Source organism: Adiantum capillus-veneris, chromosome 14, assembly GCF_014529385.1.
Source record: "Adiantum capillus-veneris isolate H3 chromosome 14, ASM1452938v2, whole genome shotgun sequence".
In the NCBI taxonomy this organism is placed as follows: Eukaryota; Viridiplantae; Streptophyta; class Polypodiopsida; order Polypodiales; family Pteridaceae; genus Adiantum; species Adiantum capillus-veneris.
Window position 1 is genome coordinate 98,997,515 of NC_140944.1, and position 72,089 is coordinate 99,069,603.

At 42.0% G+C, this 72,089-nt stretch overlaps 1 protein-coding gene across 1 annotated transcript; it reads right to left on the minus strand.

Annotated features, from left to right (window-relative positions):
• Positions 1-7,342: 7,342 nt before the first annotated feature.
• Positions 7,343-32,373, minus strand: LOC147442830 (protein root UVB sensitive 6-like). The gene is made up of 13 exons (XM_086528848.1): positions 31,220-32,373; positions 30,436-30,534; positions 30,208-30,321; positions 30,062-30,133; positions 29,207-29,317; positions 29,004-29,123; positions 28,812-28,913; positions 28,665-28,737; positions 8,959-9,042; positions 8,780-8,844; positions 8,595-8,696; positions 8,318-8,509; positions 7,343-8,192 (listed from the first exon to the last, which is right to left on the minus strand). Exons 1-13 carry the CDS (start codon positions 31,868-31,870, stop codon positions 8,136-8,138), a joined length of 1,842 nt encoding a protein of 613 aa, XP_086384974.1. The 5' UTR covers positions 31,871-32,373; the 3' UTR covers positions 7,343-8,135.
• Between the last annotated feature and the right edge of the window lie 39,716 nt (positions 32,374-72,089).

Consider the following 72,089-nt stretch of genomic DNA (forward strand, 5'->3'; position numbering starts at 1 on the left):
GGCGCATAATTTGAAGAGAAATTTGGTAGGACTCTAAAACGGTCTAGGACCTCTCATTTTACATGTTTGCTCCAAATTCTGGAAATCATCATCCTTTGAGTTACATGTTTGGAGGTCCCTTAGCACGTTTTTGCCTACCAATCTCATTCTTTTGCTCTTTTCCACCATGCTTGGAAAGGCTTGCCTTATTTTCCTAAATCTTTATACGAAACCTACCATATTTGCTATACATCTCCTTCAAATACCTTGATTAAGTGAAAGGTGACAATAACTCAAACATTGGTGATTTGATCTCGTCAGTGCGTCTTAGGGTCCAAAAACCCTAGAAGGCCATCCGCCTACACTCAATTCATGCAAAAAATCAACCTCCCTTTCGGGCCTTTTCTCTCTTTGGGTGTACAAAAGAGGCTAGTCATGGTCATTCCTAGGTTTTTGGGCCTTATGGATGCATTGATGGGATCAAAATCACCTAATTTTGAGCCATGTTATTAATTTTTATTTATTATTTTAATTTTAGTGCCTTTCCTAGGGAATTTAGGATGTTAAATATCTTACTCTAATGTAAGCAATAAAAGAGAAGCAGCCAAGCATAAGGAGAGGTATTTGACATGCAATATAGGAATCCATTGAACAATATTGCAACACACCATTAAAGGATCCTATGAACTTAGGGAGCAAAGTGAGAAAGGTCCTATTTATTTTACTATAAACTTCTCATCAAATCTAGTAAAATCACAAAGGAAACAAGCAGACACACATTAAAATTCTATTCACCATTGTAAAAAACAACAAGAGAACAAAGGATTTGTATTGATAAAGTCTAGCTTGAAATAATCACCTTAAAAAGTACAACTTTAAAGTCTATCACATCATGAAAGGTTGGGATTGAAGTATGTAATAGAATTGGATAGGGGATTCAGCTCTTTGGACCTAATGACAAATCAAAGCCTAGAAAAGTTTTCCTTGTCATCTCTCCTTGCTTGACTCCCAATGCTTTGGTAGCCAAAACAAGTTGCAAAAGAGGGTGGCAATTAGAACAAGAGATTTCTTAGAACCTTCACTTTTATCCTCAATTGTAGGATTACTTGGACTTATTCATTTCTTGTTTCCATCTTTGAACCTTCCACCACCGAGCATATTTCCATTGAGAATGGTTGCACTGTTCCACATTGTTTTCATGCTTCCACATCTATATGGTTAAAATAGAAACTTATCAAGAGCCTACACAATAAGGTCAAGACTAAGTATCACTATCCCAAGGATACAATACATGGTTAAGTAACCAAGGATGATCATGGCCTTATTCATTGCATATTGGTATCCGTGAACATTCCACCACCTAACATGTTTTCATCATTCCCACACCTATATGGTTAAAATAGCAACTTATCAAGAGCCTACACAATAAGGTCACGACTAAGTATCACTATCAAAGTAGACAGTACATGGTTAAGTAGCCAAGAATTAGCACATCCAACACCAAAGTGTTGTAGTAGTGTAACAATGTCCAACTAGTAGGATACTGAATATAAAGAGTGTGAACCATTCACAGCTTTGTTGCATCTTCCACTTCAACAATCAACAAAATACACAAGTAAAACAAGTACAATCGGTAGTATCAAACTATTGAAACAAAAATTATAAACACCAAATTTGAGAAAAGGTTTATCTAAAGAAAATGCACCTCCATTACAACCTCCCTCTGTATGCTTAAGATTCTCCTTCTTTTCTCTCAATTTATGGCTTGTTATGCTTTCATTTTAACTACATTATTTACGGTTGTAGAGATCTTTCATCGATGTTGATGAGTTAGAAGAAGATGATAAGCTTGAGTATGGTGAAGAAGATGATGAGTTTGAATATGGTAACGAACGAGATTCTAAAACAAATCCATTTTAGAGGGAGAGAAAACTTTTGAATTTGCAAACAGAATGAAAGGGACACTACTAAAGCAAGAGTTCCAAAAAAGTCTTCCAACATATGTGTGACTCGTGCTTTCAATTTGGGAGAGAACAACTCATGCAAATAGGGACCCCTATGGCTCCAAACTAGAATACAAGCCACCTTCTTGATAGCCATGAGCCATAACAAGGAGATTCCTTATATCAATCACTTCATCATCAAAGTAAACTCTCACACCTTGTTGATAACCATTAGCCATAACAAGGAGATTCCTTACATCAATCACTTCATCATCAAAGTAAACTATAACACCTTTAGAATTTTCTTTAGATATGGAGAATACGTTAGCAAAAACATTAGGTAGATGTAGCACATCATGCATGATAGAATTTCCAATAGAGATGTTTTCAACTCTAGCCACTGGTAATGCAGAATCACCACCAATATGAATCGATGAAGAGATTGTGTGATAGATCTCCATGCTACGAGAAGTGTGAGATAGTTCGATGGATCTCCATGCCCCACTGCCACCAATCCACTCACTTGGCCACATTATCAAGCTCTTGTGGAGCGCATGAAATCACCTCTAGAGAGGACTCATTGGGTGGAGAGAGAGAGAGAGAGAGAGAGAGAGAGAGAGAGAGAGAGAGAGAGAGAGAGAGAGAGAGAGAGAGAGAGAGAGAGATTCTAGTGGCTCTACAAGCCCCATTGTTAGCAATTCACTCACTTTTGGCCACATTCACAATGCAACCACCACCATAGAGGACTCATTGGGGGGAAGAGAGAGAGAGAGAGAGAGAGGTAGAAGAGGAAGAGGTACAATCAAGGGGAGAACCCTTTAGAGTTCCTTTTTTTTTCTTCACCTTTTTTGTTGCTAGATTCTTTGGATTTGATTTTATTTTTGAAAATTAACTCCTTGGAGGTATCTCACTTAGTAAATTTTTCCTCTAAAAGATGACTAGTCTTTCCACAAAATGTGCAATGACAAGGGTTTTTGGAATTTTTGGTGGAAGTGGAAGCTTTGTTGGTTTTAGATTCGTTCAATAATATTTCTTTTTCAATATTAATCCCTATTTTTAGCAGCAAGAGAATTATATTGCTTGTTCTTTCTCTTATTCAAGCATTTTCCATTTAAGAGAGATATAAATTGTTCCCAAGAGAGAAAGGGAGTCCAAAGAGTGATAGTGTCATAAAAGTTTTTGAATGATGAAGGAAGCATACTCAAGAGCTTATGAACTGAATTGCTCAATATAGAATCACACTCCTTCAATTGTTGTTTGATCTTAGAAAACTCTCCAATCTTCTCAAGGATGTTTTCATTTTCTAAATTAGTTGGCCCTTCCAATCACTTATTGTGTAAGCTTAGAGGGAGAGATGGATCCCTAAAAAATATATCTATACAACAAAAGTTACTAAGTAGTAGTAGAAAGAGAGAGAAACTAAGAGGAGATAGATGGAGACATACCATGAACCATAAATGTGTGAGCTCGAGTCTTCATTGTTGGAGTGCGGGCTTTGTTGCACTCTTATGCGTGTGAATATCCTCTCCACCTAGCTATGTGATGTGTCAAGCCATGTGTAAAGATTCTAGTCAGCCTACAATGTGGAAAACCAATCATGTGACACCTTGTGTATTGTGCATGTTGTGACACCTATTTGTGCTTACTCTAGGTCTATAAAAGAGAATGTTTTGTACACACATATTTATGCAATAATCAACCTCTTTTTTGCATCTATACTTTGGTGTATTGAATCTACTTCAACTTGATCACTTGCTAACCATGATTTAGCCATTGATGGTTCATAAGCGTATCCACCTTAAAACCCTTCACCCATGTACTCTCCGTAAACTATTAGAATCATGTGTGGCTACTAGATGATAGTCCACACTCCTACACTGTTAAGAGCCATCACATAAAAATAGACCAGCTTTAATTATTATCTTATGTTCTCTTGTGAGCATCAAATAGACTTGCAAGATTACCATCCAGAGTAGTATATGAGTAAGAGTAACTTAATGCGTTTGTTGGATTGATTGTAGAGTCATCAAAATATTGTGATAAGAGCAATGACATTGTAGATTTGGCCAAAGGTATAGTACTTACCAAAGTGTGTATGGTCTATGCAAGGAGGCATAGAGAAGTCACCACTCATGAGTGCCTTCACCCAATACATTGATACTCCCGTTGGACTGGAGGAAGTACTAACCAAATTCACAAGCATTGGAGTTTTAACTCTATTTTTTTGCTCCTTGGTTGGCATGTAAATGTACCATTGGGTGAGAAAGACAATCCGCAAGCAATACCAACCCAGTGTTTTGTATCCCTTTTTTGTATATTATTCTCATTAAATGTATCCCCTTCCCCTCAATGGTTCCTGAGATGTGATACTTGTTTCTCTAGTCAAGGTGACCTCACATGACAAAAGTAACAAAAATGAGGCGTTATCTTGGCTAGGTTTCTACCTTAAATACAAACAAGAAAGCACTTGAATGACCTCAAAATTGAATATTTCTCCATGAATCTAGATGTACAACTTGCATATCATAGACGTAATCCATGTTTTGCAAGAGGCCTCGTTAGGACCATTGTGTGATCAATAGTTGCTCCTTGGCTAGCGATGATGGCTCAAACTTGCAAACTATGAGGAAGCTGCAACACCGTAGTCTTGCTCTACAAATAGCGATGGCCCTCTCAAATTTACTCCTTCCAAAGGAGTCCACAAAAGGTATACTTCAAAGTGTTAGTTGAGGCTGTTAGAGTTGTAATATTGGAATTGAAATAGCTTGTGAGGGCACTTTATGTTGGTAGCCCAAGACACTATTTACAGGTCCATTAAGAGAGTCTCTCTACAATGTCTAAGCTCTAGTAAAAAGAACCCAACAACATCTTTGATCCTCAAAAACTATGATCCAATGCAACGGTGTGCAAACCTTCATACAAAGGCAATTTTATATCTCTAGCTTATCATAGTAAAGTGTCCATATGCTCATGTGACTCCAGCCCCTCATGGTACATCTAGAAGATGCAATAATCTCATGACGTATCCTCATGACAACCAATTTCTACTCCTTAGATGTTCTAAGGAGGCACAAATCTCTTCAATAAAACTCTTAATTACCATGTAGGAAATGTGTGCCAACAATGTGGGAGTATAATAAACCCCGTCTAGAGAAGTGTTTAGGAAATTTCTTTGGTAGTGCTTCATTTTTGTGCCCATCCATGATGTCTGCCCTAATATCAATTCAAACGACACATTAAAATGTGTGTGAAATTTTTTGATGGAAGTCAAGTTCAAGCCTCATACTCAAGTCATGTAAAGTTATCCAGATGCACATCTATCCATACCAACACTAGGTGTCCCCCTCTTTAGCAAGTCGCTTAGAGGAGATGAGGGAATAGCTCCCATGCAACGCCGTTAAAAAATCACTTTTGAGAACAATGCATCGGTAAGCACTAAACAAGTGCCTACCTTTGCCTTGAACAATCTCACAATCCCATGTAACCATGATAATTTACATTGAATTATACTTGCAACTAGGATAATTTGCCTTGAATCATACTTGAAATTAAGAACACAAACAATCTATCCAATGCTACCCTCCATCATAACAATCTCTAATCACACACTACTAATGGCTCTTTCCTCGTATGGCATAGATTAGGCCCCCAAATTTCCACACTATAGAGAAAATTTGGTGTACTTATACTTGTGTATCAAACACTCATCACTTTTTGGGTGGCTCCTAAAATTGTATGCCTTTGCACAATATCTCTCAATAGTCTTCTCGAGGATGTGAAACCTTGTACAAGTTTATTAGCCTTTGTTGCCTCCTCCATAGAAGTCTTTTAAAAGTAATCCCCAAGTACACATAGGATCTAACATACTTAATTCTCCTCATCGAGATCTCTTGGGATAGTTTTGTAGGTCTCTTGGGATAGTTTCCTACGACGTTAAAATCTTCTCGAGTGTGTGTGTGTGTGTGTGTGTGTGTGTGCACGCTAATAAAAAGAGGAAAATGGTATAACCTTTCTATCGCCCAAGTGTGGCAGATTGGTTATGCCATTTCCCTCTTGAATAATGGATCTTCATCGGATAGATCTTTAAGGTCTCTTGGGATAGTTTCCTACGACATTAAAATTCTCTTTTTCTCCTCCTCCTCTAAAATATGATTAGTAGTTTTGATCTAGTGCGTGTGCGGGGTTAAATCTCATTACTCCGATTTACCAAAGCTCAATGTGAAATATATATCAGCAAGAACAGTTGTAATGCATTCACATGTCATAATCTCTACAGGGAGAGTTTAAAATAAGCACATCATTTGCCCACAAAAGTGAAGAATGTGATGTAGGTGAAAACCCCTCTTCATCACCCCATGGTGCTGCTTCACCCCATGGTACTTCTGACCACCACAACTGAAAGGCCCCCTAGGGTGCATACTCTGTGTCACAGACTCGTATATTGTTAACATCCCACATTGCATCTCCTCTAACACACCACTACGATGCAACCCTTCATGTCTCATATGTGACGACATGGTGGCAGATTCATTGAAGAAACTTACAAAACAACAATATGTTGTCCATCCTCATGTACTCCTCTCTTCAATCAAAGGTTTCATGTGAGTATATGACGATTGATCCAAGGTTATGCTGCCCGTGATGAAACTATCTTCTCCAAGTCCTCCATATTTATACCCATCAGCCTAATGACCAGTGGCCCAAATAGTGAGGAGATTGAACTTCCAATGCCTTGAGCAAAAGAACAAGAGCAAGTACCTTGCCAAGCTTGAGACAAGGCATAAACGAGTTTAAATATTGGCTTGGACAATGTTCCAAGAGAGAGAACCACCTACGGCAATCTGTGTATGCCCATCACCTCCAATGGACTATACCATTTTCTACATAGAAAGGCTAAACACAATTCATAGATTAGGCATGTCTAACAAAGCGAAACTTGACTCCTGTAACATCACTCTAGTGGGCTATCAAAAGCTGGCATGATCAAACTACCTAAGACAGCTTATAAATATATACATGAGAACTTTATTTAGGATATCAAGGGCCAAGCAAGGATGACCGTCTCCTTTACAACAATGATGCTCATGTATTAGCTGGTTTAATCAAAAGTTGATGTTTTTTACAAGCAAAACATAGCAAAGTATCCACACAAAGAGCATGTTTAGCAAAATATCACAAGCCAAAAGCCATTGTTCATTAGAAATCTGACAATGACCCAGGCATTCCTCTCAAATCCTCATAGTTTGCAGCTCATCATTGCAAATATCATACTCAGTAAATTACAGTATATTGACTTAGCATACAAAAGTGGCAACAGCATATCAGCTCAGTAGTCAAGGTGTTGTGTGCGTGCATAGACAGGGGCATCAATATACCCAAGCCCAAAACAAAACAAAACCAAAAAAAAAAATACGCCGCCAGAAAAAAAGACTATCATTTGTTTAAATATGTGATATAATTCAAAATTTCTTACAATGACATATCTATATATGGTTTCAGGGCATACACCGTTTCCCATCATTAATGGGAGCTATATACCTATTTATCACACAGCGATCTCCATATACCACAGATGAGGCAACATCAATTTCATTGCCCGTGCCTATTACACACTCTCTATAAGATGGCAAAATGGTTCTTGAATTGGCTTCGAGGAGGCAGTAATACCTCCACATTCAACAGGCACTTCAGATTTTGAATAGGGGAAAGTGATCGATCCCCCTGAAACTTTCACAAAAGCACGTGAAAGCCATTTGCTGAATCCTGGCAGAATTATTACTTTTGACATATATTTTCTGGACTTTCCTAATCTGCACCTCTATTGCTGATACTAAAAGGTGAAAAGCAATGGTCAGGGCTTCAACCATTTGAAAGAATCATAGACCCATGACTCCACGTTGAGGTGTTCGGTGAAGAAAAAGGATTGATCTCAAACTTCTAATTAACACTTTTTCTATCCACTGTGTACACCGCCTGCCCTTCGGAGCATTGAGCTGCATAGCGTTCCCCATCCCTTCAATAAAGTGATTGACCTGTTTAGGTCAAATAAATTACTTCTGTTCCTGACTCAGCCGGATCCATCTGCTTTCGTCTTGCTTCGTTTTAAGTCACAATCAAGCTCACATACCCGAGGTACTTCCGGCTGGAAAATGCGCTCTCATTTGCTGACCGTGCCATCAAAAGTGAATTTTCAAGACGCTCGAGGCGTAGCGCTTATGTACAGAGCCTGGCACTGCCTGGGCTCAAAAGCGATTCACCCATCACCCATCCCTGTTGAGATGACAAGGAATATATTAGAAATAGTTGCAAAAACAATTCCACCAGCACATGCATTCCCAAAAAATGGGACCTAAAAACCTAAAATACTGTAAAAAATCATGTCTTCCAAGAGATACCTGAGATATAGAGCTCTCCCTAAAGGTTTCAAAAAGCCTTGGCATGGCCTTACAACTTTCCCTTATAATTCCGTCGACACTCATATCAGGTCTGAAACAGCTCTTGAAGTCTCCATTAACATCAAAATTAAGGTTCTTCATGTTTTGCCATGAAGATTCAGATTTTTTAAGAATGTACTCAAGCACCATCACCTGCATCAAAATAAATATATATATACTATGAATATAAATTTAACCCATTTGCATCTAACACCTGTAACAGAAAATAACACCTTACATGAAAGGTTGCCTTCAGAACATCATCAGAGCTGGCTTTTTCTTTCAGTAATGCAAATGCTTGCCCTTTGATGGGGTTATATGTTACCATGTAATTCTCTTCCTGAAAATGTGAAGAAAAACACATTTTAACAACCTCCAACCACCTAAGCATGATTATCTCCAGACAGCATAATTGATAAATACCTGGAATAAGGGTAAAAGGTTCAAAAATTTGTAGGGGCTCTGAAACGCTTCATTGACTCTCGCCCCTATAAAAACGAGAATAATGCAAAAATGAACTTATAGAATACAATAGACATTGAGCCCCCGATGCATCATCTTGGTTGCGATGGAGACAAAATAAAAATAAATCAGAGCCTCACCAAGAGCAAAAGGTTTCATTTTTGTCCAAGGGAGTGTAAAGATTCTCTCATGTTGATTGCCTTCCCTTAGAGATGGAGCTCTACCTGTTACACATTTGCAAAAGATTGATCACTCTCTCGGCCCACGGGTCAGCCTCTCTCTCCTCTCTCTTTCTCAAAAAGGAGTTTACGTCTATTACTTGGCAGGGAGCAGGGCAAGTACAAAACTGTTTACAAAGCAAGTGTAACAGGACGAGCACCACGTGCCAACTGAAAAGAACACACTGAGTCGGACGTTTAGCACTTCAACAACTGAATAGAAGAAAGAGAGAGAATCCACACGAGACACGGAGTGGCGGAGTTCCACTCCGAGGCTGCAATGGCCCCAAACGATGGCACCCTTTTCGGTATTTCTTAATATCGCTTCAACAAGGTACAGCTTTTGTAACTCTACTCTGCATCTCCCACGGAAAGAATGCCAAAGAGAGACCCTTAGTTACATATTTGAAGGCCATTGGCCCAAACTCAAAAGAAGTTGATGAAAAGTTGCTCTTTTAAAATCTCAGGAGTCCAAAAACTAGCACCCTCAGAGGGTGTCCGAAATGTAGTGCCATGTGGCTGCAATTCCGCGAATTGTGGGCTGTCCATACAGTTGCCACGCCATCAGCTGGTATACGCAACTTTTGACTCTCTGTGTGTGTCACGTGACACATCCAACCCTATGTGTCCGTGGACAAGCTACAACATGACCAGGATTCAGTTCCGTCAAGTCAGTCTAGAATAGGAAGTGATATGGCACTTTTGTGAGTCTGTTCGCAGATCGTGCATGTCCAGACACTTAGATTAGATGCATATCCTCCGGTTGCACAAAGCATGATCATCAGCATTCCCATCTGAATCCATCCGGGGAATTTTCCAGTGCATTAAACCTATTTTCCCTATTTTTGATATTTTTCACTTATTTATTAAGTGACTTTTGTTGGAAACTGAGCAGGTCAAATTCCATAAGTTTGCATAAATAGAAACCTAGCACTAGCACTTTCTGGCAGAAGAGGCAGCAGGAGCACCTTGCTCAACAGGCAACTTCTCAGCACCAGATGACCTAGAGTTTTTGCATCCCCAACAACGACCTAGCGTTTTCGACAAGATCAGCCTAGCGTTTTGCTTCTGCATCAGCTTGGCGACCAGACCACAGCAGATCAGCCTAGCGTTTTGCATTGCAAGGCCACCGGCAGCAGCAAAAGACAGTTTTCAGCCCTAGCGTTTTTGCATCAGCATAGCGTTTTGCAGTTTCACCGCGACGGAACACCAAGAAGCATCAGCGTTTTCAGTTTTCAGCCTTTAGACACACCAGAACAATCCCCGAACCTCGCAGATCTCACCTTCCCGCACTAGATCCTCGCCGCACGGTCAGATTCCGCAAGGTTTACAGTTTCAGCCCGGAAAACGCAGATTTCAGCATCTGCGTTTTCAGCGCGTCGTCGTCGCATCGTCGCCATTGACATCGTCACCGACATAGAGTCAGAATTTAGCAGATAAAGATTTGCAGATTTCAGCCATTAGCATTTTCAGATTTCAGCCCGTCTCGTCGTCGTCCTCATCGTCGTCCTCATCGTCGGCAAGTCCAAGCATTGTAGAGATTTGTGCAATCATAAGTAGACCGCTCTCGCCATAGAGAGTGGGGCCCTTGGAGGAGGGTTGGACAACATCCTGGTGTTGTATTCTCTTCTCTCTCTATCTCTGTAACAGACTTGGACACTCCAAGTCAAGAATCAACCGCGACAGCACCAAATAACCACTTCAAAACAATTCACAGATCACAATAGATTTGCACTGGCCCGGCGGAGTTCCGTGCCTAGAGATATTGGCCCCAAAGACTGGCGCCCCTTTCGGTATTTCTTTTTGTATTAATCAATCATCAAAGTACAAGAGAGCGGTTAGGGTTTCACTCTCAGACTCTGCGTCCAGATGCCCTGAGAAGTGAGGCCCTCACCACTAATTTAAAGGTTACAAGGGATGCCCAAAAGCAGAGCCCCAAAAGCTTTTAAAATCAAAAGCATCAGTTCTCTCTCTTAGAGAGTCTTTTTCTCTTTTTTTTTTTTTTTAAAGCAAAATTCGCGTCGCTCATCATTTTCCACACACACACACACAAAAAAAAAAACCTCCACAATTTCCGGAAATTAGGGTTTTTGGCAAAAATTAGGGTTTGCAGGAATTTTAGGGTTTTTGCTGTCCGCCACGTCATCACTTTGTGACATACCCCCCTCTTGAAAGCATTGTAATCGACCGCGATTACGCGTGCAAAACCGACAAAAGCCATAAACCGTCTTAGCAAACACTGACTGTTAGTACCTACGTACTAGGAACACACATCTAGCACATGTACAAAATCGACAGTCACATCACAGGACATCACCAGACATCACATGACATTCAACATTCATTCAGATCTTAGACCATGATTTATCGGCAATGTAGCTAGCAATCACATCTAGGTCCAATCGAGACCTCATCGATGTCCGATTGACTAACCCCTATTGCAACCATGTCTATTCGAGATCAATCAGACCAAAATGCTGCAGTCATTTCGGCTATCAGTTCCTACACTCACAAGAAGTCAAGAACAAATCGGTATCATAATCAAGAATTCCATTCATAAAGTCATCCAACAAAATACTGTCAGCTCTCAGTATCCCTGAAGCTAAAAGAGACATCAGTGACTTTAGTATCAAAATCGAGGCATCTGTTGACAAAGGAGCGTACTAACTCCCCTCTTGTGCATCCCACTGCACCAGATCTTCGGCCAAGCTGAGTTTCTGGGTTCCGTTTGGAGTAGACTATGCTAAACCAAAACATCGAGGTAAAGTTTCACAATCCGAGGAGTATCTGCTAGGTCCTCCTCCTCCATCCACTTCGCATCAAATGCAGGAAAGTTCTTGAACTAAACCAAGAACCGCCTTCGGACTTTACCTTTCTTCGTATCATTATGTGCCAAAATCTGTTCAGGAACAAGGATCTCCTCGTTTTCTTCCACTTCGGGTTGCTCATCAGGCTCCCCATCATCAGGCACATCACCCTTAACAGGTTTCAAGAGACACACATGCAATGCATTGTGAACCCTCCAAGTATCTGGCAGTTTCAATCGGAAGGAGACATCATTTATCTTGTCAGTGATCTGGAAAGGTCTGTAGTATCGCATACTAAGCTTTGGAAAAAGCCTCTCCTTTCCCTTTTTCTTTCGTAGGCGTGCCTTCTCAAAAGTAAGAGCACCCAATCCTCCTCCTTCAATTTCAAGTCGCGACGATGGCGATCCGCTGCCTTTTTCTGTCGTTCTTGAGACTCTTGCAAAGTCTCGCGAACCTTGGCAAAAGCCGTATCCAAATCTCGCGAATATTCATCCGCTTCAAATATCTAATCTTCATGCTCAGGAAGGATGGAACCTTCGCAGCACTTTCAACAATCTCACATGGCGTCTTCCCCGTCGAAGAGTGTATCGTGTTATTGTAGGCAAATTCCACCAAAGGTAAGTTCTTTTTCCCATTGAGTCTTCTGATCCGAGATACAAGACTTTAATAAATCTAAAATCACTAAATTGGCAATCTCAAATTGCCCGTCAGTCTGCAAGTGGAACGATGACGAGAACTGCAACCGCGTGCCAATGTTCTCCCAAATTGCCTTCCAAAACAAACTCGTAAATCTGGGGTCTCTGTCGGAGACAATCGTCTCAGACGTGCCATGTAATCGGAAAATCATCGTGACCATTCTGTGTTCTTGGGAGATCAAAAATGAAATCCATTGCAATACTTTCCCAGGGGTGGGTGGGTATGGGTAAAGGCTGTAACAATCCATGTGCTTTATGACTGTCAAACTTGACCTTCTGGCATACCAAGCAACTGCGCACAAACTCTTCCACATCCTTTTTGAGTCTCGGCCCAAAGAAGTATCTCTCCACCCCCTTCATGGTAGTAGCAATGCCGCGGTGACCCGTAAAAGGTGGATAGTGGCATTCACTCATAACCTTTTCTCTCAACGGCTGTGTAACGCACAACATAGTCTTTTTCATCAAGTAGCCTTCCCGAAGGGAGTATCCAGCTATTGTCTCCCCATCCCGTATCCGTGTGAAAAATATCTGCAAAATCTGTATCTGTGGCATACCGATCGACCATATCCTTGAAGCTCCTATGATGTATCGCGGAAATAGCCAGAACCAACGGTTTCCGAGACAAAGCATCTGCCACCACGTTCTTCTATCCCTACACATGGACAATCTGGAAGTTGAACTGTGACAAGATGTTCGCCCATCGCATCAGCTTTTCCAAAAGCTGCTTCTGTGACAAGAAGTAGCGCAAACTCTGATGGTCTGTAAAGACAGTAAAATCCGCTCCGAGTAGGTAATGCCGCCATTGAGTAAGAGCATGGATAACCGCCAAAAGCTCTTTCTCATAGATCTGTGCTGTCATCTCCGGCCTAGAGAACAAACGGCTCTCGTAAGCTATGACATGGCCTTCTTGCATCAAGACCGCACCCAGACTACGACCACAAGCATCACAATATACTTCAAATGACTTTTGCAAGTCCGGCAAAGTCAAAATAGGTCAATTTCTCTTTCAATGTCCGAAAGGCAGTCACCTCTGTGGGTCCCCACGAAAAAGGTACTCCTTTATGTGTCAAGGTATGCAAAGGGGAAGCAACCTCTGCAAACTTTCGTATGAACCGCCTGTAGTACGAACACAGTCCCAAGAAGCTTCTAACTTCATGGACATTCCTCAAATCGGGCCAATCACGGGTAGTCTCTATCTTGGCCGGGTCCATTTGCACTCCTGCTGTGTTGACACAATGTGTCCCAAAAAGTGTATCTCTGGTAGGAAAAAAATCACTTTTCTTTGCATTAATCACTAACGTGTGATATTGTAATGCCTGAAAGACTTGAATCAGATGATCTCTGTGTTCTGCCTCATTCTTGGAGAAAACAATGATGTCGTCAAAGAAAGTGCCAACAAATAGCCCGTACTCTCGAAAAATCCTGTCCATCATCCGGTTAAATGTCGCAGGAGCATTGGTTAAGCAAAAAGGCATCACCAAAAACTCAAATAACCCAAAAGTCGTCCAAAAAGCTGTCTTGTAGACATCTCCTGGCGCTATCCTGATCTGATGATATCCACTCTTCAAGTCAATCCTGCTAAAGCACGAGGATCCCTGTAACCTGTCGAGTATATCATCGATCCTAGGAATCGGAAATCTGTTCTTGATGGTGATTTGTTGAGAGCTCTATGATCGATGCACATTCTCCAAGATCCGTCTTTCTTCAAAACCAACAACACTGGAGAGCAATATGGTGAAGTACTAGGTTGGACAAGACCCTTTTCCAAGAGGTCTTTCACTGGGTTCATAATCTTTTCATTCTGTACTCGGCTCACACGGAAGGTGGCCGATTCGGTGACGTGCTTCCAGGTGTCAGATCAATGGTATGATCTTCAGGCTCTCTGAAAAGCAATCGGCATGAGTGTGGAGAAAAATCTTGGCGTTCTTTTGATCAGATCAAAACATATTCAACCTTTATCCAGCGTTCAGTTCCCAAAAGAATGAGTAAGAAACTGAAGTTCATCAAGTACAATCTCTAAGCCCTTCATTTATCAAAGTTGATTTCTCGGCCCGGTAGTCAACCACGGCGTAGTTCTTGTGGTACCAAGGGATCCTGAGTAGAACGTCACTCGCGTGCCCTGAACACCCCTGTCATTGCAAACGAAGTTTTCCAATGCTCGGTGTAATGGCAACATCCCATCCGGGTGCCAGTCAAACTACCTCCACCTGTGGCGTCAGTCTGTCGGGCGTAATTCCAAATCGAACCGCCAATTCCAAGTGAAAAGAAGTTGGCCTTGGCTCCTTCAAAAGAGCTTCCTGATCCTTCACTTTGCCCCAAAAAGCGGCAAAGTTTGTACTTTCATTCATTTGATTTGGTGCAAGTCCCACGCCATGTGGTACCAGTTCTGCTTTTCTATTTGTCTTTTCTGCCACATTCCTGAGCTGCTCTCTAACTCTCAGACCTGTCGTCGTCTTTATCATTCTGTTCTTTCTGTGCCTTTTTAGGACACTTCGCAGAGATATGTCCATGTTCCCCCTATCCAAAGCACTTCCCCTCTCTGATGAAGCGAGCTCTCTCCTCAGGAGTAAGCTTGGGTCGTGCATCCTTTTTCTCTGGGTTGCTCTTTTTCTTTCTACTTTCATTCCCAGAAGTCTGTTTGGCTCGTTGTGTCATGGCCTCATCTGTGGGGTAGGTGAGACTGCCAGAGTGAATGGCAAAGCCCCGCTTCGCATGACTCATCAACTCCTGAATAGAAGCTGACTTCTGTTCCAAGCAGTGATCTCGGATCTCTGTAGGTAGACCCAAGGTAAACCGCTCAATCTGTTCTCTGAACGAGATCTTCTTGAATGAAGAGGCGAGTAGAAAAGAGCTCCAGAATCTTTCACAATAAGAATTCACTGTATCGCTCTTGGTCATCCGAAGATGGTTCCAAGTAGCTCGTGTATCTCGCTCAAACTCTTGAGTCAACCGAGAAGAAATAAAAGCCCTCTTGAATTTCAGCCATGTAACTGGCACAGTCTTACTTAATAGAAGCGTGGACCACCAAGTACGAGCATTCCCCTTAAAGTAAGAGGCAGCTCTCCGAATCTTGGAGTGCTCTGAATAGCGTCCTCCCGCGAAAGCGATGTCAAACTGCTGTATAAAAGACAAAGCCTTCGAAGCATCTGAGTATCCTGAAAAGTATCAAACTTGATCGAGTGGCCACCTTCCTTAAACTCTCGGACTTTCTTGCTTTTATCTTCGAGAAAGTCATACTGGTTGGCTTTGTAAAAATTCTTCTTGTTCGCATAAAACTTTCCGTCATCGGAATCTGAGCTGTCTATAGACGAGTCCTCAGTAGAACTGTCAGTCTCTGGGCGAGATGTAGCCTTCTTTGCCTTTTTCTTGCCCTTTCCGAAGCTTTGTTTCTTGCTTCGCTTTTTACCTTTTCTGTCTTCTTCGCTCGAATCTGAGGAGCTAGAAGAACTATCAGAAGAAGAAGAAGAAGAAGAAGAAGAAGAACTGGGTAAGCCTTTTATTAAAGTCCTAATTCTAGAAAATAGAAATTAGAAACAAAATAGTCAAATTAGTTTCATCCCTCTCACTTATAAACAGTTGTCCTCCACTGTAGAGGTCCAACTGAACTGCCGGGGAGAAACCGGAAAGATTCCAAATCTTACTCAATGGTGAGTTGAGCTAGTCCTTTCTCAAAAGAGAGCTTAAAAATTAATTTAAATAAAATTCAAGAATTCAATACTTACCTTACGGGTTCATGTCCTTCCTCTAGTACCTCGAGGATATCCTTCACCATTCATCAAACTTACGAGCCATGTAAGAACTCGTCATTCGCGTCTTTCCAACAGATTGGAAGTTTCCTTATCCGAGAATCTATTAACTCAATTCCACCTTCTCAATCCCGAGAAGAATAATCCTCCTAGAAATCAATCTAGGCATCTGTCCTTGCGCATAATCCTGCGCTGTTAGTCCAGAGGGTATTAAACCTCTTGTGTCCTCCCACATAGGGAATGCCCAAATCATAAGAGTATTAATTTCGATATCTTCCTTCACAAACAAGGTCTTCGATCACCTTAAAGAAGGTTCTTGTTTCAGGCCGTCGCTCAACGTAGGCGAGCGGTTCCAATCCGAAGATTCCTTGTGCATGGTGGCACTTCCTTCCAATCTTTTCCTCCTATAAGTTATTACCACTAGCAGTGTTCTCGTGACGCCTACTAGCGTCTCTTCCTTGCAGAGGCCATCCTTGCAAGCATCTAGAATTCATCGCAAAATCTTAGGCATATAAAATTCTAGCCATACCATTCTGTGAACATAAGTTCAAACTTGGCCCACTTAAGGCTGAACCCGCTTTGGATCTCAAGGATGTTCTCCCATATGTGGTTAAGGTAATTCTTACCATTTTAAAATGGTTGGCAAATTTTACTCTTATGAACATAATAGTTCGAATTTATTCCAGCAGCGTGTAAATGCTACTTGACCTGCTCATGGAGAAACATATACCGCAACCAAAAGTTGCTACTGTAATAATAAAAGCACATAGCGTACTCAATAATCAACGACCCTCAGAAAACCTCTTCTCTGTAGAGAATCCTTCTACCTAACACATCTAATTCTCGTGTCGGAATATCCTTGCGCATAAAAAGGCGCTCAAGAGAGTATAACAAACTCTCGTCCAGTTCCTTGGCATAGGTCTGCATCTTCGTGTGTTATCTATGTACCCAAAGGTGTACATAATTCTTAAGCTGTGTTAGAGTTTTGGTGAACCTAGGAAATTACCTTCCCTTCGTAAGATCCTTAGAGCGAAGACGCTCAACTTGACGATCCCTTGGCTCGATCTTAGAGCAAAACCCGCTCATTAAATAACTAGGATTTCAATCCTTGGATTCCTCGAGCACAAGCCGTAGTCGTCGCTTGTTCCTTCTCTCATAAAGAGGGTGTTCATTCATTTGTACGAAAAGCACTACCATGTCCTCCCTGACCGGGTAGGGGGTGTGGGCTTAAAGAGTATTCAAGCTTAATGAAAGCTTTTCTTTGCTTGGAATCTCGGAATGGTTCCTTCCTTTCTGCCGTCCTACTCAGGGCATGGCATCCCTGCAACGCTTTTCCGACTCTGTTTCCAGAGTCCTGTTCCTGCAGAGTAACTCCGCTTTCTTGGACACGAAGTCCTTTCCTTAGGAATTTCAACTTCCGGATCACATCTTGAGAGTCTACCTCTCTTCAATCCGTGGATCTGCTTCCCGAACTTGGGTACGAAACCCTTGGGCTGATCTGGCTCTAGTTCCTCAGAGCACTTTTATCCTGCAGAGGCTCATGCCTTCCTCTGCTCCTATTCCCTCACGAAGAGGAAGTACACCTGCAATCAAATACTTAGAGATCATAACATAAAAATCGTACCTTCAAAGTCACGACGCTCGTAACGCAACTCGGTTCTCGAAAAAGCAATTCCCCGGAAGAGATCTCTGCATAGAAAATCCTCTCTTCCAATCCTACACACAAAAGAGGTGTGTTCTCGGGTTCCTTCTCGTAAATCAGCCCCGTCTACAACGTTTATGGGCTGAAAACAGAGAAAAACAGCAGCTTGTTGCGATGAAAACACGCTCCGTAGGCACTTCTTCACGAGGGAACTCGCGCACTTGGTCTTGACGACATCTGGTACACTGGGGGCAGCCATGGGCATCACCGGCAACGTCTTCTTTACGGCTGAAATCTGCAACAGCATCTCTTCCTTGCAAAGATTGGTCTTCCCTTACCGGGTAGGGAGTGTTGGTTTGTAAGGTACTTAAGCTTGATAAAAGTTGTTCTTTGCTTGAAAGCTCAGAATGGTTCCTTCATAATTTCCTACCCGCACTAGCAGGCAATTTGTTGGAGAACTACCGGATACCAGATCAATCATGGGCCTTCCGGATGGTTAAGCAAAGCAGTTCATCATATAAAACAATGTTCTGACTCAACACTCGAGAGTGATTGTCCTGGTTAGACACGTGCATATGTCGTGCATAAAAGCAATACGCATTTTATGAGTTCCTCAAAGATTTAACTTTGATCAAAGATCTGCCCTCTCACTTAAAGTTTGAGGGTCAAAAATTCAGGAGTTAGATTGAGTTCTGTTACTCCAAACTTTCTCCGGATAGCAATGTATCCTTCGAGGAGAGGTAACAAAAATTCGTTGTTTCTGTGTTCAATGGTTCTCGTCCCACTACGGGGATTGTATTTTATGTACATCAAGGTGTACACTTTCAGCTTTTATTGCTGACTCCACCATCTGCTGCAAAGTATCCTGCAGATGGGTTTACAAAATTCGGGCAAAAGTCCTTGGTTAAATTTGTTCATCTTTCCTTCCTCAGAGAGGATCAAGAATGGACCTACCTTGGCAAGAGTGAACCACTACTTGCTTTGACTCGCTCGTGTTCCTATTGGGCAAACCAATCCCAATCTTCTTGAATGCCCTCCTCAAAGCGTAGAGGAAAAAAAATTTGTCGGAGAATTCAGCCTTGAATTGTTGTTGTAAGTTCCTTGCAGAGCTTTGGTATACCACCAAGTACTTGCAATCCCCTGGAGGTGTTTGGTCACATGCCTCACCTTCGACGCTTCTCAAAAATTGCCGTTTGCAAAGGCAGCTTCAAACTGTCGAATAAAAGCAGTAGCTTTCAGGACATCTTCCTTTCCGTCAAAAGTATCAAGCTTGACTGGAGTGTTCCTAGGTCTAGAGACCTTCTTCATATCCTTCCCAAAATGACGGGATTTCTTGGCTATGGTTCTCGATTGATGTTCATGGATATCTTCTGGGTTCTGAAGTATCTTGAGCATTCCGCTTCTCAGATTCTCTAGTTTCTTGAGCATCATGCTCTTGTCGCCTTCTCAGAGAATCCCAAGTCTTGTGTCGCCTTCTTGCAAAGAGAAAAAAAAAAATCCAACTCTGCGAGCTTTTCCTGCAGGACTTAGGTTTCCGCCTGCTTACTTCTCTCTTGGCTTGTTATGGCTTCTTCCCGTATCTTCCCAGAGTCGTCCTCCTTTACAGAGAAAGAGAGGAGACCATGCTCTGATACCACTGTCACAAAACAGGAGCGTACACGAGCACTTAGAAAATCTGAAAATTATAATACTTTGCAAACATGAGAGAAGGGAGAAGATCGACACAGTATTGGGGACCAGAAGATGGGCTGGTCCCCCCCCGTTAAGAGTATTCTTTTATTCAGGGAGAATTCGTATACAAGCACGAGAACCCAAGGAAACCCCTCCGTTTTGTAATCTTAGACCCGAAGGTCGTGCTTTCCCGTAAAGGGCTTGGGCACAAGGCCGTTCCTTCCCGTAAGGGACTTAGGCACAAAGCCGTACTTTCCCGTAAGGGACTTAGGCGTGAAGCCGTACTTCCCGTGAAGGGCCTTCCCGTAAGACGGGAGATTCCTGCAAAACAAACCACACAAACACGCGACAACAATTCGTATGGCGAATCCACAATAGATACCTGTCGCTCTTGCGCGGGAAAAGCGACTTCCGTGCTTCGTAGTCTCGCGATCTCTTGCGGCAGAGTCTTCTCTTGCTGATGTTGGTACCTCCCGTGAGTGAGGGCATGTGGTGCTTTTATAGCTCCTTGGCCACGGCACAAATAACTGCTCGCGTAGAGATTGCGGCCGTTTTTTTCTTTTTTTAACCCGAAATAGGGAGAGAGAATTCGCTGGCTGGTTTTGTTGCTTTATCTTCTAAGTGGCTGCCCACTTATTAAGTGGGCGGCTGGCATATTTTAAAATTGGTCTGAACCTGCCCAAAAACTCAATAAAACCTTATAAGTTAAAACCAATGCATTTAACAACACTTCCCAGGCGTCCCTGGATGCAACCACATGCACGAATGCAATGCAAACATAGATTCCTCGCGGGAAAGCGTCTGCCTTCCCGCGATTGTTCCTGCTTTTCGTAAAAAGCTTCATTGAACCCATCTTTATTCTTGTGCTTGCGTTCTTACGCGTATTGTCTTACTCAGTTCGGATTTCCTCCTTAGACCCTTAGTGTGTCCCCTTACCGATGAACCTGTCACCCATCTTGTGACTCATCAAGGACCACCATTACCTGGTCTTCTCCCACCGAACTAACAGGCCAACTCCTTCACGGTGCTTCTTATCACCCATCATATGACACACCAGAGTTGTCTGTTTCCTGATGGTTTTTCTTACAGATCTGTGATTCCTTAACTTATTAGTTAACTTGTGCACATTTCTTATTAAAGTCCTAATTCTAGAAAATAGAAATTAGAAACAAAATAGTCAAATTAGTTTCAGGCCCTCACCACTAATTTAAAGGTTACAAGGGATGCCCAAAAGCAGAGCCCCAAAAGCTTTTAAAATCAAAAGCATCAGTTCTCTCTCTCTCTCTTAGAGAGTCTTTTTCTCTTTTTTTTATTTTAAAAAAAGCAAAATTCGCGTCGCTCATCATTTTCCCAAAAAAAAAAACCTCTGCGATTTCCGAAAATTAGGGTTTTTGGCAAAAATTAGGGTTTGCAGGAATTTTAGGGTTTCTGGCATTAGGGTTTCTGATGTCCGCCACGTCATCACTTTGTGACAATCTCTCAATCTCATGCACCTTCATTCACAGTGTTCACCACTTTGTTTGTATCCATTGCACTCTCTCATTAAGAGCGGAAGGCTCTCCCTTCCACAAGTAAAAGGAACCTTGAGCACAGTTCGGAACACTCATCTTAAGCAAAGTTCAACATTCATTCCGCTGCACCTTACATTGGTATCAGAGCTTTGGCAGTGTTCTGTGTCACTCAAGGAAAGAATCACAAGAACCACAAGAACTTTTTTTGCTTGTTGCAGTCCCACGAACCCAAGACTTCTTAAGCGTGTCGATTCCTAATCGTGTTTTTGAAGAGTGACAGGAAACCCAAGAAAGAAGGGCTTGTCCAGCATCCCCTTGTGCCTCTTTTCACTCATTGAGAGCGGACCGTGCACTTAGCGGCCGGCCAATCGACCTGAGGTGGGAAAAAGAAACCTTGGTGTGAGCGCAAGGCCGCCAAGGGGTGCACCCGTGGAAAAGAACAGAACTCGGGTGAAGAGAAGATCCTTCTCTAACACAGATTGCAAGCTAAAGAAGAACCGCAAGAACCTCCCGAACTCAAGACCCTCAAGAACCCCAAGAACCCAAGTTCCTTGTGAACTTAAGAACCTAAGACCACAAGAATCCAAGACTTCAGTGGATGGTCATCACTCGAAGCGGAATGGATACTTCGCTTCGAAATGATGAGCATGAGAGAGGCGAAGAAGCATTTTCCCCACCAGGAGGTTTTTCCGACCCTCCCCCTTCCCCATCTGCGCCACGAGTTGCACTAGATCCTATGGAGGCTTGGTGCAAGACGATGATGGACATGATGACAACGTGGCATGAAGCAAGAATGGCAGCCATGGAGCGTGAGCGTGAGCAATTACGCTTGGAGGCCAAAGAATTTGATCGCAAGTACGCAGAAAGAAAAACAGAATTGGATTGCAAGAACGTTGTTCATTCTTCCTCTCTCATCTCTAATGTGCAGGCGAAGATTGAAAGGATTCAGAAGAAGGAGACTCTCTCAGTCTCTTCTTCTCCAAAGCATGACACACAGGATTTGCATGATGATAAGCATGATGATTTGGATGATAAGGACATGCGTGATGATTTGCATGATAATCAAGATGTTTTCTCACAAGCATGATGATTTGCATGAAGATGATGTGATTCTTCACAAGGATGATGTGTTAGTTGATACTTTCTCTAGTGAAGCTAACCTCATTGCAGATTCAATCAATCACGAAGAACCGATCTTGGCTTTCGAGTCGAGGTCCATAGAACCCCCACAGGAAGATTCGCTAGATTCCGAAGATCCGATCTTGGCTCTCGAGCCTAGGTCCAAAGAACCCCCACAGGAAGTACTATGTGTTCGAATGATTTGTCAGCGCGCATTGTTCAAGTGTTTCATTCGTGATCATTTCCTGTATTTTAGTCAGCGTCTTTATGTAATCCCTTTTCCTAGGTATGACATATTGTACGTTGAGCACGTTTCACTCATGAATGAGCACAAATGTATGCGGATTGTTCATGAAAAGCTGAAAAGTATGCATTCAAGGAAGTCACATTCCATGACACTTCCTTGGCATGACACAGTATCAGAAAGAGCACAAGAAGGATTGAGCATCAAGCATCGGCATTTTCATTGTGTTTTGCCACAGTTGATTGATTAGATCAGAATCACAAGATTCGATCTCATTGTTTGCGTGTGTGTGGTGAACGGGTTGGCACTCCGTCTATTTATTCATCTACATTGCATGCACAGTCTTTAGAGAAGAGCAGATTTTTTCTGGTCACTTTACATGGAATGGGTATGTTCATGTTTTTGTGTTGAAAGTAGTTCAGGAATTTTCAGCCTTGGAGATTCTTGAAGAAGGTAAACGCATGACTATCGACGAATTGAAGCATTGAAGGAGCTACAGAAGACTTTGTGTCGCTTTCGGTGCGGCCCAAAGAAGCAAGCGTTGCAGACCTTTATGAAGTCCAAGTATCGCACGACCCACACATCAGAGTGGGATGACGAAGAGTCCTTTCCAGGATTCCGGATGCTATTGGCGATCTCCCTCGACGCCATACAGTTCGGTACCAGTACCTCACTTTGAAAAGGAGGGGATGTCACGTGACACATCCAACCCTATGTGTCCGTGGACAAGCTACAACATGACCAGGGTTCAGTTCCGTCAAGTCGGTCTAGAATAGGAAGTGATCTGGCACTTTTGTGAGTCTGTTCGCAGACCATGCATGTCCAGACACTTAGATTAGATGCATATCCTCCGGTAGCACACAGCATGATCATCAGCATTCCCATCAGAATCCATCAGGGGAATTTTCCAGTGCATTAAACCTATTTTCCCTATTTTTGACATTTTTCACTTATTTATTAAGTGACTTTTGTTGGAAACTTAGGGCAAATTCAATAAGTTTGCATAAATAGAAACCTAGCGCTAGCACTTTCTACCAGAAGAGGCAGCAGGAGCACCTTGCTCAACAGGCAACTTCTCAGCAGGACACCCCCAGATGGCCTAGCGTTTTTGCATCCCCAGCAATGACCTAGCGTTTTCGACAAGATCAGCCTAGAGTTTTGCTTCTGCATCAGCTTGGCGACCAGACCACAGCAGATCAGCCTAGCGTTTTGCATTGCAAGGCCACCGGCAGCAGCAGAAGACAGTTTTCAGCCCTAGCGTTTTTGCATCAGCATAGCGTTTTGCAGTTTCACCGCAACGGAACACCAAGAAGCATCAGCATTTTCCGTTTTCAGCCTTTAGACACAGCAGAATAACCCCCGAACCTCGCAGATCTCACCTTCCCGTAGCAGATCCTCTCCGCACGGTCAGGATTCCGCAAAGTTTACAGTTTCAGCTTGGAAAACGCACATTTCAGCATCTGCGTTTTCAGCGCGTCGTCGTCGCATCATCGCCATCGACATCGTCACCGACATAGAGTCGGAATTCAGCAGATAAAGATTTGCAGATTTCAGCCATTAGCATTTTCAGATTTCAGCCCGTCTCGTCGTCGTCGACATCGTCGGCAAGTCCAAGCATTGTAGAGATTTGTGCAATCGTAAGTAGACCGCTCTTACCATAGAGAGTGGGGCCCTTGGAGGAGGATTTGACAACATCCAGGTGTCGTATTCTCTTCTCTCTCTATCTCTCAGTCTCATGCACCTTCATTCACAGTGTTCACCACTTTGTTTGTATCCATTGCATCTCTCATTAAGAACGGAAGGCTCTCCCTTCCACAAGTAAAAGGAACCTTGAGCATAGTTCGGAGCACTCATCTTGAGCAAAGTTCAACATTCATTCTGTTGCACCTTACAGTGTGTGTGTGTGTCGTGCACGCTTTTCAATAAACTAGGCCCCTCCACAAGAGTTCTGGAAGTTCGTCTGAGGTTAAGATTTTTAATCCTAACCCATTTTAATAATGGGGTCACTCGGCACGAACCTGTAAGTTGGTGAGGACTTCTTCTACTCCTATTAGGGTTTAGCCCCCTTGATCGGGATCTGCAGGTTGGCTAGAGTTAGGCTCAAGGAGTCCTAACCCTCTAGGTCTTCAGTTGGCTTGACACGTCAACAGTTTGTGACATCCCCCTTCCACGATTATATCTGCGAAACAACTCAAGTTAGATCAAAAATATCCGAGGGTCAATCTCGAGGGTCATTCAGTTTTCTCATTCCATATCAGAGCTCTTGATATTCTCGCGTATCAAAATTAGCCATCACACCAGACTGCATTGATCCTTTAAGGGGTGTCTCGATGCACTAAAGTTACATACCTAGCAATCTCACCCAATTAGGAATATTCAATGTGTGACACATCACGATGCAACACAGATGCTTACTAATGCATGTTACAGGACACAAAAACAAACAGCGCCGCTGAACAAACTCTCCCCAGACCGCAGCCTGCGTCGCTTGGAGGCTCCAAATACAACTAAACGCTCCCTAGACCACCACTCTTTGTCATTCAGAGGTTTCCAACTTACAACTAAACGCTCCCAGACCTACCGGTCTTCATCGTTCAGAGGTTCCACATCAAACATGAACTCTCCTCTCAAGAAAGCCACAACAGAAGATATTCAGAAAGCAGCATCAAGCATTCTCAAATCAGCACCAAAACAAGTTCAAAATAGATAATTTCTATTTAAAACAATTTTTCAAATAGCATTGTTAAACAAAGTTCAAAGAGTATTTTCATACAAATCGAACTTAAAATCATTCGGGGTAAATCATCCCTATCTTCATTGGAAGGGCAATTATTGTAAAAGTGTCCCGTTTGGAAACATAGAAAGCAATGGCCTTCTTGTAATAGGGTGTCTCGTTAACGTTGAGTCAAACGAAGCCTTGCCGATTGAGTCGAGTTGTCACTTGAATCCCAAGAATTTGCTCGTTGTGGTCGAGGATTCTAAATGTTGCTCGGTTGCACTTTTTTTTTCCGAGAGAAAGATCCTTCCATTAGTTAATAAAAACTGTCCACAGGGCTACAAACCACCTCTACTAGAGAGGGCAATTGCAACGCTCTCTTAAGCATTGCCTTGGCACGACAAGAATGATGTGACACTCCAGATCCGGAACCGTACGATCACTTTGATCAAGAAGGAAGCCAGTCGTCCTTAAAGTTCGACTATTCCAACAAAAACCCGTATGAATTTTCTAATTGCTTTGTAATTATATACTTTTTGAACTTTGTTTGAAAAATATTGTTTGAAAATTTGTTGAAATGGATATTATCTGTTTTGAACATGTCTTGGTGCCGATTTGAGAATTGTTTAATTCTCGTTTTATAACTCGTTTTGATGTTTTTTAAAACACTTTTTGACACTCGAGGCTTGGGCTCTCTCGGGAGGAGTATTGAAGACAAGAATTGATAGGTTTGAATATACTCATGGCCCGGACCCTTGTGGTTATTTGCAGGGGGAGTGTTGAATGTTTAAAAAGTGTTGTTTTTACTCATGGCCTAGACCCTTGTGGATATTTGCGGGGGAGTATTGAGAAGGAAATAGTTCGAGCATTGTTTGCTCTCGGCACCTCCAAGCGATGCAGGCCATGGTATGGGGAGCATTTGGTTCTAAAAGGCCTCTATATCTCGTGGCCCAGACCTCTTTAGGTTATTTGCAGGAGGAATGATAAGGGAGTCATTGACAACTCCTCGCCCGGACCGGGATGGTTATTTGCGGGGGGAGTGTTCATCGACGACTATATGTTTCTCTGTAAGCATATGTGTTGCATAGAAGTGCTACTTGAGTGAGATTGCCCAGGTATGTAATTTTAGTGCATCGAGACACCCATTATTACAGATTAGCGCGATCTGGGTGTGATGGCTACTTTTGCTATGCCGGAATATCAAGAACTCCAATATGAAAAACTAAATGACCCTCGGATATTTTTGGACTAACTTGAGTCGTTTTGCAGATGTAATCACGGACGATTACTCTTCTGTCAAGAAGGGGAGATGTCACAAACTGATGACGTGTCAATCCATTGAGGACCCAGAGGGTTAGGGTTCCCCAAACCTTACCCTAGCAGAAGCAGCAGAAGTTCTCACCAACTTATACATCCTCGCCGAGTGGCCTATAGGGTTAGGATTAAAAACCTAACCCCCAACAACTTATGGTACCCCTATCCAATGGGGCTTAAAGTAAAGAGCGTGCGCGCACACGCAAAAAAAGGAATTGCAGAGATGATGATGACATGGCAATTGTACAAACGCCCACGAATTACGGAAGATGACGATGTGGCATTGTTGTACGGACATCCCCCGGGGTGCTAGCTTTTGGGGACTAGATGCTTTTAGAGATTGACGCTTTTCATGTATACAGGGCCAAGGGCCTTTAAATAGATGGGGCTCACTCTCTGGCATGCTTCCGCATGGAGATGCAGAGCAATGTTGTCGGCGTTGTACTGAGTTGAAGCAATATAAAGAAATACCGAAGTTTGGACGCGGTGCTCTCTTGGGGTGGAACTCCACCACTACGTGTCTTGTCTGCCGTATATGTCTTTCAGTTCAATTGTTTTAAAGCGTCTAAAGTTTGTTCAATCTGTTCTTTTCCATTGGCAAGTGGTGCCCTCCCGTTACATGTGTACTCCAAAAAACCAAGCGCAACATGAGGGCACCATCCACTGGGGATAAAAGAATAGGAAAGAGTCGATGAAGAAGTTGAGAGGGAAGAACTGCAAAGAGAGCTCAAAAGGAAGAACCAACAAGAACACTAAATAGGAGGGACTGCTGCAATGAAGCGGACAGTCTACTTGTTGAAGGTGGCTCCTGTAATCCATAGATGCTGAGACTCTCTCTCCAAGTACAGATTGAAGGGAATTTAGGGCCAACCAGAAGATAAGCAATCACACAAAACCTCGTTGAGAGGAGAAAACAAACCATGTAGAACATGCACACCGCCAGCAAACAACAAGCAAAACCAAAAGAGGAGAAACGAGAAGGAACATATACACAAAACCAAAAGGAAAACAAGGATAAAGAGGAAACGCCAGCACACAAGCACAAAACAAAACAAAAACACTGCCAAAACATGTTCCACTTGCCCACCCGATTCAACCACCCAGCCCATAAACTCACACCCCCAAAACCAAGTTTTGATAGAACCCACACACACAAACAGACAATTAAACAAACAAAACTAGAGACGACAAAAACATAAGAATTGAAAAAGGAAGGGGAAAAGTCGGAAAATAGCAGGGGGACTGATGAACCGATGACGAGAAGGCTAGCAAGGAGGCAGAACACAGAGCTGCCTTCGACTGCGGAAGCACAGGAAAAATAGATACTTCCCGAGACTGCTTCTTCAATTGGGGCACAAAATGAATCACAGAAACTGGAAAGAATGCCTTCAACCATGCAATCGCAGGAAGAATCCCGACTATCTCTGTCCTCAATCCATTGCTCTCTCCCTCCATACTGTGAGACGATGTGAAGGCAGCTAGTAGCAGCTCAACTTGAGGGCCACTTAATCTCTGAAGGGGAAATACGCTCTTCCATGTCGACTCAAGTGAAGTGTGAAGTCTCTTTTGCTTGAACTCTTGGTCAAGGCTCGTGTTTGAAAGAGAGCATACAATGCTCTCAAATTTGGGAACTCCAATGCTCCCAAAAACAGGCCCAAAAAGTGGGCTGGAGGCAGTCCCCAGAAAAGGCCTGCAGTCAATGGTCAAATTGGCCAAATGTGCAATGGATGTGACGACTGTACAGTACAGAACCTTCCATACTTCACACGAGGACAACCCAAATCTGCATACTGGCTTCTCCTATGTCCAATAAGCTAAAACAGGCCAACTGTCAACCTGTGTCTGTGTCTATCTACTTGTCTCTATCTTTGAGCTTTGCTTTGCCTCTCACCATAACTCCGATTTATCTGGCTGTGATCCGTGCCCTCTCTAGCATGCTGCTATGTGGCTTTGCGCTTGGAATAATGTGGCTGCAAGGATTTGGCTCTCCTCTGTTCAAACTGCCTCTAAGACTCCTTGAGACATTCTTTGAAAAGATGTCCCAACACACTGCATCTCAAGCACTAGTTTGGCCAGCCCAGTGATCCCAATCCTCTGACAATGAACCACTCTCCCCCACTATAATGAACTGATTACCGTCTTGCTTACACTATAGGCGCATACCTGTCTCAAGGAAAAACTGAACTGCAACCTCGAAACGAGCTCTGTTCAGAGTTGATAGGCACACTGATTTTATCTGAAGCAAAAATACAACCATTAAGACAACCAGAAAAATCTCATTGGCCATTCAGCAAAAAGGAACCGTCAAACCTCATTATAGGAGCAGCAAAGGTAACCACAGGAAAGAACAGCAAATGTGACCATTAACGACGGGTTCTTTTTGGAAATGAAAATCCCAAGACCTGTTCCAAGCTGACAAGATAGGCACATTTCAGAACAATCCAAGAAGTGACCCTAGGAGAGTATAACACTAAATATTATTATACTAGGTTATAGAATTACTAGGTCAGCTATATTGCTGATGCACTCTCCTTTTGCTGTTACGTCTCCTATGTTTTCCCCTCGAGCAAAAGCCTTGTATATAGGAGCTCTTGTGGATGTTGATGCTACTGCTGCTACATTCTGCCATTGCAATGAAAATGCCTCCCTCTGTCACACAGATTATAAAGACGACGACTCCCAATCATACGGACATGCACAGTTACCTTGGCAATATTTGCTGCACATGCTAAAGGAAGAAAAAAGTGAGGTGCAGCTACTGTTGCCAGCTCCACAGCAGCTCCGAGTTCCATGAGAAGATCACCCGTGAACCGTAGCTGAAAAAAAAGTAGTACTGAACTTTCTTCTCAGGACTAACAGCAGACTTATATATAAGATACATGCATCCATGTGCATGCATATAAGCACACATTATTTGCAGATGTTTTACGCCCCATGTGTATAACAGTTTTATGGAATGTGACATGACTACAAAGTTACAAACAACTCCAAACTTGTCAAAAGGTTCAACAGTTGTCAAAGAAAAGGCAAATATTGAGCTTGACAACGCTTCCACCTCATTGCCACCTTGTGTCAAAAAACAGCGTGTGAGAAAATGAGCATCTGCTCCAAGAGTATGATGTCCTATAGGCTGTAATGGAAAATCCAACGACCCACATGGGGGCCCCTTATAGTAGCCATGGAGTTCCAAAACAGGTTTTCTGAGGTTTTGAGAGGTTTTGGTCCATGTCTGAAACGCAATCCAAGAGGTTTCATGAAAAGTTCCAAGATAAATGTTATACATGGACACTAAGCGATCGTGGACATTGCACAACATGTCAAAATAAGGCATAAATTAGGTATATTATGTACTAAAAAACTCATGCCTTACTAGAAACTTAAACTTCAAATAGAATAGATCGGAACCGCACAAGCGATATTTTTTGTCTTCAAAGTTCCAAAAACGCAAATTGCCAAAATTTAATCTCCATGGTCATTTGTTGTGCAGTTTGTCTCCATGACAGTGATATATTTTAGCACTCAGGATTACAGAAAACTAGATAAGAGATGAGTGGTCAAACCTGTTTCATGTCATAGTCAAATTTCTTCCCATGACGTGCAAATAGAAGCTTTCCCACCCTTCCTGCACCATCCTATGAGAAGAGATTCCAACCATTATTTCTTTCAAAGTGGCATAGTCTGGAGGAGCAATGCGGCTAGTTCTTACCTTTATAACCCAATTGACAGCCATAGCTGTTGTGGCAGCTCCATGTCGCGAGACGCCTACAGCATGTAACAAGGATCTTGTTGTGAAGACACTCATTGCACCTCCAAAAAGATACTGCAGGTATAATAAATTTTCATAAGCTGCTCAATTCCTGTGCTGACCATGCCACCAGACATGAAGTCACCAAAATTTTGAGCATCTACACCAAGTCACCATGTGTCAAATTACCTTCAAGGCCCTCCATCGCATATAGGGAGTGTATGATGGAGAAACACTCTCTGGAAAACCTTCAGGAACGAGACAAGACCTCACAAAGGCCACAAGGTCCTGGTGCAATGAAACATCAATAAATTAAAAGAATGAACAATACGCTGTTCATGTCTCTGGCTGCAATGATAAGCACCGGTCTGTATATATGTGCGCGCACACACAATTCATAGTACTATGTATGTCTACTTGCAGCAAAATCTACAAAAGTCTCTACAAACTTGCAGATTGTGTTGGCTAGTGTAATCCCCACCTACAAATTTTGAAATTTACCTCTAAATTTTATATTTGAAGGTGAGAAAACCTACAAAATTTTGAAAAAATTAGTGTAATTGGGTGTAAAAACCTTCAAATTTTGTCATTTCACCTCTCTTGTTTCACATATGCAGGCTTGCCAAGTTTCTGGGAAAAAGTTTTTTTCGAGCACTGCTACAAATGCCACCAGGTGTGTATAGACATTGATTAGACCTTGAAACACATAGAAGAGATGTACATGGGACGAGTGCATGCAACTATTACATGCAGGATGCCAGTCAAAATGTGTGCCTAGAATGATAAATAATGTTGTTGCAACTTGCAGATGATTTTCACCCTTATTTTGTGTGGGGGGGGGGGGGAACCTTAATTGTCCAATAATAACTTGTTTGCTTGATCAATCTCTAAGCACTGCAGTGATCATATAAACATGTGTGTTTGTGTGGAAGAGTAGGTAGAACATACAAAAATACAGAGGAGAAGAACCCACATTGAGCGGATTGTGATCCACTTTCAAGTTGACAACATTAAAAGCACTCTCTCCCTTCATGCCTGATTGCTTCTTCAAAGTATACCTCCATTGAGCTCCTTGCCCTGCAATCTCCATGCAAACAAACTGGTCATGATTGTTGTTTACTGTCTGCAATGGCGTATACTCGTCTCCACATACGGACACTGCTGGCTGAAGTCCCTTATCATCAAGTGCATGCGTGAAAGCATGCCTCCTCTTCAAAGCTCCAACATCCAAATTGTCACCTCTATGTGTTGGCATGCATGCTGATTCTGTATCATCGACCTTACGAGTGGAAAAGCGACTTGGTTTGGGGCTCCCAGTATGCACATCATCAAGCTTGTGTTTTGGAATATGGGCGTCTGTGGGGGGCTGAAAACCCCTGGCTATGGCTTCCTGCATTGCTCTGCGGACCTCAGCACGAGAGTTTTTCTGTGCCATCGATACAGAATTGTGATCCACAAGTGGAGGAGAGACCGATGTAGACGGAGGTGAAGGTGGCAGTGACGACGATGATGCCGATTGTAAGGGAGGTGAGCTCAATGAGACACTTACCTTTTCATCGTCCAAGGAAGGAAACCTGCTTTGATGCACAGGTTGAAGACCCCTTAGAGGAAAGGGACCTGGCATACTTGCAAAGTGGAGAAATTCCTGTCCTGCAGCAGGAGAATCTTTCCACTCAAAGTGAACGAAGTGAGTGAGACCCAAGAGGAAGAAGAGCCATTAAGAAGCAAATGGAAAGCTTCCAAAAGCAAACTGGGGTAAGGAGGGTCAAGAATCCAATTGCATTAATGGAGGGTGGAATGGGGGAGAGAGAGAGAGAGAGAGAGAGAGAGAGAGCTAATCGACACACAAGCACAGAACGACAAGAAGAAGCATTATATACAAGGAGCGCAGTTACGATGGACTGAAGTCACAAACCAATCGCCAGCGCGCACTCTCTCTTTCTCTCTCCCCCCTAGGATCTGTCGATACTCATGAGCAAGAAAGCTGCGAACAGCATTGCAAACCCCGTTCTTTTTCCAAGCCACCAAGTTCCCATCAAAAAGATCACAAGCCCAAAGAGGCATACTCTCTCTCCCTCGGAAATGCCACCACAAGAGCATAGCAAAGCCCGACTTTTCTCTCTCTCTCTCTCTCTCTCTCTCTCTCTCACTCTCACTCACAGTGCTACAATCCCGTCAAGTAAGAGTCAACATGCTGTTGGCTAATTGACTAGCTTGCCCAATTACCATACACGTTTCCATCTTGGCTTGGAGATGGCATGTGCCAATTGTCCTCCTCGTTTTCTCACTCACGTCCACCTACTATACCTACACCTCCCCAAAGTGTCATTTTCATTGCATGCAAACCCTCTCTCTCTCTCCAACACACGCCACGCAATGGTAGGAGAATATTGATCACCAAACCAAAATGCCCAACAATGCCCATTGAACTTCCATGAAGCTCTCCTTATATCTTTGTGTGCCTTTGCAAAGCTTTGAAAAGGGGACCTTATATCCTTGCGGATGCTGTAAACGCCACTTTTTTAGGTGGTCTGACGATCAAAACAAAGTCAACGATAGGATCAGACACCTACTTCTCTTCTTATGATAACCAACGAGTGAATGGATGGCGTACCACGTCAATGAATGGGTTTAAAGAGAATTTGCATTTTCCATTACAAAAGGGTTTTTGGCTTGCAAAAGAGGCCTTAGTGAACAATGGACAAAGGTCATGCATGTCTGGACCTTAAGATTTTAAGTGTTTCAAATTAGCTTGCAGCTTCTTTGGAGTCGTTTGGCAAGGCATAGGCCTACAAGCAAGTCATGGGCTCCTCCTCCCTCTCCCTCACAACGTCACCCTTGCCCTTGCTTTCCTCTTCCTCATCATCACAAGTGTCAAGTTACACTCAAGAATGTTTGTTACTTCACACGGCAATGTGTGCTCTCTTCTCGTCATGAGGTACATCTTGCAACCTGCAGCTCACTGCTTCAATGGCATTGTGTGCCTTATCTTTTCCCACCATCATGAGGCTATCATAGACTACTTATTGCTTCACATGGGGCACTGTGTGCTCTTTGCCCTTGTGAACACTAGAGAAAGGTCGTGCATCTCAAGGATCTTGACATGTGTCCATTGTGTGGGACCTTAAGATTTTAAGTGTTTTTGAATTTTAGCATGCAGCTCCTTTGGAGCCGTTTAGCAAGGTGCATGCCTACAAGAATTTCGCGACCACCTCATCTCTCGCCCTCACAACTTCGCCCTTGCCCTTGCTTTCTTCTTCCTCGTCATCACGAGCGTCAAGTTACGCTCTGGCATGTTTGTTGCTTCACATGACAATGTGTGCCCTCTTCTAGCTTGGCATTGTCATGAGGTACATCTTGTAGCCTATAGCTCGCTACTTCAATGGCATTGTGTGCCTTATCTTTTCCTGCCATCACGAGGCCGTTGTGGTGTGCTTGCTGCTTCACACAATGCATCCAACTTGTTTGCTACTTCAATGGTACTATGTGCCTTCTTTTGTCTCTCCAACATGAGCTTTATACGATCACGTGTGCATCTTTCCCATGCTACATGGATTATGGCTATAACATCAGAACATTTGATGGGCGTTGATTGTTATGACAGGTCGTGGCTCTCATGTTCATACAAGGTAGGACCACAGGGGGCAGGGCACTTGCTCGCATGTTCAAAGAAGGTAGGACCATAGGGCAGGGCACTTGCTTGCACTCTTATCTAGCTCTCGCCATTGTGACACTATCGGAGCTCCTTGCAGCCTGAGTATCATGCAAGTACAAGCCACCCACCTCCACAAGCACGCAAAATCTTTGTACGAGGATGGGACAATGCATGTTGTTAAAGAGAGAGAGAGAGAGAGAGAGAGAGAGAGAGAGAGAGAGAGAGAGAGACCAATTAGTTCTCATTGAGTTGGAGGGTCCATATGGCATGTGTATTAGTGTACATAAGTAGGCACTATGCTTGTCCAATAACCTTAATCACACTATTACATATCTATTGCAAACATACTAACAACATGAAGATGATAGACAATCAACATCAATACGCAAGAAAGTGAGTGACATTCTCTGCATCCATTCGATTGAAATGGAGAATACAATCTCCTCTTCGCGGGTCACAAGGGATAACTATATAGTTGGCATTCTTGCAGTTGGTCTTTCAGCGGCTCTTGCAACCACAATCACTCTATTGACTCGGCACAACTAAGGATCATACTAGTCTTCCTCCATCGAGTATTGATGCTAACACAAGCACACCCAGTGGATGGATTGAAAATACAAAACCAATTCTAGAAATCCATTGATCAAGAAAGTTCTGAATGTTGATAGCCTCAAGCAATGCAAAGTGTATTGCGTGGAACTCTATCCAAGGTACACAAAACACATCACCTAAAATCATTAAACATTGGTACACTATACTTTTCCTCACAAAACCAAAATATTGCTCTTTTTTCAAAAAGTTTTTTCAAAAAATAAAGTAAAAGAAAAAAATAGTATTTGAAAACACTATGATGTTTTAAGCATCTTGAGCATCAGTTGTTGGTTCCCTCAGCAAGCTAATTCAACATTGGTGGCTTGAGGATAGTTGCTTCTTCCACAATCTGCCCATTTTCCTTCTTTTTGCATCACTAATTCTTATGTCACACTTGCCTTGGTTTTTGTTTCACTTTCTTCGTGCCATACCAAACTTGTGTAGGACTTGTCTCCATAATGCCATCTTTAATACCTGCAATGCCGAAAATTCCCTCCATGTGTCTTGAATCCCTCTTCATTGAACAACGACTTTTGTTTATTCATCACACACTCCAACTCTTCTTTTTTGTTCGTTAATTGTTGCACCAAATCTTCTTGCTTAGTCAAATGCTTTTCTTTGACATATTGTTGTCCTAGCGAGAATACGGTCTTCAATGTCAAATGTGTCTTCTTAATCAATTGCTCGATCTGCTCATTGATAGTTTTTCAAACCATTTTTTTGGTATTGACTAACTCATTTTTCAACAAAACTCGGGTCTCCCTCAGTCATCAAGATTGCATTCATATCATCAATATTCTGATGCTCTAAAGAATCCAATGCTTAAATTTTCTTTTTCATCATCTTGTTGTTAGCCTCAAGCTCAACATTTTGGTCTGCCAATTTTGCAAGATTTCAATTAAATATTGCCATCAAAAATAAATCCACATCTTAAACAGATCCATAGATTTTTTGCTTCTTATGTGTAACTTCGCAGCTACCTAACATTGACAATATAACTCATCCTTTTGTCTCTAACTCTATTGTTGGTGTTCTAGAAGCTAACAATATTTTTTAAGTTGTTGATTCCCCCTTGGCTCCCTATGTTGGTGTCTCTAGATCTTGTTGGATTTCCAACTTATCTTCATCACATCTTCATTTAAAGGTTTCATCAGGCTTGGGCTCAAGATTTGTTTCTTAGACCTAAGTTTGAATCTAACACCCAACTTTGGTGAGTCTTTTACTTCTACTAAAGCTTCCAACAAAAAAAATGTCCAGAAAAGCTTTTGTGTTGAGCAAAGGTCCTGATGTCTCTTTGTCTGACTTGGATTACAACAATGGTCATTTAGCTGGTGGTTATCCTCTTAAGCTTGATGGGCCTACAACTAGTGAATTAATATGCCTCTGCCTAAACAAAACAATTAGGCAAGGTCCTACCCTGCAATAATTGACAGTGGTCTTCCGTTAACCCTCAATTTCTCATTTGATCCTTTCACAAAGATGGTTAGCCCAACTAACCAATACCCCCTCTATGTTGCATGTAAGGGCGTATAGGCCTCCCAGCTCATGTAGTCAAACTTGACCAATTAACACATTTTTCTCAAATCACATTTTAGCTTAGCTTTCTTAACAATTTCTAAGCTCTTGAGCTGATAGCACGTACCTTTGTTGTTGGCAGACCAAATTTGCCTTCATCTCGGCATCAAAGACAAACTCCACCACAGGCTGGACAATATCAATTTGAAACACTTATGCGATCAATTTTGGTGTGATGAAAGTTTGTCCTACAAGGTTTTGCCTCCTGACCTCCTGGCACAATCCAATTGGGACTACTCATTATGATTATTGATAGCCATTGGGTGTTCTTTTTGCTGTACAAATCCAAAGGGAACTTGAAAGCATAGCCCTTTTGCCCTAGCTGGCTTCCCTGTCCGCATTGCCTAGTCCGGCCCTTGGCCTGTCCATGACTCTCTGGCCTTGCCTTGTCCTGACATTACTCCCCCCTTAAGGAAGAGTTTTCGTAAAGCAAATGGCTCTGATACCAGTGTAAAGACAAGGGGAGACTAGTGCCTGGAATCCACCTCCCAACCTCGCACTATGTAGGCCAGGCTCCTATCCCTTTTGCCCTAGCTGGATTCCCTTTCCACATTGCCTAGTCCGGCCCTTGGCCCGTCCATGACTCCCTGGCCTTGCCCTTGTCCTAACGTATCTTCACTTTTGGATCACTTTAGCAATGTAACTACTAACAGTCTTGTCCTCCTCCAATTGAAGTAAGTATCTTTGTTTGTGCTACACTAATTGCACAGGAGACAACCTATGTTGGATAACTATCCTAAGACTTGGAAGTACTCCATTGGTGCAATAGCTCTTTACCAACTTGAAAGGAGTCATTCTTGTGGTCAACTTATATGCTATCTTGAGTGACCAAAGTGTTGAATCTTGCTTTTGATCCTAGTCCTTCTTGCTTTCACTCACTATCTTCTTCAAAATCCTTGCTAGTACTCTCTACTCATCCATTTGCTTGTGGATGGTAGGTGGTGGGATTTTTATGTTGAATCACATTCTTTGATGCTAGATCTTCAATAACATGATAAAAGAAATGGCCTCCCTGTTCATTTACTAGTTCAACGAGACAATCAAACCCGGTATGATGTTCATGTAGATGAACTAAGCTACTGACCCTATTGAATTAACTTTTAGATCTACTGCTTCAACCCATTTAGTATAGTAATTTATAGCCACTAGTATGTGTTAGCCACATTGCTAAGATTGGAGCTTATGTAACAGCCTATGATGTAATTTTTCATATTTTTTGAGTAATTTGGACTTTTCTAGCCTAAAGATTTTGTAAATTATTGAATTTTGGATTAAAAATGTAAAAGATTATGTGATAATGAGCCAACCAAAGCAGGGCTAAATTCTTCCAAACTATATCAATGAATCTCCAGGCTGTAAACGAGTTAGAAGATTACCCAATTTTGACCCACAAACTTTGGATATAGTATAAAATCCATTTTTTGTAAAACCTAAAGCAAATTTTTGGATAATAAGTGTTAGACATTTTCTACAGAGCATTGTGTACTCTCCTTCTTCTTTCTCAAGCTCATAACTCCCTCATGAAGTGTCCGTTTGAAGTGCCGTCTACTTCATCACGTTCACAAGTAAAAGCTCTTCGCGACATTATAAGTCTCTTGCAAAAAAAATTATGTTTTTGTTGGGGCTAAACTCCTTCTAAATCTACTCATAACTCAAGATTTACATAATGAAACTGCATTTTATGCATAGGAGGTGTAATGGAAATGGCCTATGAACTTAGAGAATAGCGGAATTAGGAGAATTAGAGTGAGGCATTTTTGTGAGACTACTTTGAGAACATAGAGGGTGAACTAAATCAGCAATAGCAACATAACCATAATACTTAATTAACTTGGAATGAACAATACTTTTGCAAGAGAGAGAGTTTAGAGAACTTGACAACAGTTGAGGACCGGATTTATGTGGAGCCAGTCCCCCCTCATATAGGCTTTTGTATATATTGTCCCATCAAGAGAGACTTGGTACAATACAATCTTTGTGTTCCTTGTGACCTAGGTGATGCAATGAAGATGGAAAGCTTCATGCATCACAAGCATAACATAGACTTTGTAAAAAGCATTAACCATCCTCGGCCTCATTCCCAAGGACTCAAACACCTTCAAAGGTGGAGAGAGATAGCGGGGAATGAGGATAGGGAAGAGGAAGAAGAAACATTCATAGGAGAAAGAAATAATTTATCACTTATCATCACTCTTCTTGCTTAGCATACATAATAGCATAGTAATGAAGATGGCAAGCTTAAGCATTGGAGCATGGATCTTGGTTGGATCTGCATTCCATAGGCAAGAGTGTTGGTGTAGGCTCTCAACTTCTCTACAAGCTTGGAGAAGGAGATGGAGCTCTTGCACTTTGCACCTCATACAATGAGTGTGTGTGTGTGTGTGCGTGCGTGTGTGTATGTGTGTGTGTGTGTGTGTGTGTGTGTGAGAGAGAGAGAGAGAGAGAGAGAGAGAGAGAGAGAGAGTAGCCCCTAAGCTAGCCCCCTCCTTGCTTTGGTCGACCCCCTCTTCTCGCACTAGCCTACACCTGATTGGACCTCCTCATGCTTGGCCAATCACATGCTTAGTTCATATCAAGCAACAAGGGTAGCATTAGGACAAGTGTCCTTACAACTTTGAGAGAGAGGGCTTGAAGAATGCTTTAAAAATTAAATTAAATAAACTAATTTCTCATTGGACCCCTTGAGAGGCAACCCAATAGGCTCTAGGCAATGAGGGCAACATGGAGAGGAGCTTGACCTGTTTCCTTGTTGCCTCCTTGGTCTAGGCTTGCCTCGTGTGAGGGTGTGTGTGTGTTCTCTCTCATTCCCCTAAAATTGATCACTTAATGTGAGAGAATAAATAGGAACAAGACTTAGAATATAGATATGTGCTTTAGATGCATCTCAGTATGAGACCAAAGGTAATGGGTCCAAACGGGAGATGGTCTATCAAAGAGCAATGCTAATGGAGCTTAAACGACCTTAGGGTTAACTTTATTAAAGACCTCCAAGAGTTAGTGTGAAAAGCCTTGGACCTTAGGTAAGCTAGGGCTATACTTGAGGTGGGAACCCGGCCCAAGCTTGAGGTGCTTGTCGTGCTTTATGACTGAGATGCTTAAGGTGCTTGTCGTGCTTGAGATGCTAAGGTTGTACTTGAGGTGGGAACCCGGCCCAAGCTTGAGTGGCTTAAGGGACGAGCTTGTGGTGGGAACCGGGCCCAAGGTTGAGGGGCTTGAGGTGTCAAAAAGTCAAAAAATCATTTGGGTATATTTATATATTAGGTTTTATGACATTACCTCTCCCTTGAAATCATAGTCGTCCTCGACTATGAGGTAGAAGAGATCAAGACTTAGTCATTAGTCGATGTCTCTTAGCGGGTAGAGGATCCCTTTTTACCCTACGACATCATTCCAAGATGGATGACTAATCCATTTGGTGCTTGGGAGACATAGCTGCCGCAAGCATGTCTGCTCTTTAGTCCATTTTATTCTCCCAAAGTAGAGTGAAATATTCTACTTGGTGTTTGAGAGACGTCATCATACACAAACATGATTCTAAGCATGCATACTATTTAAATTTGTGCACAATAAAAAGAGAATTAGTCTTATAAGACAAAAACATTGATCATTAAAGGAAACATTTACATTTGTTTACTCTAATGTAGCATTGTAAGCATTGACAAGGTTCATACTATCTTTAAGCTATATTCCTTGCATCCATCTAGCATCTTCAAAAGGATAATTTTTTACCTTAATAAGATATCGATGGATAATCTTACCATGTTGTAGTACCTTGTCTTCATGCCAAAGGATAGCTTTGGGTTGTAGCACCTCTTCTTGGTCTTCAATTTCGGGAGGGTCTTTAATAATTGGTTCACTTGGTGGCTCTCCTTTGTAGGGATTAAGTAGGCTCACACAAAAAGCAATGTGTATGAGCCAATGGTTGGGCAGCTTGAGTTGATAAGCCATCTTATTTATTCACTTCAAGATTTGAAAAGGAGCATAGTATCTTTTTGCTAGTTTAGCATAATACTTTTGATGGCCCGTAGGATTTTTGCATGTTGTTTGCCTCAATCAAACCTTGGGAAACTTAAGTAAGACCCAATCATTTTATTTAAACATTAAGGCCCTTCTGTGTTTTTCAACAAGAACTTTTTGTCTTTATTGTGAGATGGATATAGCCTCCTTAATCTTTTGGAAAGATTCTTATAGGTCACGGCTATACTCATTGGCAACGAAGATCTTCCCATGTACTTTAAGTAGCATGGGACTTTTAGGTCTTCCCTCTATGATTTCAAAAGGTGCTTTAGAAGTATGGATAGTATTATTGTACGCATACTCTACAAGGGGTAAGTACTTTTTCCATTGTGAGCGTTGATCTACTTCTGTAACATAAGTCTTTAGTAGATTGAGTATTGTAAGATTGGCTATCTCACTTTGGCCATCCGTTTGTGGGTGATAGGCCGAAGAGAAATTCAATCTTGTACCTAGATTTTCAAAGAGACCTTTCCAGAAATTATTGGTCATTCTAGGATCTCTATTTGACACGATGGATGTTGGCAATCCATGGTGTTTGAAAATCCGAAATTTGAAGAGAGTTTCCATTTGGTGTACCTTAATAGTATTCTGACAGGAATAAAGTGTGGTTGCCTGCTATTCCTGTCGACTATTGTCCATATTCCCGTGTTCCCATGGATAGACATAGACTTGGGTAATGCAAATATAAAATCCATTGATATACTCTCCCATGGTGAATTAGGGATTGGCAATGGCTGAAGTAATTTAGGTTGCTTCCCTCTATCATACTTAGTTTTTTGGAATACCACACATTTTGAAACATACTCTTGTATGTCTACTTTCATGGTGGCCCAATAGAAGTATGTCTCTACTCCTCAAAGAGTAGGTTGAATGCCTCTATGCCCCACATAGGGAGGAGCATAAGATTCATACATAACTTTCTTATGAAGGGAGTGGGTAACACATAGCCTATTTCCATGGAGAAGATAACCATCCTGCAAGGTGAATGTTTCCTCTTTCTTTCCCAAAGCAAGGGCTGACATTATGTCTTTAAGGTCAGGGTGGTCAGTAGAATACTCATCTGTCATAGAAGATAGATCATTGTGAGCTGCTATAGACGTCACATTAACTCTCGGTCATCTTGAAAGTGGATTGACCACTTGATTGCTCTTACTAGCAATGTGAGCAATATGAAAATAAATATGCGAAAGAAAATTTTCCAACCTCATTTGTTTGTCGGAAAGGTTGGTTTGCGTCATGAAGTACTTGAGACTTTGGTGGTTTGTTCGTAAAATAAATGGAGTCCCCAATAGATAGTGCTTCCATGTATCTAGGGCATGTAGAACAACTAAAATCTCTTTTCTTATATGCCCAAGACTCGTTCATCGGCATTGAGACTTCGGCTCTCATATGTTATGGCATGCCCTTCTTGAAGCAAGATTGCTCTAAGGAAATCACTACAAGCATCACATTGGACCTCAAATGGCTTTGAGAGATCTGGGAGCATAAGGACTGGTTGGGAGGTAAGATTCTCTTTGAGCTTGTCAAAAGCATTTTTCTCCTTAGCACTCCATGAGTACTTAACGTTCTTCTTTGTTAAGTCATGTAATGGTCCTGCTATTTTAGAGAATTTTGCTATGAAGCATCTATAGTATGCACACATACCAATAAAGATTCTTAGCTCATGTAGATTCCTTGGATTAGGCCATGCTTTTATTACCTCCAACTTCGATGGATCCATACGGATACCATCTTGAGAGATAATATGACCTAAGTATTGAATCTCTCGAAGGAAAAATTCGCTTCTCTTTTGATTGATAAAAATCTTGTTCTCCCTCAATGCTTGAAAAATCACATGGAGACGTTTCTTGTGTTCCTTAAAGGACTTGGAGTAGATGATTGTATCATCAAAGAACACTCCAAGCTTGTTAGGCACAGTGAGCTTTCTGGTAGGAGCTCAATTTGATGGTCATCATCCCCTAGTTTTGTAGGTAAGTCCATAGGGATATCATTGATGAACACATCTTGGAATCCATTTAGAAAATTACGCAAGTCTAGCTCTTCTTGTTTCCTACCATTTACATTTGATGAAACATTAGGACCTTTTAGGGACTCTTTGACAAAAATCATGTACGCAAAAACTGAGTTTTTCATTGATTTATCAAAAGCAGGAGGATTTACAAGTGGTATAGTACAACCAGACTCACTAGCATCTATATACATGCTCTTTTCCCTGTAGGTGAAGTAGATTCTCCTTTCAGGGAACTTCATGTTGGCAGCCATGCGGTTGAACCATGGTGCCCCTAGGATAACATCCTCATGTTGGAGAAGAGAGATGAAAAAGTCTTCTTTGTTGACGTAGCTTTGGACATGAAGCCTCAACTTCCCAATCAAGGGAGTAACGGAGGCTTGCTGCCCCTTGAAAGCTGCATCAACAGTTACAGTATCTCCCATCTCGAAAGCTTGAATGCCCAACTTAGTGGCCAACTCCGTTGATATGAAGTTGTGAGTAGAGCCACGCTCAAACATGGTGAAAGCATCACGCTCCCTTATCTTTTCCCAAGCATAGGAGAGAGGTGATCCTTTGCAATGAGTATCCTCTTTTGGAGCTTTGATAATGGAAGCTCTAGGGGTCTCATTGCGGGCATTTCCCTTGGGGCAAGAACGATAGCCATGTCCTTGCTCCCCACACTTAAAACATTTGTGGTCCTTGCGAAAAGCTTCAAGCTCTTCTAGAGAGAATTTATTTTTACCTTTGTAAACTCCCTTCTCCTTGGACCGATTGTTGTTGTTGGAATTTCCTTGGGAAGAATTTTGGGCATTGGTTTTTTCCTTTGCATCACTTTTGTCTTTGCTTTCCATGGGCTTGACATTCCTTCTAGCCCCTTGTTGGAAATTGATGTGCGAAGCAACCATAGTGTGGTGGATTACTTTGATGATAGAACCAAGCCATTGGGAGTTGACGTACTCGGTCATGTCTTCAAGTAATCCCACACAAAATTGTCACTTTTGCTCGGCAAAGTCTATCTTTTGAAAGATAGTAGCCCTGAGATGTAAATCCCAAAACTTGTCCACATATTTGTGGATAAACTCATGGGAGAGAAGCTTCGAACTCCACCATTCGGTAAGCACTTTGTCCTTTGCATCGCTTGCAAGGAATTACTTCATGATGGAAACTCGTAGAGTTTTCCATGTCTTTGGGGCTTCATCATTGCCACAAAGGCTAGCCCACCATCGACGAGCAGATTTTTGGAAGTGCATAGCTACATGGCGTAGCTTGGAGAACTCTATGAAGCCCTCATCTCCAAAGGCCGCATCAAATTTCTGGATGAAGACCAATACTTTGTTGGTAGCACCAAAGGTGCCATCATAGGTGAGAAAAGAGATACTCTTTCCTCTCTCTTTGAACTTCTTGAGCTTTTGGGACCTTTGCCATGCAGGGTAAGATTTGCGATGTCCTCCCCTCTTGTATTCTCTAGGAGAATAGCTATTGCTTTCGTTGGAAGAGGAGGAAGGTGAAGAAGAGGGTGACCTCTTTCTTACCCTTTTCTTACTTTGTTTCCTCTCTTCCCTTTCAAAGTGACGAGAAGGACTGTGGGTTGACCGTTTCCTCTTGGGAGATTTGGCAATCTTCTAGACCGCCATCTTTGTGGAGCCACATCTTCAGAGGAACTTAGGAATTCACTTCTTTCTCATTATTTGGATTCCTCCTCTTTTATGGGAGAGAGTCTTCTTTTGGGGGTCTCATCAAGAGGCCTCCTAAGCTCTCTCTCCTCTCGGAGAGGAAGGGAAATCCCATAAGCACGAAGTTGTTGAGTAACTTCGGCTTGCAAAACAGGGTTGCCCATAGCTTGCTGCACCCTAGTAACAAGATAATTGACAAAGATGGGGGCATCATCATTAGCACCTTCATGTGCAAAATCAAAGTTATCAATGTTCATTCTACTCTCTTGGTTATTGTCTGGCATTATAATTAAACTTATGTATAACTTACTTTGTGCTTTAGTACCCTCAAAAACCTTAGTCGCTACTCTTCTTTACCTTTTAAAATCAGTCCTCAAGCAGCCACACCCGTAGTTTAGACACTGTTGACTGCAAAGACTAGTGGAGAGGGTCTAACATTGCTTGGTTGATTATGGTTGCTCGTAGCTCAATAATGGTTAAGCCAAAGACAAGCCCCAAGAGGCTCCATTATTAAGACTATAGTTTCCAACGGTGTACCTCGAACTAAGTCCTTCTCAACCAAGATAATAGATCCCTGTCCCACTTACCCTATTGCACAACCTTTCATGGACAACTTAAGGACCTCTCGTCTTAAGCAAGAAAAGAGAAACCAATAGCTCTGATACCAATGTAATGGAAATGGCCTATGAACTTTGAGAATATTGGAATTAGAAGAATTAGAGTGAGCATTTTTGCGAGACTACTTTGAGAACATAGAGGGTGAACTTAATTGGCGGTAGCAACACAACCATAATACTTAATTAACTTGGAATAAGTAATACTTTTGCAAGAAAGAGAGTTTAGAGAACTTGACAACAGTTGAGGGCCAGATTTATGTGGAGTCGATCCCCCCTCATATATGCTTTTGTATTAAAGATTCTCCCATCAAGAGAGACTTGGTACAATACAATCTTTGTGTTCCTTGTGACCTACGTGATGCAATAGAGATGGAAAGCTCATGCATCACGAGCATAACATATACTTTGTAAAAAGAAGTAACCATCCCCGGCCTCAGTCCCAAGGCCTCAAACACCTTCAAAGTTAGAGAGAGCTAGCGGGGAATGAGGGTAGGGAAGAGGAAGAAGAAACATTCATAGGAGAAAGAAATAGTTTCTCACTTATCATCACTCTTCTTTCTTAGCATACATAATAGCATAGTAATGAAGATGGAGAAGATGGAAAGCTTAAGCATTGGAGCATGGCTCTTGGTTGGATTGCATTCCATAGCCAAGAGTGTTGGTGTAGGCTCTCAACTTCTCTACAAGCTTAGAGAAGGAGGTGGAGCTCCTACACTTTGCACCTCACACAATGAGTGTGTATGCCAATGTGTGTGTGTGTGTGTGGGGAGGGGGGGAGTACACCCCCCAAGCTAGCCCCCTCCTTGCTTTGGTCGAACCCCTCTTCTAGCACTATCCTGCACCTGATTCGACCTCCTCAAGCGTGGCCAATTACATGGTTAGTGTATATCAAGCAACAAGGATAGCATTATGACAAGTGTCCTTCTTACCCCTTTGAGAGAGAGGGCTTGGATAATGCTTAAAAAATTAATTAAATAAACTAATTTCCCATTGGACCCCTTGAGAGGCCAACCAATAGGCTCTAGGCACCTTATGAGGGAAACATGGAGAGGAGCTTGACATGTGTCCTTGTTGCCTCCTTGGTCTAGGCTTGCCTTGTGTGAGGGTGTGTGTGTTCTCTCTCATGCCCCTACTTGTAGGACTCGCCCCCTCCTTGTAGGGATCCTTGTTGACTTTTTGACACTTCAAGCCCCTCAACCTTGGGCCCGGTTTCCACCACAAGCTCGGCCCTTAAGCCCCTCAAGCTTGGGACGGGTTCCCACCTCAAGTACAACCCTAGCATCTCAAGCACGACAAGCACCTCAAGCATCTCAGTCATCAAGCACGACAAGCACCTCAATCTTAGGCCGGGTTCCCACCTCAAGTACAGCCCTAGCTTACCTGAGGTCCAAGGCTTTTCACACTAACTTTGTGAGGTCTTTAATGAATCTACCCTAAGGTCTTTTAAGCTCCATTAGCATTTCTCTTTGATAGACCATCTCACGTTTGGACCCATTACCTTTGGTCTCGTGTTGAGATGCATCTAAAGCACATATCTATATTCTAACTCTTGTTCTCATTTATTCTCTCACATTAAGTGATCAATTTAATATGAGAAAATTGTTTGGGTATAGTTAGATATTAGATTTTATGATAGGAGGGGTGTTGGGGCATCATTGCTAGCTCTAGGGTGCATTCGGTGCCAAAAACAGCAAGGTCAACTTTGCCTCGTATATAATAAGTGCAATTTAGGCAAGTGGTCCAAAGGGAGATTTGAGGGCACATGTATGTGTCTTTAGGCATTGCCTATATGACCTATAATTTTTGTTGCATTTGGACTTTGTTTGCTTAGTGAACGACGAGATTTACTTGCAAAGGTCGTAGTTAATGTTTACTGCTTGACATGCAGTTGAGTGCAACCAGTGAGCTCACATTTTGGCATTGTTGTCGGGGATGAGGTTACCTAAAGTAGTAGAATCCTTACTGCTCAGTAGCATTATTCAAAACTTCCTCTAGGTTCGCCTAGAGTACAAAAACAAACTTTTAGAAACCGCACGATTGAGATTTGTCTACTTCGATTGTGTAGAGGTGTCTTGGGAGTAGTCATGCTCATCGAGGACGTTTAGGATTCAATCAAGCGTTTTTGAGTGATTGATAGCTTGGACTATGTCGGACTCTTGGAATTGAAACTCGTTTTAAATTAAAAAAAGAAAAATCCAGTGCGAACACTTTACACTACCATTTGCTGAATTGACTAGGAGTAGGGTAAGTAAAAATCAAAGCAAATTTCCAACCTACGTGACCCTCAGGATTGTCATCAATGAAGTGTATTATGAAATTTCAGAGTGATACGAGACTCTTGAGCGTGCTTGAGGCATCAAAAACAACATTTTTGGTTCTCATTGATCTTGGAAAGGCTGCAGCAACGTATCGGTAAGTCAATAATCAACTGTTAAGAAAAAAAATAAAGTTCGCCTTAAAAAGAGATTATTATCTCCCCTGAGCTAGATGCATGAAAATGTGTTTTTTTTGGTAAAAAATACTTACAATACGTTGTATAAAACTTGAACACTATCAAAGTTCCAAAAAAGTGCAGAATCTCGCTTGTAGAGAATAAGCGCTTTTTTGGCTGATACCTGAAAATTGAACTGTTTTCACATAAACATCGTGTTGGGTGATATGTTAACACTTTTTTAGAGACTCAAAAGATTTTGAGTCCATTTGAGTGCAAAAATTGAGCCAAAACAACTTTCATCTTGGACAGATAGACAACTGGGGTTGAGAATAGACAACTTTCATTGTAACAGACAGACAACTGGGGCTAAGAACACTTGAAATTGAACAAAAATTGTTAAAACTTCTTGATAGGTCTTTAAATACCTTGTTACAACCATGGGAACTCAAAAAGTGGAAAAAAGTTACAAAATTGGGCTAAAAGATATTAAGAGTGCTTATTATCGTGAGTCTTGAAAATGTAAAATTCTGACCATTTGACAACTCCACATGTTTTAACATAGTATAATAGGACCCGGGATCAAGTGTGGGGCCATTTGGAAATTTGAGTTGCTAGATAGATCTAGAAATCATTGTAACCAAATTGCAATACAAAATTTGGCTTAGAAACTACTCTATGAAAATTGATTTGTGACTTGTTTATAGTGTGAACATCTAGTACAAGTCCAGAAAAGCTGAAAAAAGGTTCATTCTATCCTAGGAGTAATATTATTTTTCACCCTAAAAATTCAACTTTTGGAAATTTAGACTTGCATGACCACTTGAATTGCATCTAAAACTGCCAGACACTAAAATTGTTGGGAGATTGAGCCAAATTTTCCCAAAAAATTGTAAAACCACCTTCAGAGCATGTTGAACACATAACCAATGGGGATCAACAAGAGTGAAAAATGATGGTTTTTTTAACTCAGAAGATAATAAGCATGCTTATTGTCTCCTACTAGCCAGAGAGTAAATTTTTCAAAAAAAATTTGTTCACAAGGTTTGTAGACACCTCATACAGATAGCCCAGAAAGTTTAAAGTCATCTAGACACTATTTGCTACCTAAAATTGAGTTTACTGGATTTGAAGGTTGTCTCATTTTAGGATATGTGTTACCATTGCTCAGTCCTAAAAAGCAGAGTAGCAAGCAGGCCTCCACATCTCTAGGTATTGATGATCAGGGTGACATGCCATCGCATGTCAATCCGTATGAAGACTGGTGAGCCACTCCTCTTACTATAATATTGACATTGCTCTCATGTTTTTTATCACCGGTTTTGTGCTAGTACTGATATTTATAAAAAATCAAAGACATTGCTTTCATGTTTCATTTTTTGTTTTGCTTTCAAGTTGAAAAATTGCCTTGATGTTTGTTTTCGTTGCATAGAAGTGTACTTCCGGTCTATGCAGACGGGATTGCCAGAACCATGGTGGCGGATACACGTTATGATGCTTCTATCCATGAGAGGTGTCGAGGACACAGTTTCTTCATCAATGATGAGTGTGACTCATCATAAGGACTATGGAATCACATTGAATATTAAAAAAGGAAAAACACATTTATGTCTTGCTATGTATACATGGATCCTGTCATGTTGATATAAACTTTTCTAAGTGGATGGTTGTGTGAAATCCTCATGTGTGGTGCCCTAAAGGGTTATGGTATTTTTGTAGTTATTGCTCCATGTACAAAGGAAACTCTGTCCATTTTTTTCCAAAGCTAGTATATATTTTCTGGTTCTAATGTGGTTAAGATGTGAAATCCATAGTTATGGTATTTTTTGAGATATTGCTCTATGTACATTGGGAAATCTATCTTTTTTTTCAAAAACTAGTATGTATGTTTTACTTGGATGTATGTTTGCATGTATAGTGGGAAGTTTGTTTTATTTTTAAAAACTAGTTTACATGTTTTGCTTAGGTCCTCAAGTGATGTGTCCCAAAGTTATGATTGTAGGCATTGACAATAAGTAGGATTTAGCTTTTTCGAGAAAATTGAATGTGTAAATTTGTCTTTCTTTTTTTAATATTTGTGGATGGATTTGATTAAATTTTGAAATCCTCATGTGAGGTGCCCTAAAGGTTTATGGTAAATTTTGAGATACTACTCCATGTACAAAGAGAACTCTGTCCAACTTTTTTAAACCTACTATGTATCTTTTTGTTCTATTGTAGTATGTATGTTTTGCTTGGCTCCTCAAGTGCTCTGTCCCAAAGAGTCATGATGATTTTTAATGTGGTTCTTTTGATGTGGCACATAAGCATAGATAACACCACCAATCTAGATATTTGCTCAACTTTTCCTTTGCTCGGTAAATTTTTCTTGAGTTACGATAGGACTCATCGCCAATGTATTTTGGCTTCTAAAGAATCCAATGGGTCATGCTTCATGCATCACACCATCCATATTCTCCCGACTATAAAACCATGTTCTTCAATAAAAAAGAAAACCGTACTCGACTTTATATGTTTAAGAATATCCCTTTGTGGATGGCATGCACTATCTTAGCCATTTGGCTTAGCTCCCAATCCCCTTCAATGTGGGACGGGGCACTAAGGAAATGAAATATTCACATCAACTATGCAAAATATGATCATTGCCTCCCACCGCATATCCCTTCTCCCCTTCCCTCCCTCTCTCTCTCTCTCTCTCTCTCTCTCTCTCTCACACACACACACACACACACACACACACACACACACACACACACACACACACACACACACACACACACACACACACACACACACACACACACACACACACGACCGCCAATATATTTTGGCTTCTAAAGAATCAATGGGTCACGCTTCATACATTACACCATTCATATTTTTCCCAACTATAAAACCATGTTCTTCACTAAACAGGGAAACCATACTCATCCTTATCTGTTTGAGCCCTTTGTCGATGGTACACAAAAGCCATTTGGATTATCTACCACTCACCTTGATTCAAGATGGAGCTCTGGAGCAATGTAAAAGAGTGACATCAACTGTGCGAGATGGGGCACTAGGGAAATAGGGGAGAGAGAGAGAGAGAGAGAGAGAGAGAGAGAGAGAGAGAGAGAGAGAGAGAGAGAGAGAGAGAGAGAGAGAGAGAGATTTTATTATCGTCCTTGGAGGTCAAATATGACCTAATATGACCTATGGGACCAAAGTTACATGTGATGTAGTATGTGTATGGCTGATGAGTGACTCTCGATGCTCCAAAATTGTGGTGATGAGAGTCGCAATGGAGAGCCCACACTTTGGCTGGGAAAGGAAAGTGTGTAGGTCTAAGTTATGGCTGAAAATGTGAGAGAAGCAAGTTCGGATGTGACCAAAAGATGAGCACTCTAGTAGTGTGTGGTCTCAGACTCTCGAACTTGCAATGAGCATAATGTGCACAATCAATTTGACTCTTCTCCATTTCCCCAACGTCCTATCTCACATCGAAGGAAATGGGAGCTAAGTCAAATGGTTGCGATACTGCGTATCACCGACAAGGGGATAGGCTCAAGCATGTAAGTGTGAGTACGGTTTCCTCTTTTAGCAAAGAACATGGTTTTGTAGTTGGGGGCAATATGGGTGGTGTAATGTATGAAGCGTGATCCACCGGATTTCTCCCAAGCCGTACTACATTGGCGTTGTAGAAAAGCTTCATTCACTTGGGAGTCAATTGAAGCATCATGTAGAAAGTGTAATGCATTCCATCTCCCAAACCACTTCTTTATGTCTTGCATCCATCCCGTGCTCAAGATCTTGCTTTTATGCATCTTTTGAACTTTTTTGCTTGCTTCTCATGCAATTGTAGGAAGTCCATGCGAGGGGTTTTGACGCATCTTTATCATGTACTCCACAACCCTTTCCATGCCTATAACCTCAATTGGAAGACATCCCGACTCAAGAAGTAGGAGCATGTATGGTGTTTGTGTCTTCACTTGGAGAAAGTTTGTAAGAAAACGCTTTTGGACATTCTCAAACTCTTTCCAAGCATTAGGAGAAAGTTGGACTCACTTTTGGGCCTTTCAGTTCTAGAGAGAGAGTGGCGCTCGACCAATGAGGAAGAGGCTAACGTTACGTTGAAAATCGACATTTTGGAGTCAAGATCTTTTAAAAAAAAGGGAGGAAATTTTATTTTGGTTCATCAAATTGCACAATTTCACACTTTCAAAGCATAAATGCCGTAAGTCGTACTAACTATGTAATGAGGAATTTCAGAACTTTCATTGAAGACTCTATCTAGTACTTTGTTCCCGCCCAAATATGACTTTGAGTCGCTCTACTTCCCTCTCAAAACTTCTTCCCTTTTTTATATTTGCGCTAACCTTTCTGTGTATTCATTCTACTGCAAACCATGTCTACTTCTCGAAGGCCTAGCACTACCATTGACTCTGTTAGCATTTTTAACAGTTATACTACAGACGATCAAGCATGGATTCCATCTCGTATAACTATCGGAAGTTGGGTTCTACTGCAAACTAGGAGGAGGAAGAGGAGGCAACGCAATGATTTCATGGAGGCTTTCAAGGGTCAAGTTAAAGAGTTTAAAGTGTGTGCACAAAGCAAGCGGGTGAAAGAGGTCCTCATACAACATGCTTTCTAGCATGCAGACTTAAGGTTGCAAACATCTCCTCCAAGTTTTCCAAGGCATCGACCCAACTGTAAGTTATTTCAGCATCTCGCTTAGTGCATGATTATATTCGAATATTAAGTGGTGGATATCATCTTTGGTATGTTTCAGATATTTATCCATCGAATAGGACAGATTGGCAACCAATTGAGAGTATAGTTGGGATTTTTGATGCTTTCCATGCATTTATTGGTGAGCAAATGTACCGAGGAAGACAACACAAGGAACTTGCAGATAATGGAATTTTCTTTTATGATATGTCATATGTGGAACCGAGAACTTCCATTGGTTGGGGTCGTGTAGCTCCTTTGTCACTTCCATCCTTTGACAGCAAGGATTGGTCCCTGCCTACTTCGCAAACTAGTGAAAGCTTCAGGAATAAGTTGTTTCAGGATATACAAAAGTCCCTCAAGTATTCAATTGCCACAAAAATAGTTCGGCTCGCACTATTTATGCCTCTTGAAGTGTTTGCAGATTTTTTCTTCGATGAGCAAATAAGAACTACCGCAACAATGTTCATTTGTAAGTCTGAGAGCTGTTTGGACTTTTTAGATGATAACTGGGATAGGAAACAATCACAGAACAAAATCTGTATTTTGCAAAAGAAGTCCATAATTTTCAAGTTCATTATAAGCTCTCAAAATTTCTTAGTATCGTTTTACTATATTAGATATCATCTTCTTAGTGGGCAGCTTATTCCACTCGACCAAGATACAGAGAACAGCCTCGAGAACAAACCTTTATCAATGGAGATCTACTTTCGAGACAGCCTACTTACTGTGATGGAGACAATGTCAAGCACAACTCTGGCACAGCTCAGGATAGATCTTACATGTGAAGAACTTCCACTTTTGCCGGAATTGTATGCATTCAGTCTCAACAATAGAAAGGTGCTTACTAAATCGATAAATTTTGATTGTCTTTAATACACTATGACTGAATCTAACTTTTTCTTCTTTTCAGATTCCAAGGCGCAAGTAGAAAACAACATTGTGCAAGGAGTCCATAACAAATACACTTCACTTAATTGCTTCCACCGGAAGCTAGGTCACATACCTTGTGCACGCAAAGAGCTTTGATGCCATGCAAACCATGATGTACTCTTCAAAATGACTAATGCAGAGATATTTTTTGGCGCTCAAACAATGTTTCAAAAATGTACATTTTCAATGTTTCAAAACTTTACATATTGTGTTGTATCTATCAAGAGTAATTTGCTCCCTTTCCCAGCTACTGTCCTCTCCCCCGGTTTGTGCCACTCGTCCCTTGCCCTCTGCTCTGGTTGCTACTACCTCTGCCTCTGAGGACGCTGGTCTCGGGCATCCTTTCGCGTCGCTCGAAATCATGGGCCTCTTCCATGGCTTCCCATGCTTCTTGCACGTGTGAAGCTTCCCGCTGTTCTTGCTCTTGTCGTCGACGTGCAGCCCATTCCTCTACTTCTGCGGCATCCACATAATATTGGTTTATTGCTTCTTGCATATTTTGAACTTCTTCTTGAGTCTGATTGTGGCGTTGGGTCATTTCGTTAATGTGAGCCTCTTCGAACTCGTCAGCTCTCGCCGCTTCCTCTCTTGTGCGTCTGTTTACCGAGATTATAATATGCTGGATGGCCATTACAGAAAAATGTCGCACATCGTTGTTGGTGTAGTTATGTAATCGAAGTTCCTGTAGAAGCGTGATACAGACATCTGTTGCTTCATACATACGTTGCAGCAAACAATAAAACAGCAGATTACTTACGTTCGGTATATCCATAATTTGATTGATGAGCAACACGGCATTTAAACAGGTTCGCCAGCCACAGCTATAGTCATCAGTCTGCGTGGGCACGGTTACCCGTTCATGCTTGACTACATTTCCTAGATCATGTTCTAACAAAAGATGCTCTACACAACATACAAGTTTTTTTGCAGCACTACATACATAACCACTTGAGTCAGCAACACATTCCAAAGAGACACTACACTGCTTTCCAAATGTACCCAAATGGACCTTACATTTTTACACGACCGTGAAACGCCCTGCTTTGCCCGGAGTTTGCGTAGTAAACAATCTTAGCTTCCATGTCAAATAACATCAGACTCCAATGATCACTACAAAGACACCATCAAAGATGAGGAGAGATTCGTAATGCAAGATGTTTTTTACAAGGCAAGAAAATACTCACGATTGATTGTACGCAGTGAGCAGAAAGCGCGCTAGATCAAAGTTGACTCTGCTAAACCAGTTCATCAGACTCAAAAAGGAATATGAGTTGTTTTGCAGATAAGGAGATATCAGCGGATCTATTACGTATACTTTCTCTTGAACCTCAGGGGGCAGAAGCGAGACAGCGTGGCTAACATGAACAAAAAGGCAAAAATTAGACTTGAACACCAAGAGAGTCAATACTGAGCGAAGGGGGCAGCTATCGAATTCCATACGCCACTGATTCGCTTGGTATTGACCCATGTCTTTAAGGTAGTGAACCATTATAAAGAAAAACTTGGCACCGGCCACAGAAACATGGGTCAATACCGAGCGAGTAGTTCCAAAATTCAATTTCATTACCCACTGCCTCGCTTGGTATTGACCCATGTCTCGGTAGAGACCCATTTAATGAGCATAAGAATTAAAGAGAATGAGAATTACCACAAAGCAACATTGACGACTTCATTTGTTGCGAGTGAGTCGATGAAATTGCGCATGCACATGAAGTCTACTCTATCGAGGTTGGTAATGCAGGCCTCCTCTGACCTTGCAGGTAGCTGTATGTGCGCATGCAGAGGTGTGGAGCTCAACAAAATTCTCAACTCCTCTTCATTCTCCTCGTTGATTTGCTCTTAAATAATTGACTCATCCGATACGTTGGATGGCCCTTCTGACGCAGAGCCTTGCGCTTCCCTTTCTTGAGCTTGCTCCCTGGCTGCCTCAGGCTCCGAATCATTTTCCTTCAATATTGGTTGCTCCATGGATGCCTCAGGCTCCACCCTGACCTGCTCTTGTCCCTCATCATCCATGGTGGGCTGCGGATCCTCCATGACTTGCTCATTTTGGTGTCTAGCTGGATCCTCGATAACTGTCTCTGTTTCTTCCATGACTGCCTCGGGGTCCACTCTGGCTTGCTCTTGGCCCTCTGCGGCTATCTCAGCCTGCCCATCTGTGTCGTTTCTCACGACCCGTGATCGGGTCCTTCTGCTGTTTGTTTCAGCCCTAGACGGCTCTGTCTGTCGTGCACGAAGATGGAGAGGGGGGATGTTGAGAATATCCATGGTTCTACTATCCCGGATTGGTACTGGTTGAAGCAGCCCATCGTAGCGGAAACGAAGCCTACGAAGAGTATCAAAATCCCACGGCATGATAGTGACCCGGTGTGCATGGGCAGCCAGGATATATCCATCACTGAAGAATTCCACGAGGTAGTCCTCAGCAATTTCTTGAAGGCAGAGGAGTGCACTGCTGGCCCATCGCATGCCGACTCTCCAATGCTCGCAAATCTCCCGCAGTACTCGCTGGAAAGGGAGACGTGGAATAGCAGGTTGAACGTGTCGTTCTATCCTGCGCAGCTCTTGCAGTACACCTCTGTGCGCCTCATATCGGCGTCTTCTTGCTTGAGCATTCAAAGATTCACCTGTTGCCCTCCTAGCGCAGGCCTTAACACGAGGCATCTCTACAAATTAACACCAAAAGACAATTCATTTGTAAGCACAAGGGACTTCAGATTTAAGGAAAGGTCAGTATCAAGCAAAAAGATGGATAGGAAAGAATTTCCTTGCCTTATTTGCTCGGTAGTGACCTCAGAAAATAGTAATGTTAGACATGACTTATATGTTCTGAGGTCACTACCGAGTGAATAGGTGCACAGGAAACAGTTTGCCTTGCCTTATTCGCTCGGTAGTGACTTCAGAAATAGTAATAGCAGATATTACTTACATTTTCTGGGATCACTACCAGGCGAACAGGTTTGCAGCCCCTGCAAAAAAATACCTTATTCGCTGAGTGGTGACCTCAAAAAGTGTACAAGCAAGCGAACAGATTTACAAGCAATGTGAAGGAGATCTTAAATCGATGCGGTTCTAACTGTCATGTCGTTCCCTCCGATCACCTCCCCTAATATCGGGGGGATGATAACATTGATTCTCTCTCCCACGTCCACCTCTCATGAAACCTCATGGCAGTACCAGCCTCTCATAAAACCTCATGCCCAAGATCTGCTTTTTAGGCTTGTTTGAAAGTCTATTTAAGAAGCAGTTGTTTCAGAACCTCCCTCAGGGTTTCACAAAACAACTAAAAGAAGCTTAGGATAGTGGCGATGCCTTTCCAAGGTATACTCCCGTAGCGCCAGCAACACCGCATCCGGGCCCTCCTCATGAGGTCCCCCCTTGGCCCTCCCCCGATGTTACCTTTAGTGTTCTCGTCCGACACAGCTCGGGAGTGGCTACTGTCAACACGGGAGTCTATTCTCGAGGTAAGTTGCTGGTAATTCTTTGCTTTCCGCTCCCAATTTCCAAGCTCGTAGTTTGAAGAGCTTACTTGCTAAATGCTCTGTGCAGGATGCTAGCTTGAAGCTGCAGCAAATGCTGATCGTCAGGCAGAGGGTCTCAATCCTTAAAAACTCTCTGGAAGCAAGAAGGCCTGAAGACATGCAGCGATTGCTCGCCGAGAATGGCTCTATGGAGGCAATCATTAATTGGCTTCAGGAAATGAAGGATGAAGTGCTTGAGCTAGCCAGTAAATATGAGGAGGCCATTAACTTTGCAAACATGCTTTGCAAAGAGATAAGCTGGCTGTGAACCCTAAACCCTAAACCCCCCGGAAATTAATAGGCCACTCTTTGTAAAGTCTGAAGTGTTTTCTAACTCAAACCCGGTGTTTAGTTGTAATTTTGTTTCTTTCTTATTAAATCAAAAGGCGTATTTTGCAAAAGAAAGCCTTGAATCCGCAACAAGCAGGGGTTACCTTCCCCTTATTTGCTTAATATTGACCTCTGTACTAGCAAAAATCACTTAACTTTTCTTTTGGTCAGTACCAAGCGAATAGGGCACTTCGGACCAGGTGACCTTACCGTATTTGCTTGGTATTGACCAACTACAACAAATTAAAGGGCACGGGACCTAAATCAAAAGGCGTATTTGGCAAGGAAAACCCTAAATCCGCAACAAGCGCAGGGGTTACCTTCCCCTTATTTGCTTAATATTGACCTCTGTACTAGCAGACATCACTTAAATTTCCTTTTGGTCAGTACCAAGCGAATAGGGCACTTCGGACCAGGCGACCTTACCGTATTCGCTTGGTACTGACCAACTACAGCAAATTAAAGGGCACGGGACCTAAATCAAAAGGCGTATTTGGCAAGGAAAACCCTAAATCCGCAACAAGCAGGGGTTACCTTCCCCCTATTTTCTTAGTATTGAACTCTGTACTAGCAGACATCACTTAACTTTTCTTTTGGTCAGGACCAAGCGAATAGGGCACTTTAGACTAAGTGACCTTACCTTATTCTCTTGGTACTGACCAACGACAGCAAATTATAGCGCACGGGACCGAAATCTAAAGGCGTATTTGGCAAGGAAAACCCTAAATCCGCTACAAGCAGGTGTTACCTTCCCCTTATTTGCTTAGTATCTACCTCTGTACTAGCAGACTTCACTAAACTTTTCTTTTGATCAGTAGCAAGCGAATAGGGCTCTTCGGACTAAGTGACCTTATCTTATTCGCTTGGTACTGACCAACTACACAAAATACAAGTGCGCAGAAGGGTAGTAAGTAGCATACCTCTTCACTGTGTGTAGAGTTCCGCGTCGCTGAAGCACTGCAGAACAAGAGTAAGAGAAGGAGGATGCGCGAGAGTAAGAGGTGATGGAGTTTGCTTACCGCGTGGCGTCGATGGGGGTAGAGTTAATTAGAATGATGCGCAGTAGAGGACGCGAAAAGAGGCAGAATAGTTGAAACTTGAGATGTTTGGCGGGGGTAATGCCTCAACTTAGAATGCTTACCTCGGGGAGGGTGACAACTTCACTTATGCGCGAGATTGCGTTTGGTAAATCGTACTGCATGGGAATCTGAGACCATTTAATACTGGTTGTCCTTGAGAGCGCAGCTCACGTGCCTTTTTGAGTGACCGTTAAGGGTCAGATAGACGCCAATCGCCCTTGCAGTCGCCATATCCATCTCCATCTCGCACCTTCTGCGTGGCCAGCTCTCGTGCCTTTGCCTTTTCTGCGCCCTTCCCCTTGGCCAGCTCTCATGATCCTGCGTTTAGAGTCAAACACCGATCGCCCTTGCATTCGCCATTGCCTTTGCCTTTTTTGCGCCTTTCCCCTTGGCCAGCTCTCGTGATCCTACGTTTAGAGTCAGACGCTGATCGCCCTTGCATTCGCCATCGCCTTTGCATTTTTTGCGCTCTTCCCCTTGCCCAACTCTCGTGATCTTGCGTTGAGTGACCTCCACTGGGTTGAGTCCTTTGCTGCCGCGTTGCCATCGCCATCGCCATCGCCCCCCTACTGGTTCTTGCTGTCGGTGGCCTGCGACATCACCAACTCGGCACCATTGGATATTGCAGAGACACGTTCTTTCTCCCTGCCTCTCCCCTTCCTGTGTGTTGTTAACTATGTGCGCACCGAAGCCACTGCGTTAGGGTAAAAACGCATGCATGGTTGGAATAATTACTCCTTATGTGGTGACCGTATCGCATTCATGGTTGGAATAATTACTCCTTATGTGAACTATAAATCTATCATTGTCATGCAGCAGTCGTGTGTAGCTACCCCTCTTGTAAATTATTTTTTGCTCTTGTAATTTATTAACTCGCGCTTATGGTAAAAAAAAAACATAATATGCTCTGTTCTTATCCACCTGTTCCGAATGCCACAAGACAGAACCAAGCGAATAGAACCCTTCGGAGATTCTTGGGGGCCCTACTCGCTTGGTACTGACTCAACTAACGTCACCACTTATGACATTTATGCACGCGACATAACCCGTCGATATGACATTAGCGCACGGGAAATAACCAAACGAATAGAGTTCTTCGGAAATTCTTGGGAGCCCTACTCGCTTGGTTCTGACTCAACTAACGTCAACTCTTATGACTTTAGCACACGGGACAAAACCAAGCGAAGAGGGTCCTTCGGAAATTCTTGGGTACCCTACTCGCTTGGTTCTGACTCAACTAATGTCACCTCTTATGACATGAGCGCATGGGTTCGAACCAGGCAAAATAGGACATTGAGGGGTACTCGAGGCCCAAAATTCGCTTTGTTATGACACCAAATAGTTTTGGCTTGCTTTTTCTTTCAGTCATGGGGATCATAGTCCTCGAGACAGACTTGAGCGAGGATACATGTGAAGAAAAACTATTCACATTCTTATATAACGCCCGAGCTCATCACCGTGCACCAGAACTATCAGGAATGTTCAATGCAGAGTTTTCTATACAGAGGATTATAGATTGCTCCTTTGAGTACCTACAAAACCATTTGCAACAGTGTGAGGCAGTCACTTGTGACAATTCCATGACAACTGATGGCATGAGATATGTGCACCCTGCCGACCTTGACCCTGACAAGAGTGCTTCAAGGAGACTGAATCGCTGTCTTGAAAAGTGTCCCTCCAATGCACTGCTTGTACAAGACAGGTGTATGAAGCACTTAAAAAAATGTCGCTTATTGGAATTCTACCATGGGTTTGTCTGCTACTTATACTTGCAGACGGATGGCGAGTCAGAGACTTCGCAGTCAACAACTTTCGGTAGTTGTCCATTGGCACCGGAGGAAGAGGTAGAGGATGTGGAGGTGCAATTCAATCCAGAAGAAGAGCGGGAAGAGGTACTAAAGGAAACCTTTGATGCGGGCTTAACTCTTGTTTCTCTTGCGGATGTAGCAATAGGGTGCAGGTAAGAAAGCCCAAGTATGGAAGCGACTTTGCCTCTCAATTGTGCTCCCAGCTTTGCTATGGCGGGCGACACCCAGTATATTCTACTCACAGATATCGTGCATGAGCTCAATATACGGGAGGACTACTGCCTAGCAGCCATTGAAAATTTTTGTGAGGCAGACATGGGGTTTGTGGACGATGATGCAGTGGACCAATATCTTATTGCTGACACAGCTGTGAGTGACTCACAATTCACTTCAGGGTCGCAACTGATTAAAGATACGTTCAATGAGGCGAAGTCCGGAGAGGCCGATTTGCCAACAGATGAGCAGTTTGAATTGACAACAAAACAACTTGGCTTGGAAAACATGGGTAGACACGTGGCACCAGAAGATCATGTAATAAATAGTCAGTCTATTCACTTATGGGGGAGGTCGATGCTGGAAATGGACGAGAATCAGATGGTAACTTTTGTCAAGCATTCATAAAGTATTAGATATGGCCGAGTGATAAAATATCATGAACAGTTTTTTTTGCTGCCAGGTGCTAGTGTATGACGATAGTTTCCTTAGAAGAGAGGGAGGCTCACGCTAAGGGCTTGTCACTGGATTCCAAGGCAAGGATGAAGCGTTGTCTCACTACATCGGGCGTTTCAACCACAAAAAGGTTTGTAGAATAAATTCAAGTACTTGACAATTGTACTCATCTCACTTACGGCTAATAAATTGATTGCAATTATTATGTAGATCATAATATACCACAAGGAATATTCCGATGACAATGCAAAGTTCCCTCTGTTTGCAATGAAAGCTATTACAAGATTGTGTGGTGGGCACCCCCTCCCACTAAACACAGAAAGAGTAATTCTGATTGAAAAACAGTTTTCTCTACGTGTATTTGGCATTGTGTATGGGTGCCAGGCACTCAGAGCCCCATATTTCATGTCCTACACAGCTCAGGATCTGGCTGCAGGGGTTGAAGACCCGGAAGGATTAGATCCATACAATAAGTGGCCGTTTTTGAGGGAAAGAAGACGCATGATGCCCGTAGGGATGCTGCCATCAACAAAGGAAAGAGCTCGTCTACAGAGCTTGCACATCGAAGAGGTACAAAGTGAGGAGGAAGGAGGTGCATCGAAGAGGATAAAAACGATGGGCTGAGGTCCATCTTTTCCCGCTCTTGACTCATGACCGGCACCACCTCGCATGGAGCTTGGCCGCATTTGATGCTCCCCAAGCCATCTGTTTCTTCTCTTTGCGGATGTGTTGTAAAGACCGTGTAATTTCTGAACTCTTAAGAAGTTCCTTCTGCCTTGCTCTATGAATTAGTCGTCTATAAGTCCATTGGTGTAACTCTAATAGGCTATTGGCCTTTTCTTTTCCTCCCCCATGCCGAGTGTGCTTAAAATAACCTGTTCTTGCCATGTAGTGGGTTTTTTCCATGCCTTGTGTGGACCATATTGATAGTGAACCGTATGTCTTGGCAAAATATGGACCATGGTTGAACAGTATGTGCTGCATTGAAATAAAACAAAATGGTCAGTTGAGTACAATTTAAAATTTTGTTTTGTATACGTAGAATGCCAACCTACCATGTAATGTGTGATATGTTGCCCACCCCAACCTGTAAGGTAAGCCTTTTTTCCAATCCAGCAAGGCTGCTTGAAATGATGTGAGCTTACTTTGGTCCCAAGAATGTTGCTCAAGGTAGTGGAAAATTTTATCTAGTGATTTCCACACATTCGCTTTGTGATTCTAGATTGCCCCACCACTAGCATTGTCTTTAACCACTTTATGTAACTGTTTCCATTTGTTGAATAGGATCCTCCTTTCTTCTCTATCTGAATCTTTGAGGCTAAACCCAAGAAACCTTCTTGCCTTCACTCCGCCTATCGATGCTTTCCTTGGTACCTTGTACCGACTTTGAGACATCTTAGGGTTCTCTTCGATTTTGACATTGCCTCCATGCAAACCAATGTCTGAGAGCACTCCCTCTAATGCTTTGATCACTCTTTTCGACTCACTCTCTGGCTTTAATGTCCATGCAAAACATATGTACAAATGAACCACCTTTTCAATTATTCGACAGAGTGCATGAAGTGTACAGACGTGAACTCTACTCAGAGGAATATCAAGCACTGGTTTAAAAGTTTTATCTTGAAGATGTCTATTGGGAGCTCTAATCCATTGCACACTCTCAAGTGATTGTGCATCAGCCATGCAATATAAGCATGGATTTGCCACAGCTGCTCTGTGTGTTATGTTGTACATACACTTAAGAGTCTTTAAGTCACCTGCCATGTGCCATTCCACTGTGTAGTCGCCAAATCCTTCCACTGAAAGAACGGCTCCGTTTCTTTGTTCACTGATGATAGAAGGAATTTGGGTTTGACTAAAAACCCAATCGAGGATTTCAAAAATTTCCTTATCAACCTGCAGTGAAAAATGAAAACACAAAATCAACAACCAAATAATCAATATTTTTGTTATCAGAGATTGACCGAAGTATACCTGAAATGATCCTAGAGATAGAATGTTGTTTTCTGATTGCACGTTGAAGTATCGTGGATCCTCTTTCGTTATTGATGGATCCAGAGCTCTGTTCATGAGGGTAATGGTGACTCTCTCCAACTTCTTGTTCTTCAGGACCTCGCACTCGTCGAGCTTCAAAACAAACTTGAGAACCCCACCGCACTCGTCTCGACTGATGTCAAAGAAGTGAACTGCATACCTTTGCAATGCTTCAAGATCAACGAAGAGGTTGTTGTGCTCGTTAAATTGTACCTCTCTGCCACCCTTGCCTAGGAACGTTGCTTCAATATGGAATGGTGACCCCAGTTTCTCAAACACCTCATCGTTTACGTGCCGACGAGCAGCCTTTACATGTGATGGCTTTGGCAGCAATGATCCTCTCTGTAGTTTATTTTGAGATTTTTTAGCTATTGCTTTGAAGAGTGCCCTGTATCCCATGTGCGAGATGCCACTCTCATCAAGTATTGCTTGCACTTCCATTGGTTCCAGCTGATTCTCGTTCATGAAGGAGGTAAGTAGCCTCCCTTTCAACTTACGAAATTTTTTCTGAGTTATCATCTCTTCAACTACTTCTTTTGGAACTAGACGGCTGTAATGCACTCTGGCATTGAAGCCTGCACCGTTCGAGTTTGGATGCAGTAAAGACGTGCCAAAAAAGCACAATGTGTTATGATCATGTATAGGAAAGTAAGTGTATCCACTTCTTAATGAAGCACATTGAAGAAACAAACTTCGAGTTACCTTAAAGCTCGTATTCGTTTTTCAGGCCACCACTACCAACCTTCATGTTCTCAAGGTTGCACAGATCTCGTTTTCTTTTCCGACTACCAAGCACGGTGTCTTTCTCTCGCAAACTTGTGATCTTCTTCTCAAGGCCTTGGATTGTCTCTTTGTTTGATGAAATCTTTTGAGAGCATGCTTCATTAAGTTTCTTCAGCTGCATGTTCTCCATTGCCAGGAATTTTCTTTGCCTTTCCACATTCAATCCTCTCATTTCCAAATGTTCGATGTATCCCAATAGCCCATCCTTGCCATCGCCTGTGAAATGTAAGAGGTTAGTGATATTAGCAAAGGGAGGTGGCGCATTTGTCATAGGATCCTTTGGATAAATAGACCCATCGGTCCACAAATCCAAATGATGTTCCTTGTTTGTCCTTCTAAGTTCTTTCTCCCGTTGAGATAAGAAAGACTCCCTTCTACATTTCTGCAATGGTGCGTACTCTTGCAATGCATCAACATGAAGATGACGTGTGTTCTTTCTTTGGGTAAGTGTTAAAGATGAAGGGGCCGAGGATTGTAAGTTCAAATTAGTGTTTTCATCAGGAAAATATGCGTTCTCCATTCCTAGAGTTGATAGAGAAGAAGATGGAGAAATATCTCAGGTTTTGGGAGGGAAAGCCATATTCTCAAGTTTAGAGTTGATAGAGTTCGTGTGGCTTATGTTTCTGGAGGGAACGCTTGTAAGTTGGCATTTCAAATCATTAGTCATACGGTTAGTTGGATTCCTGACAAGAGAACGAAGGATAAGAATGATAAAGATGGCGGCTACCTACCAAAGAATGTCATTTTGGCTTTTTGTTGCGCAGAAAAGTATCACATAAAATGCACAAGTTAACATTTTCATTTTCTCTCTCTAAGCCGACGTGGCACTTCTTACAGGGCCCAAAAGTGAGTCCAACTTTCTCCTAATGTAGACTTTGAGATGCTCCCGCCCCATACTTCAACTCCATAAATAAGAACCGGTGTCACCAATGCATCAAAGAGATACTTCTTGAGAACCCAACACTTGATGTTTCCCACATTACACATGTTCTCAAATGCATAAAATTCTCTCTTTCCCGCTTCCAAACGACTCATAGCACATTCATGCCACTTGTGATTGGACGGAACCTCAAGGTCAAGGTACTTAAAGCTCTCAACAACTTCAAGTGTCTCATTGTTGTACACAATGCATGGCTTCTCCTTATGGTTGGTTTTCACAAGCATAACCTTTGTCTTGGATTCGTTCACAATTAGCCCACTATGCAAGAAAAAGTTCTCAAGGACAACCATAAGCTTTTGTGCATCTTCTAAAGTGTGTGCTAGAAGCACTACATCATCCGCATACGACAAAAGCATGATTACCGCATTGCAAATAGTGACCTCTTCAATGCCTTCTTCTTGCATAAAGTCAAGTACCATTTGTTCCAATTGATCGATGCATAGACCAAAGAGAGTTGGTGACAACGGACATCCTTGTTTAACCCCAATAGTGCTTACAAAAATTTCTGAAATTTCTCTTCCCATGCGCAATTGACAAATCACCTTCTCATAGATTCGAGAAACCGCAAGCATAAACTCACTTCGCACATGGAGTTCTTCCATCCTTCTCCACAAATTGTTACGTGGAATGATATCAAAGGCTTTCTGAAAGTCCACAAAACAACAATACAATCGCTTGCCTTTCAACCGACTTTCCTCCATGAGAACACAAAGAGTGACAAGATGATCAATGGTGCTATGTCCTCCATGAGAACACAAAGAGTGACAAGATGATCAATGGTGCTATGGCATCGACAAAAACCCACTTGTCCCTTTGCACGCTTGTCATTATCTTCAACCCAATCACTCAATTTCATCTCCATTATGCACTCAAACAACTTTTCCATAAGAGACCCAATCATTATAGTCGGTAGTTGTTTACATTTTTTACATCCCCTCCTTTGTACAAAGGCTTAAATCAATTAGTACTCCAATCATAAGGCATACCATGTTGAAGTGCAAGGTTGAGCATATCACACATCCACTCATGGGTAAAATCTCCCATCCATTTGATCATCTCCAGCTTGATACCTTGAAGACCTCCAGTTTGCACTTTCCAAGTCCACCACATACATCCTCAATAGTAGGAAAAGAGGGCATACATGGGAGTGAACCATAAAATTGCATTTTTCAGCATTTGCTTGCTCATATAATTGCCTACAATGTGTGTACATATCCACAAGACTTAAGTTACCAAAATTCTCAACCGCCTTGCCCCTCAAGTTTCTCCAAAATATTCCACATACATGTGCCTTTTCTTGGACTTGAAAAAGTTGTTGCTTTACTTCCCATCTTCTTCTCTTCTTTTGAATCAATGCCTTGTATGTATGCAAATGACTTTGATAGTTGTCTTTGTCCATAGTTGCATCAAGATTTATCAAGGACTTTCGAGCATCTTGACAATCTTTATCAAACCACCTTTTGCGTGACCTATCTTTGTTGATACCATGGAGATGCTTTATAGGTAAGCATTCTTCGGCACAAGAACAAATAACTTTCTTGAAAGATTCCCATTTAGTTTCCAATGGTGCATTATATTGAAGCTTCTTCATCCATAATTTTAGCTCAACCATTTCAATATACATTGGTGCCCGTTTCAAATCCATACATAGTGATAATTTCTCTTTCCTTTGGCTGAGATTATCATCCTTAATTGCTTCTCCACATGAAAGGTCAATACATAAGGTACGATGGTCGGATTCCGGGGTCCATTGGCCAAACATAAAACTCTTTATGTGATACATGATGGCTTCGGAGAGTAGCATAAAGTCAATCACACTATCCCCATTATGTCTCCTACATGTAAATCCATTGGTTCCACTCCACAAAGGTACACCATTGGCAATAAGCATACCCGTGCTATAACACGTGTAAAAGTAACTTTCCATAGTGATCCGTCTATTTCTCATCCATTGAAGAACGATCATACAAGTGAACTTCCTCCAACTCCCTTGAAATGTATGGCATATCAAATCATTGAGTATCATGTTGCAATGTTTTTGTGCGAGCATTCATATCCCCAAATACAATAACATCACCTTCACCTTTGAAATAAGCAATGTCCTCTTCTAAATCAAAAAATGGATGATTTCTATCCATGCAAGCATACAAGGGAGAATCATGATGAGGAATGTAGCAACCGGCTATACAAAATCTTCCAATCCTTTCTTAACCATGCTACCCCTCCTTGTCCTCTTTGTTGCTTAAAATTCTTTGACCATATCAATGAATGTACATTGTAATTCTCCAAGCCGTTAATCCTTTGTGTATCATGCTCCCAAGTTTCAACAAGAAGTACAACATCGGCTTTGGTTGTTAGTTCATCAATAGCAATCCCCGCATTCCATGGGTATCCATTACAATTACAAAAGCATATTTTCAATTCTAACTCGATCTCATAGGTCACACATCCCTATTTGCTCGAGGGACTTGCCTCCTCCTTGGGCACATTTTCCTCATCAGAGATCTCCTTGTTTTTCTTATTCTTTTCCTCATATGCCTTGCGATGCATATTTTGTTGCTTAACAGTGCGATCTTCATGTTGGTCCAACATTCTATTTTGTTTTAGGTATCATATCCATGATCATTTCTCGGATCGAGTAGCCCAAATACTTGGTTTGTTCCACCTCCTTTGGATTCATCATAACAAATTTATTGCTATAATAATCCCTAAAAGATGTACGGGAAGGTTCGCTAGACCCTTCTCTCTAATCTTGAAAATATACATGATTTTCAAGGGTGTTAGCTACCCTAGTTTAGCATGAGATGTCCATATCTAATCCGTAACATTATTATTCTCCCAACAATAGGCTCTGAGTGGTCGGTTATTTCTCATGTGTTTCAAATGTTTAACATCTATCTTCTAACTCTAAAAATGGTGGTTCCTCTTCAGTGGTCATGTTTGGGATAAATGTGTCGACCTCTAAATCCATCAGTCCACAATATCAAGATTTCCAATTTATAGATATTGCACTTTGTTTCAGCCCATACAGAAGGTATCCTACTTGTTGGCTCTAACCTCCTCCTAAATGTCAATTGTGTGGTCATCCACTCTCAGCACATACTTTTCATTAGGATCCAAATAAATATGAGCCCCATGCTTGTTGATCGTGTAGAAGGTCAATATCTGTTTGAACCTCAAAAAGATTCCCATCCCCAATTGAGTAGAAAAGGAAGACATTTTGAAACTTGAGATGGAGTAAGTGTAGACACTTCTTCCACTATGGTCTCAAATAGTCCCCCTTGGTTTATGCTCTCTTCAATAGATACTATACTCTCATTTTCTTGATTAAAACCCTGATTTGCTATGACACGGCTTGATATAAGGTACATAAAGACCCAAAATACTCAATGAAATTGAATACCTGGACCTTAGAACCAATACCAACCCGTTTCTGCTCTCGTGAATCCCTATTGGCTTTTCCTCATGCTCGACATCGATCTTGATCACTCCTGTCCAATCAAAGGTATACCAGTCTGTCTAATAATATGCAAGTATACAGGGACTCTTTGATCAAAATTTTCACCTTTAATTCTGACCAAGTAGCCAAAGGACCAAAATTGTCGAGAATGCCAACTGAAAGCCGACACAGACATGATCCTCAGTGCAGATGTCCCATTGAGGCAGAATAGTGGAGCCCAAATGGGACCCACCAAACAGAATATCCAAGAAAATAAAATCAACGGCCCATGCAACGCTTCTCCCTCCCACAGGTGTACAAATTACTCTCTAAGCGTGCCCGTGTGAGGTGCTTGTGAACATTAGAACATGCAAGATTGCAGACATCCTCCCTAAAATTTGCAGCAATGGCAATGTAGTCCCTGACTATGACCATGCATCGAGAGCCAACAGAAGTAGATAAGTAATGCGTAAGAGATTCCATAATATAGACGAAAGAGATACTCTTTCTAGTCACAATTGTGCCAAGAGAAACTGAAGCGTTAAGATGAAGTATAACGATCCCATATACGAAGCATTTAGAAGGGAAGCATTAACGAAGATTTTATTTTTTTACCTAGCTCTAGATCCACATCCTCCTCTATGATCATATCAACAAGCAACTCCTTTTCCTTGCGAGAAGTGCATGCCACTTAATTAAAACACTTTAGGTTAAAATACTATGCAATTTAACATATAGTACTAAGTTGAAGAGTTAAGTATACTGTGCGCGTCTGTCGCACGTGTCAATGCAAGGGACTTGCCGATACACTGTGTGCAAGCCACAAATGGATCCAAGCACACAACTAGACTAATCTATCAAGCTCAAGAGAGCAAGGGTGTGTCACTCACCGCCCTATGCTCACCTTCGTGGAGGATTCCTCGCCGCGAAGAAGAAGGAGCTACTGCGGTGCCGTGCTCAACCGCTTCGCTGCCACTGTGCCGTCATCGCAATGCTCGATCACACACTCTCTCTCTCTCTCTCTCTCTCTCTCTCTCACCTCATACACACACACAAGGAGATGAAGAAGAAGAAGATGGAGATGGAGCAAGAGCACTCTTCAATTGCACAAATGAAAGAATAAATGATTTTTAGGTTTATGTGATTCTTCAAGGTTCACACTTGGGCGCCCATACTTAGCCAACTAACCCTTGAATGTTCTTGTTAGAGTGCGCCTCTCAATGTTGATCACTCTTACCCTTTTCCTATTGGACCGACAAGCCCGGCCCATGACTACTAGAAGTCCAGGGGGATTCTCCATGGAAAACTTATCGCACCACGTAAGTGCAGGGGAGGGGTTTTTTTTTAACAAGTTACATAAGCGTATAAGTTAGTGGTAGGCCCCCAATAATTTATCTCCCAAGCTTAAAAATAAGGGAGGGGTATCATATTTATGGGGGGGGGGGGGGGGATGTGAGAAAAGGAAAAAACGAAAAAAAGTTTTTGTCTTTCAAAATCATACTTTCCAAAAGAGTCTGCCCTCAAACTTGTGAGTAAATAGCTACAAAGATACATGTAATAACTAACATTGCTCTGTATCAATTGCTTGTTTTGTGATTATAGTTCATTTGTTGAGGAATGAAAGCTATGAAGAGTTTGTATAGATGCAAATTTTCACGAAGAACCTAACACAACTTTATAACCATGTTTTTTGAGCAATTTAGATGGGTCAACATTGGACGAGTAGCTACTATGCAGACTGAATGGGCACATAGTTTGAAAGTCAAACTAAGACACATCGAGGGTATATCTAGTTATCAACCAAAGTGGTTCCTTAGTATATTTCCAGTCACTATCCTACATGCTCTTTGACTATTTTTACTCAATTAGATAATGTGAAACCTAAATTTTATATATAAGATAGGGGTATGATAGTTTTCTGCATTGATTGTCGTATAAGCGTAGAAAGGGGGGCCATATTCCCTAATATGAGTCGTATATAGGGGTTTTATCAAAGTTTTTTTCTCGATGATACTATGAGAGTTGGTGGCACATCCATCGATGTGACTCTACCTCCTAGAGTGAATGAGGTGATATCAGATAAATGGTTACTCAAAACAGTCTCAAACATAATTTGTTGAAGAGCTTTAAACTCTCTTTTTCCTTAACTTATTTGTTTTACATACTGGTGATATTGTGTTTTTTTGCTTTTTTCTAAGCTACAAATACTTCTCACAAGGGAAAGGAGGTGATTGTTGAGACTAGGGTGGATGAAAACATGGAACGAGAGCATGGTGAGCTATTGCTTACGATGCAGTCGTTTGTATGTTCATTTATTGGAGTTAATTCACTTTGATTAGCCTCTTGTATCGCAGTAGCTCATGGGGAGATTGTTGCAAAGAAAACCATTTCTTTTGTCTACATCGTTGATATTTCCTTGTCTTCTCTGTCCTCATTGTCTGACTCACGATGCATGGCCATTTCTGGGGACTACATAGCCATTGCTGCTGATTTGAGGGCCGATGTTCGACATCCGGCATGGACTCGTGTTCATGAGCACATGGGATCTGCATGCTTTGATCGGACCTTGTGCGTGCGTGGTGGGAGAACAGTCGCATGGGCTGCTGATTTTATTTTTTTGGATCTTGCCTTTGGTGCTCCCACTTAGCCTCCCCTGTTGTGCCCCTTTGGGATATTTGTAGCGAGGATCATGTTCGTGTAGGCATGCAACTTGCATATTCGACATTGTCAGACTCTGGGTGGTTGTTGATCATGGTCTCTATGACAGCTTTGTGCTTCAATCATAATTTTTTGCAATACTTGTCTATATTTTTGTTGTGTGTTTTCTATTGTGACTTTAGAAAACTTTTGTAGTAGATACCATTGGCTAGGTTGAGAGATTTTGTCGTGCATCAGAGATGGCTATTCATCGTCGCATTGTAGTCCTTCATCATGGAGCTTATGGTTATGGTAATAGCTTTGGTGGTCGGATTGAGGTAATGCTCTTCTACATAATTAACTTTTTTGATTCTCATTTTCATGTTTTATTGTTATTTTTATTGTTCTTGTAAGGTCTCTGACCCGATCACAAGAGCACCCTTGTACCACGAAATGAATACAATGGAATAAGTTACTATTTTTAGCAGTTTTCCAGATTTTGTCAGTGCCATGATGTTTAGAATGTTATAAAGCTTCAAAATGTGAATTAAAATAATTTTTGTGAAAAATTTCTAAAAATAGTAAGTTTTTGGTCACCCGAACCGTCCAGTCTCAACCGTCTCGAAAATCTGCACCCGTACCCCGAATTTGAAAAAAATGCATTTTCGGACCCTGGGGGGGCTGCTAAATCTGGCAGGTACCCAGACCCGTACGTCTTAGTTAGAGCTTAGTATAGCAATTTACGGCATCAAAATCCGACTCGTATGGCCCGTTTTAGCCTAAAACCAATTTTTCACAAAATTGTCCGGGAGGCACCGGGGGCCCGAGGCTGTGTGGGAACAGGTCCCAGCCCACTCCAGACCTGCTTTAGCAGCTAGGGGGCACCCTCTTGCTTTGTGGGAGTCTTGGGGAAGCTGCCAAGCTTGCAACTCAGTGTGAGAGTCAGTTTACTGAGCCAACTGGACACTTGGTGGGTAGGCAACTGGACTTGCCATGCAAGGACTGAGTGCTCATCCAGATGCAATTAGCAACACAAATCGATTTTCAGCCTGTAGGAGCCTATTTAAAGGCCTACACACACACACACACACACACAAACATATATGCTCACACACACACATTGCATACTCACACACCTACACACTGGGAAGGTGCTGCCGGCACACACACAGCTTTTGAAGGAGAAGCAAGGAGGGAGGTGCTGCCGAAATTCCCATCTCGAGGATTCATTGCATCAGAAATTTAAGAGGATTCTCAGCCCCTAATCACGGTAACTATGGTTTAATTACTGCTCTTCTTAATCTCATCTTTACCCACTCATAATTCTTGTCTACTATGCCTACTTTTAGCTATAATTCTCTATAGCTGCTCTCTAAGTTTTCATAGCTATACTTCATTACATAATTATCATTCATTTAGCTAATTTATTCAGCCATTCATCATCCTTAATCAAGGATTAATGCATGATTAGGAAAGATTCTCTCTCTAGGCGGTATAGTCAATAAATTGTCAGCTAGTAATAGTGTAGATTTGTCAGAATTCAATCTTTCACTACTCAATAGAGTTGTAATTAAATTATACTTAATCTTCTCCCACATTTAGATGCGATTAAGGCTGAAAATTAATCCGTCATTAGTCCAATCAGAAGAAGGTTTTTCCATCACACATGCCTGCGGTCACTCTGCACCTTCATATTGCTCTAGGAAAATGAATGAGCTTGCTTACTTCATATCTTTCGTGAATCAATTAGAAAAACTCTGAATTTCTTAATCATCTAAGCCAAGTAATTAACCTTAGAGTCGTTTCCCATAGGGTGGATACAGAATTACCCTTAAAATTGCTAGGGCAAAAAGGGAAAAATCTAACCTTGTGCATAAGGAGGAGTCTTTAATAAATCTAATCTGCCGATTGGTTTGTCATGTTACTCTCGGACCTTAGCTCTTTTTTTTTTCAAGTCTATCATTTAAGTAGTGAGAAAAATGGCCCCGGTTAAGAGAACTCGCTTCGGTGGAGCCCACGACCGTGAGGCGGGAACAAGCAATGTCAACGGAAAAGGAAAGGCTCCCATGGACGAGCAAATACCGGCCATCTCACGGGCTATTGACGAAGAAATGGAAGAGGTAGGTCCCAATTTCTATTCAAGTTGTTTAATTAACATTGCATACGATTAGTTAGGAATGAACATATCCCCGAACATGTTGGAGAAATCCGACAGAAACCTCGGCATTGAATGCATAGTACATTTAAGTATAAAGTAGGAAAGAAATGATTGATGGGTATGCTGTTTGCAAGAGGAAAGAATGTTTGCTAGGGAAAATTTAGCTCGACATGTTCATTTTATTTCCAATGTTGAATCAGTCCTGACCCCCCTACTGATCACAGGGGGCAGAGTTCCTCGTTAGGGCTCTTGA

Coding starts and splice junctions, on each gene's coding strand:
- LOC147442830 (XM_086528848.1), bottom strand. CDS start 31,870: ATGCCAGGTCCCTTTCCTCTAAGGGGTCTTCAACCTGTGCATCAAAGC. Junction 8,697..8,779: donor ACCTTTTACCCTTATTCCAG/GTATTTATCAAT, acceptor TCACATTTTCAG/GAAGAGAATTACATGGTAAC. Junction 8,193..8,317: donor GGGAGAGCTCTATATCTCAG/GTATCTCTTGGA, acceptor TCATCTCAACAG/GGATGGGTGATGGGTGAATC.